This window comes from Saccoglossus kowalevskii, chromosome 12, assembly GCF_978046115.1.
Source record: "Saccoglossus kowalevskii chromosome 12, keSacKowa6.1, whole genome shotgun sequence".
Classification (NCBI taxonomy): domain Eukaryota; kingdom Metazoa; phylum Hemichordata; class Enteropneusta; family Harrimaniidae; genus Saccoglossus; species Saccoglossus kowalevskii.
The window spans coordinates 14,825,388-14,897,476 of NC_140652.1; the positions used below are offsets into that span (position 1 = coordinate 14,825,388).

At 34.7% G+C, this 72,089-nt stretch overlaps 2 protein-coding genes and 2 long non-coding RNA genes across 4 annotated transcripts; 2 read left to right on the forward strand and 2 right to left on the reverse strand.

Annotated features, from left to right (window-relative positions):
* Positions 1–9,277: 9,277 nt before the first annotated feature.
* LOC146735553 (uncharacterized) lies at positions 9,278–10,169 on the forward strand. The gene is made up of 3 exons (XR_014931110.1): positions 9,278–9,456; positions 9,732–9,790; positions 10,144–10,169. It is a non-coding gene; the product is annotated as an uncharacterized LOC146735553 (long non-coding RNA).
* A 3-nt stretch (positions 10,170–10,172) lies between these two features.
* LOC146735554 (uncharacterized) lies at positions 10,173–10,778 on the forward strand. The gene is made up of 2 exons (XR_014931111.1): positions 10,173–10,238; positions 10,700–10,778. It is a non-coding gene; the product is annotated as an uncharacterized LOC146735554 (long non-coding RNA).
* A 29,795-nt stretch (positions 10,779–40,573) lies between these two features.
* On the reverse strand, positions 40,574–41,902 carry LOC146735555 (uncharacterized protein F54H12.2-like). Its single transcript, XM_085505912.1, has one exon. It carries the CDS (start codon positions 41,900–41,902, stop codon positions 40,574–40,576), a length of 1,329 nt encoding a protein of 442 aa, XP_085362038.1.
* Positions 41,903–43,134: 1,232 nt separating this feature from the next.
* LOC146735556 (uncharacterized) lies at positions 43,135–51,446 on the reverse strand. Its single transcript, XM_085505913.1, has 7 exons — positions 51,388–51,446; positions 50,446–50,508; positions 50,301–50,345; positions 48,980–50,045; positions 47,239–48,879; positions 47,156–47,207; positions 43,135–43,496 (listed from the first exon to the last, which is right to left on the reverse strand). Exons 1-7 carry the CDS (start codon positions 51,444–51,446, stop codon positions 43,135–43,137), a joined length of 3,288 nt encoding a protein of 1,095 aa, XP_085362039.1.
* Positions 51,447–72,089: the final 20,643 nt, after the last annotated feature.

Below are 72,089 nucleotides of genomic sequence, written 5' to 3' on the forward strand. Positions count from 1 at the left end.
GGTTTAATGTTTTTTCATGGATAACAATTTTAATTTTAAGTTTCTATGCTCTGGTACCTAATCGTCGGAAACCATCATACTAAACAGGTGTCTATATTACTATCTGTTTAGTAATAAATGATAACATTTGATTTATTTCAGATACCGTAAAACGTGTTTTTGTCGATCTCTCATGAAATGTGTTGTTAACAATTTTCATATTTTCTGAGCTTTGGGAGAATTGCCTCACGTTTTAATAAATCAGATGTCATGTTTTCACTCAGTGGATATCTATGTATTATTGCCTCATCGATTTTAAACGCATTGTTGACAAAGAGACCGATATGTTATCACAGCGTAAAGAGCATTAAACAGCGCCACCACCAACACAGATTAATTGCGTTTTCTATTCATTATCGGGTGGGACAAACTACAGCTTCGAACCTGAGACTCGCAAGTATACCTCCAAATTGGACTATTTATGGATTTGACACACAACTGGCTTCATTCCACACCTGACTCAGTTCAAACACCTGTATATCAGAAACCACAATTAGTTCAGAGCTGTTTTTACAATATAACACATAGTGATGTAAATCATTACACATGCACAATTTCATCTAGATCAGACAACTGGAATTGGGTCGGGGGTATTACCTTTTGAACGTCCCTCGTATTTTACACTAAAATAATGATGATGTGCTTATTTGGTACTCGACCGTCAACTACAAACACCATAAATAATGTTCGTGAACGAGAGGTCTGGTACGCGATGTGTTCGAAATGGAATGCGCTGTGTCATACCCCGTCTTTTTCATAGTTTAGCGGAATTTCTCATTCATAGCGCAATATCAATGCACACGCAACTGTGAATTGGGAGGCGCGCACACTACGTGAAATAGCGAAAATATTGTTAAGTACAGACATTTATTAAAGCCGGTATTTTTGGTAAATACAAGTAGATACAGGGTGATACACATGAAAACAGGAAACGGAAAAACATGTCCTGTATTCATACCTTTATTCACCTGTAATTGCACTCTTGTAAATACATGGTGATTACATTGTGAATACAGGTAAATACTTACTATAAATACATTGTTTATTTCTGATGTATTTACCATTTATTTCTACGGTGTGTATTTACTTGTATTAGCCAAATACAAGTAAATACATATGCATCTAATTAAATATACTGAAACATACTGGCACATAATTCTACTGGTGAGGGGATTTGATTTGATTTGACGGACTGGTGGGTTTACACAGGGGGGTGCAGATACATAGTCGACATATGGAATTGATCTTAACGGGGCTATCTGTTACTGTACATGCTGAGAAATTTGAAGACATGTTTTGAACTATACTGAAAAACTATAAGTACACATCTCACCTCGGATATTTATATGTTGTTACCGGTATGACCCCTTGGGTATACCAAGAAATAACAATTTCCTCATTCAAAACGACACAACACCCCCAATTCAAACTCGCCCGTGCAATGCATTATTGCGTGATAACAAAGTACAAATTTGACAGATTGTTATTTACTCCTGGGCAATTAGTTTCGCTGTATATGTAGTACAAACCTTGTTTTGCTTTCCTGCAAGTTTTTCCATACTTGATTGGGAATTGGACATTAAATCATTTATGGTAACTATAATTGTGCAAGACTAGTATGTATACTGACAGCCATGTTTAGGGGATGTAACATTGCTTTGTTATTAGACTGGCACAGTCTGGGCGAATAATTTTTTTTTTAATTTAAAATTAAGAAAAAAAATAGCGAAATGGAGGTATTACCGCAAAATCCCCTTTAACCGCAAAATTTTGCAAAATTGTTTTTTCCATTTTTTTTTATTATCATTTAAATGAAAAAAAGTCATGACAGCTGGGCCAGTCTACTTTGTCGTGAATGCTTCTAACAAACATTGCATTGTAAGATACTTTCATGAATGGAGTGGGGGAGGGGCATTGTGCAGCAGAAAACATTTTAATTTCAAGTTAAAATGAACCAAATCAAGTTTTTTTGGCACAAACTCAATGGTTGGAAGAACCTTTTGTGTTGAAGTTCAAGATGCATATTGACCAGTGCTGTATACCTGTACAATGCAAACACTTAAAATCAACACAAATTCACAAAATTTTCATTTAAAAAAAAATATTTTGAAACACAGAATACTAAAAAGTTACATCTCTGGTAAAGGTGGACCTCAAACATTTCGCCAAATATTAATAAAAATACAGACTGGCAGATTTACCATAGCAATAAAGCACATGCAGTACCTTATTCAATCAAATGGGAAGTGCATATCAAAAAATAACACCTGAAACATGGTATTCTGTTTTGCAAAACAAAATGATTTATTTAGAACACATTTTAAAGCACATGAACAGAAAAATATTTGCATATTAGAAGCGTATTACCAATAGAAGCATATGTAAATAATTTCAGAGAGACTGCTGGCATGGGTGATTATAGTCCAAGGTAAACTTTTAAAAATCACATTCTGAGTAAACAAGTATGATTATGTAGAGCAGACCAGCATATAAAATAATAAAATAATAAACAATTATATACAAAATCTGAAAAATGTATTCGCTCTCTCACAGCTGTTATCAAAGAAAATCCAAGATACTGAAATAGTATGCCCTATAATGCATTTTATGACGCCACATACAGTATCTTTTCTTTTGTGACACAAAACATCTGCAATTTTTACACAATTTATTACTGAAATACAGGGGCTGATGGTACAGTAACCAGTCTACATTCAATGTAAGACACAAGTGAAATTTACTTTTAAAATATCCTTCATTGAAAAAGTCTTTCCACGCTTTCCGTCATAGATGTCATTCAAAATGTTTTTCCTGGTTGTCTTGCTCTCCACTTGTTGCATGCAGATGTAAATCCGGGTCTTATAACAAACATTTCTAGGGATGTAACTGGACTTCTATAACAATAAACTTTCTTGGGATACAAGTACTGTACTCTCGACCATTTTGTCCTTTTACCTTTTTGAGTAACACTTCACCACATTGCTTTTGACGTGACCGATGTTGATGTTGTGGAAAGGCAACATGCTGGCACTTTAATGAAACTTTCTTTCCATTAAACTTGGTTTTAAAACAATCCTCAAATAAATAAACACTATGGCATTTAGCACATACCACATATTGCTTGAATGCGTCTCTGTCAAGTCCCAAATTTTTACAAACTTTGTCAGCGCATCAATGTTAAAGATCGTAGCTATTGTCAGTAGCAGATGTTTGATGAATGCCACAAGGCACTGAATACCTCTATCAGAAACAACATAGGTTTTTTGCCATGAAAGAATAAACAATAATATTGCAGTCATCAAATGAGAATGATCCGTTTGCGTTGTATCAGCATGTTGAGTGTCAGGCACATCGTTGTTGAACTGCATGGCTTTCTTGATGTCAGCCTCATCTACCCAGACCTCTTGTACATTTTCTTTATTGATTGATGGCCCAATTCCAGATGACTGACATCTATCATAATTACTTGATCTCTATTTTTTATTGTGTACTTTTTCAACATTGGGTATAAAATGACACCTAACCAATGGAGGATTAGTAGTTGGCACACTTTCATTTTTCGAAAAAAAAAAACAAAAAAAAAACATAGCTTGGTATGATTGTCCATGTCATAGGAAAACTTGAGAAGAAAATAGAAAAGAAAGGAAAAAAAAAATTCAAAATGTGTCCCTTATCAATAAATTATATTGATCTAATAATGATCAAAATCTTTGATTTCATAAATAAAGTTTAACTGATTGAACTTGCGTTTTTAAAAGTATGACTGTGTGCCATTTATTTCACCCACTTAGGCAGTGTGCCATTTTATTTGCAGTTGTAAACAGCTCTCAGACTGGTAAAGTTCTGTCATTGTGTTTTGGGGAGCATTTGAGTTACTCAATCATGGAAAATGTTGACATGAATGGCTTTGAATATAAATACCATGATTAAACATGATAATTATGAATAGTAATTGCATACGTATATCACAATTTTGTTGTGAGAAAAACTGGTGTAACGGTTTGCAAATGTCACAGTAGAAAAGCTTACATGACTGAACAGTGACAATCACTTAAAGTGCCTGTGAAATGGCTGCTATTTTCACGCCCAAAATTATCAATTGATAAATAAATATTATTAATTTTTATGTTTCTAAACATGAATTATTTGTTTTAAGTGAAAAATTGTGTTTTAAACTCAGTCTACAGCAACTTTATTTTTGTGTATTTTAAAACGAGGCTCCTCACTAGCTTCTCATTTGCATACAGAAATTCCCCTTGTGACGTCAGAAGGGGAAGTCGCATGGCAGCTTGCATTGCCGATACGTGTAAATAAGGCAAATTTCTTGTGCAGTTTTCTCGTCTTTGACTATATTGTCACTTATGTACTTGTTTGTCGAGGAAGAAAGGACCATAATGAACACATAGTATCAATTTTTGTTGCATGGGGTTGAGTTAGATGTGAAATATGTTCGTTCTGGTGTAGCTGGTCACCGTGATCGTCACTGACACCGGCGCACGTTTGTACACTGTCGCTGGACAAAATATAAATTGACATCGGAATTATCTCGTTATTTAGCAGTTTACTAGGTACGTCACTACACTGTTTTATTTCATCGATCGTCTGAGTAAAACTTTCAAAATTAAAATAAAAGAGAACATATTTTGACATTATAAACATTAGACTATAGTGATCACTATAAAATAAATAAAAAAACGACAAATCACAGTTACTAAATAAATGACAGCCGCTCGGAAATAAATTGACATTTTGTTGAAATAGGTGAACGCGTCGGGTCACGGCGAGGGCAAGTGCGTTAAACGCGGCGTCTAATTGGATAACAAAAATAATCGAGATCGACACACATACGGATACATACAGAGTGGATTCGAGTTAGCGTGATCCATGGCGTGATTGTCATAATTATAACATCGTATTAAAACTTTATTTGGTGGAAACACATTGACCAAGCCCGCATTCTTATTTCATAAATTATCACGCAGATCAAGCTGCAAGCATGGAGGTAAAAAAGAACAGAGGTGTGAATTCGACATTCAACACCAATCACCAAACAATTCAGAAACTTTCAGCCTTCGAAAATGAAAACAGATAGCAGTGTGTAAGGGCTGTGTAATTTCCTGTTTGTCCGACGCTTCGTTTTCGTGTCACTGTCAAAATTATTGCTACCTTTTACTTAACAGGAACTAAATGGTCTCTATAAAACGATAATCAGGATCGCAAAAAAGTCAACTGATTTGAAACACTTGCCGGACGTCTCTTTCTCTTCTGAAATCCGCCTCGGTGATCATGGGCTGGTCCGTAATCTATTTCTTTCAAAAGTGTTGCGCCAGGTTTACATTGTCGGCGTTTCTCTTTAAACCTAGTCGTTTTTTTTCATGGACGAAGACAGTTTTTCCCCCAAAAAAGAATATAAGGTTAAGTGATTGTCGCACCTTCGGATCGATTAGAAACGTGTGAATACATACACTATGGCTATACGTTTCACTGCAACTGCCCACGACACAACATCTTAAAACTATCTCTCTCTCAAAAAAAAAAAAAAAAAAAAACGCCGACCGGAAAATGTATATCGTTTAAAAGTATACTGAACGACCAGTGTTACTACGGCTCAGGGGTATGACTTCCTCTCACATTTTGTCATTTGGTGGCTCACTTTCGGCGAGAGTCGTAAATCCGGAAACAGTCGACCGTTTCACGATAGGTGAGCGTGGCTACAACACGAGAAATATCCCAAATTTACTTGGATACGAGTAATCTTTTCAGCAAAAAAAATCAATAACTACCCTTTTCAGTGGGACACAGATCTAAAATGGGAAACGTGAGGGTGGGCATTGCACAGGCACTTTAAATACTAAACAAAGGCCAGGAAACCATCTACCATGTGCTGCAAGATGTAGCCACACCTCAATAATCATAGACTTACTTCATTGCTATCTTTCTTTTCTTCAGAGCTAGAATATACATCAAATTCACTGTGATCTTCCTCAACATCAGTGATTAAACTGGAAATGATGCCATAAAATACAAATGAGTACAATATCTAAAAGGATTATTTTATTTGATGAAACATTGATCAATACATGTCTTTCACTTTCCCCATTTCACATAAATTTTAGTATCATATGACATCCATATTGGAGGCCAGACTGAATTTCCTCCATACATTCAACATGTAACAACTTTTCAGACTGTAAAACAATTTTGCCATACGCCAAATACTTACAGCAGCAAACTGTCAAAGAGTGCAAAAATACAATGCCATAGACACAAAAGATAGTTTGAGTGCCTTTAGCATGGCAGACTTCCTGTTTAACCATACAGGCCTAATGACCTCCATACTGAAATTCTATACTGTAGAGCCTTTATTTGGGACTGAATTTTTATCAATAAGTTAAATCATCTCACCATTGTTCCTAACATTGTTCATCTGATTCCTGTAATGACTGGTTATGGGCATCTTTTGGTAAAATTTGGACAGCAACAGCACCACTGCCATCAGGCACATGAACTGGATATACTTCAACTTCATGTAAAGCTGCAACTAAATAAAATACTAAACTTATTGCAAAAAACTAAGAATTATAAGTTGAATAAAAGAAACATTCAAATAATTTATACTAAATTTTGTGATTTAACTTTGTCATGATAATCCTGTTTACATATCATTAAAATAAATTATTTTTATTTGTAATTCTGTTTTAATGTGTTCAATGGGACAACAGTGTATAGCATGTGATTACTTCAAAATAATATGGAATACAATGACTTCGAAAGTTTTTTTTTTTAATTTGAAAAAAAAGAAAAAAAAAAGAAGTATGCTTGTCGTTGATGGCACTGTATCTTGTTCACGCATGTGCAGATTGAATTTCTTTATTTCTCTCTATAGTGTCTGTATTAGCGTATGACAAGTCAGTTTCATCCAGTTTTGTTTCTAAAACTCAATTTAAAAAAAAGGGAAAAAAACGTATCACCGCATTGTTTTTTAAGAAACTTCGGACCAGAAACAGATCTATTTTTTTTTGGCCTAATAATTTTTACCACAAACAGATTTTATGTCTTTTTTTTACATTATAAGGTATGAAGACCCTTCATTTTGTTCTCATCAATATTTTAGCTGAAATTCTAATGTCAGTACACATCCAGCTTTAAAGTGGTATTCTACTCCTTATTTTTATCGATATCGCATTTACAGCCCAGAAATGTGTCCCATTTGTCAAAAAACACTGAATGTTAATGACAAAACTTTTGCCACCTTGCGACACTCAAAACATGCCCATAGAACATGTTTGATTTCATTTTAAATATATATGCACAATCTAGATTTTCAAAATAAATTCAGACAACAAAAAGTGCTCATGAGCCACAATATTATATTTTTATTACCCCTATGTCACCAGCAAATGTTTGTGATACAAAGACAAATCTTCGCTATAAGAACCATTGGTAAAAAGTTGTAAAACACTATCAGTACTATACCCTAGTTTTTCTTTTGAAACTGTATGGTTAACTCACGTTTTCTGCACAGAAATAAATATACACTGACTCAGTGAACAAAATACTGAGATTTGGACAAATTTTAGGTTGTATTAGTGTTGAGCAGCCTTTAAACTTAAAAACCAGCAAATTTATTAGCAATTTTTTTTTATTTGTAAGTGTTGTGTATCTTGAAGATGACAGTGCCATATGATCATATCCCACTTTGTGTTTTTCTATAAGACATTGTTATTATCAGCCACATAGACATTGTTGGTGTGGTATTGACCCCCCCCCCCCCTCCCACAAAGAAAAAAAAATATTGTAAAGCAATACAATGCCAATTGCCTACTAACACCGTCTGCTAAGAACTCTATAATTTCTGTCTGTGTAGACATTTAAATCTTACATATCATACTGGTGTTCCTGATGGAAAACATAACAGTGCAAAAGCATGCTTACCTGTTTCGACTTCAATCTTTTTTCCATCATCATCAGCCCAGTAACCGTAAGGTTCAAAATAAGTACGCTTGTGGTTGTAAAACGAGGACTTTCCCATCCATCTAAAACAGTGGCCGCATTCATATAAGCGTTGTTTTGACAGTGGTTCTGACATGCTAATTTCGAGGTGCTTCAGCAATACTAACTAAATTATAATAATGCTTGAAATTTTGCAGACAACGGAAAAATGATTCAAATACAGTATGGTGAAACAAGAATAACTTTTGTCATTGTCAAGTGTGACAAGACACACTGTTGACCTCACTGGCATAGAAAGGCCTTATAGACCGGCCTGTATTCTTACTTAAGTCGAGGTAAACTTGATGTCTTCAGCTGTTATTGAAACAAATGCACATCAAGGATTGAAAATTATTTTTTATATGCGATATTTGCATATTGTGGATTTACAAACACTTAAAAAAAAGAATTAGGCACACGTTTTAATGATACAGCTAGGTAGTCACAACAGCGCCACCATACGACAACCTTTCGTGTACACAAACTAGTGAAGGGTCAGTCTATGTTTGTCATTGCATCCGTGCAGTCTTCTTCAACTTTACACCCGAAGTTCAACATCCTAACATGAATTCAAGAAGACGTCTAAATGCTAATGAAGCATTCAACAACATTATGGAAGAAAACGCTTCATCAAGTTTTGCCGAATCTGATTTCAATAGTAGTACTCCGTTTTACCCGGCTAGTTGAGTTCAGCCATCATGGTTCAGCCTCAGGAGCCTCATGCTCAACATCCACTCTATACCTAGATGCACAGACAACCCAGCCACCAAGATGGTCAACACCAAGACAGCCACTTCAACAACAGAATTCAAATACTGTGGGGTATGCTCAAGATAGTCAGACTGCAGGTAATTGTTCAGTTTTATATGCGAGTTAATTTCGATCAATCGCATTTGCACCTTTCTAGTTATTTGTGGCGCCGATCCTGGATCTAAGATTAAATATATAACGTTTAATTTTTCCTACAGTGTTGGTGTATTTATCTGATATATTTGCTATGTTAGTAGCCTTTCCTATATTTCGTTTATGTATGGGCATAGACACTCAAAGCATTGTTTTGTCAGCATATCCTGTGTACCATATGTTGTGGATCCTGATTAAAAGTCAAGTACACAATAGTTTCAAACAATAGGCTTCTTCACAGGATATACTCTTTTGTTTAGAACTTTAACACACATTAACAAATTTGCATATATGCTTCTTTACAGACTTTCAAGTTATATATGAGAATTTTAATTAACTCCAGGAAACTTGCAGCAACATGTCATCACAGCAAGAAGATTTGAAAGACTGCATATTGTCTAGATTAAAAAATCTGGAAAAAAAGTTGAAGATTCTATACTACAACAACGGCAGCAACGGCAACAACAATGTCAGACACAGTCAACAAAAAAACAAAAAATTAGAACACCATCAGAGCTTTCGGTAAGTGTTGCTTAAACATTTACACATGCTACAAACCAATCCGATGCTGTATTGAATTATTTTGCAAATATGTGTAGTTTAATGTAAGACGTGGGGAGAATTGGGGTTTGTGAAACAAATTTAGAAATTAAAATAAATATTTATTTAAGCTCTGCATGACACTGATTTGTCAATTTCATTTACCTTTAAGATTTAGTATAACCATAGACCCTTTTGGAGGGTCTATGGTATAACCAACTGCTGTAATTGATCTTGTTTTCTATGTTTTTTTATAGATGAGAATCAAGCAATTATGTGCACATAATCAGAGTTTGGCATTTGATGCTATTGCTGGGTGAGTTCACAAACATAATATTTTAGTCTGTAACATGCCATACATATAAACACAAACTAAAAAGAAACAGTTGTGAACCACTGTGTGTGATTAAAACCCCAAAAGGGCAACCAAATTAAGAAATATTTTTTTTTTTATGTAAAACTTTGTAGAAATACTGTTTGATCGATAATTTTGCATACATGTGCAATTAAAGAAGTTGACAAGATGACTCAACAGGTTCATGTGTATCATATTATGTTCGTCCATGTACTTTATAATAGATTATTATAGGGTCCATGGTTTGTCATCGTTAGGTAATTTTATCTTTTTTATCAGCATTAGTTTATTCAGTTTTTGTTTTTTGTTAATAGTTGGAATGCTGAACACAACAGACAGATTAGAGAAAAGATTATGGACCAATTAAGATTAAAGTTTGACGACAAATATTCAGAAAATGAGTATCAATGTAAGTAAAAATTTAATTATCAGTTACTGCTTTGCTTATTGTTGACAATTATACCTGTAACTCAAGAAGTGAACCATGTGGTTATTGCTTTGTGGTTTTCATTGATGTTCCAATAGTTGATTCCTATCGGGAACACTTTATTCATATTAATTATTCGTTATTGATTCGTTTAATATTCACTTTGAGTCACAGTACTGTTGTATTTCTTTGAAATTACATGTATCCCTATGGCAAACTAACACAACCTTGACTGTTTCATGCAAATCCTGTCTTCTATTGTGATACCCAACCACAATTTCATGTGTTTCAATGTGCTATCAAAGAGACATGACTTGTTTAAATTTTTGATGAATTTTAATGAGTGATGAATTAACTTGAATATATTACTAATGAAGAATGCTATTAAACTCATTCTATATTAGTTGCATTGTAGTACTGTTGCTTTATCAATTTCTTTCTAGTCGCTATACGAAGAGCTTATGAAAATAAGAGGATACATGCTAGAGAAGGACAAAACCCAGCATTAAAAAACAAAAATAAGATGACGAAGCGTCTAAACACACTATGCTGGCAGGTATGTTGTAATAAATTATAAATATATTGTTAGAATATACAATAAATTTGTGTACTCCAACACTCAATAATTTATCAAATTAATTTATTGTGATTTAACTATTTCACCATAATCAGCAGTTATATATTTGTTTTCATGTAATAATAACATTTTGCTGATTATCGGTAATACAATTACAATTGTATTTTTGTTGACTACTTGACACTTTACTATAAGTTGTAATTGTTACATTAGTATTTATGTCATCGAATGTTTTCTTACAGACAATGCAGAGACGCATGAGTCTTAGAGAGTGAAGAGGAGAGAGCCATGTGGAAAGAAGTGGACCCTGAATTGATGTCCGGTGAAGAGGACCGGGAGGATGGCTCTCTCCTCAAATCACCAAGATGGAGAGCTGCTCCAAAAATGAGCTCATCTCTTCACTAGATCGTCGTCTTCATGACAAAGGCATAATGAAAAGATTGGTTAAAAAAAGCCTCCGCTCAACAGTGTTTACAGAAAGGCAAAAACCAGCAAAAAATATCCAACCAGCTGCGTGTGTTGATAATTTTTTTTTGAGGAATGGGGTTTCCTCATGTGTTTAATTTTGATAGTGTTGCTTTTTAACTATATGTGGGGGAGTGTTTTCATTTTTTTTTTTTACATTTGAGACACTGAAATGTTACCATTTACAAGTTTTAATGGATGTTTCACATTTATTTATTATTTCCATTGGGGGGCATTATTTTATAGTATTTACATTCGAGGGACGTGTTATGCTATCATTTACAAGTTTAACAGATTTTTCACATTTACGGGGGGGGTAATTTTTCAGATTTAATTTTTACATAGGGAAGGGGGTCGAGTTTTATTATTTCTTATTGTATTTACATGTGTGGGAGGATTGTATGTTATTATTTACAAGTTTTAAGAAATTCTTTCACATTTATTGTTATTTTTTGAGGGGGGATTCACACACATTCAATTTTGATAGAGGGGTGGGGTCTTATTTATTAACATTTATGGAGTATTTTTTGCAAAGGTTTCAAATATTTATGTGTTTACACGTTTTCATTGTTTTGTGATGAGTACTAATAAATCATAATGCATTTTCTATATTAAGGTATATATAGATTTGTGTGTGTGTGCTGAATGTATGCATCTATGTACAAGACTGCTGGCCACTGTTCCCATGAGTTACAAGGAATAACCCCACTATCATTGCTCCAGCTAATAATTTTAAATGACTGTATCTGGATTCTGTTTTCTTCATAAAGTTCTCTAAAGAAGATAACAATGTCCTCACCATTCTTACTTTAGAATGCATGCGCCAATCATGTGGGCATATGAATACCTTTCACAGAATTCTTTGTGTAAAAACTAAACTGAGGGTTCAGCACCTCTGTGGAATAAGCCCATGGTTCAAATATCTTTTCCCAGAAACCATGAATGAAGTAGCCCTCTATAAAAGTGATACAGCAGCTACCATTTCTACATCAACCAATATTTTATATAAATGCTTCCCTGTATTTTTGTAATTTCACGAAAATACAGATCATGAATTTGGTTGTATTTATACAAATCAATGTGAATGCATTCCATGTATTTGTGTGATTCCACGAAAATACAATGTTTGAATTAAGCTGGTTTTGTATAAATGCATGAAAATACAAATCTTGAATTTGGTTATATTTATGCGTATCAATGTGAATGCATTCCATGTATTTTTTTGATTCCACGAAAAGACAGCGTTTGAATTAAGCTGGTTTTGTATAAATGCATGAAAATACAGATCTCGAATTGGGTTGTATTTATACAAATCAATGTGAATGCATTCCATGTATTAAGCTGCTCAAGTATGAATCCAGGAAGATAAGTCCCTGTATTAATCTGTATCTATACACTAAATTAATACATGAATAATAGACTTCCTGTATCAACATTTATTCACAGAAAATACAACACTGATGCAGGTAAAGACAGGAATGCATTTACTGTGAATGCAGGTCAATAAAGGAAGTGTATTATCCCTGTATTAAATGAGTGCAAATACACGTGAAGACAGCCTGTATTCACACTGTATTTACATGAATAAAATGTTACATTTCCCTGTATTCTCATTGATTTTCTGATAATACAGGCTAATCTACTGATGAATACAATCTGTATTTTCGCAATTTCACGTAGTGGCAATTAATCGGTGGCGCCGCTGTTAAATGTTGTTTACATCTCTGCTGTACGCTTACGGCTTTCCCAATTTATACAGTACGTGTCAAATCGAATACATTAAATATAGATATAATGGCACAATACCTAGATATTTAATACGAATATTATTTCTTAAATCTTTCAAAGCAGAATGTATCACTGATCCAACACTTTTGCCTAACGCCCTTGCGTGAACTATTGCTTGACGAAGTGACATGGCACTGCGTACTACAGTCAATCAAATATTTATTCCACGCTCTATTTATATGGAATCTCTATTATTTTATGACAAAAGAAAATTCGATGTTTACTTGTGAAAGGCGACTCATCAGTTTATCATATTTACTAAATGCCTTTAAATCGAGAACACATGAAAAGTAGTAAATATTCAACTATGGCACGAGAAGAACAATCATAAGTTAGAGTCTTGTTACTGCTGTTTCGACTTCCCAGACTGGTATGACAATATTAAAATAATTTAGAAACACTATTCGACGATATGAATTATTTATACTGAGAATATGTCATAGTTGTTAATAAATTATTGATTTGATAACAAATACAAGCTTGACACAGAATACAAACAAAACATTGCATGGTAATCAGATAAGAAGGCACACTCTTTTAGTAACCTCCTTGATTTCAAGGTATTAAGCCTTATTGAATGTTTTACAGTCTTGGGCTGATTTACTTGAGTGTCTGGACGCATTGCCGATAAAACCACGAGTGATCCAGTTACAGGAAATAACGCGAATGGGCGGCAAAATACCAAAGTGACCCGACCTGTATCAACTTCATGATTAGAACACTCAATCGACGCACTGAACTGTATACTATGTCAGACACTTTCTGATTGCTACGCCACTTAAAACAAAATGACTAATAGTAACAGACCTTTGGTCAAACAATAGTATGTATAGCACTGAAACAAGTATAATGCAACCCTTTTTACGCAAACTTTAACTCATTTAGCCATAAAATGATTGATTGCCCAGGAGCGGCTGCAAGAAATTTTGCATGAAATCTAGGCCCTCTAAAAAGTTATTTCCTGCAATTGGGGGGATTTTACTTACACAAAGGGTTTCAGCTTGATTTTAGGGGGCGACGTCCATTCAGCATCGCCCCTCTGCCCTCCTTGTGCCGGTGCCACTGTTACCTCCACAAATTTATATACACGTGTCCTTGAATAGGGTCGCATCTGTGCGAACACGCTTGCAGATACTATCAAATCAGTGGCCTTCACCAATGTATATGAGCGTTTCCGTTAATCACGTCACGTGCCAGAGGAATGATTAACACACAGGCAATCATAGTCGCATATTCACAATGCGTATTCAGAAAGTTTATATGAGTGGAAGCGTTCGAAGGCCATCGGTATGTACATATGAATATAGGTTTAAAGGTCAACAGCTCCTGATGCATTTTGGGAGGGGTATTTCCCTTGTGACGTATCTTATATCAGAGTTGGCAGAATTGTATTTCAAATCTTCTCGGGACTCAATTAGATCGCCATTGAGGGCGCTTTGGCCAAAAATTTACGTTTTTTCCCCAAACAGTTACTTAAATGTTTTATTCCTAGCATAGGGAAACAAACATCGGCCTGATCGTGGAAATGGGGGTTAAAACATCGGTGAATACCAGTATACCCTAACAGTGATGTGCTATACTTTTTATTCATTATACATCAATGAGACCCCAGGAAGTCAAGAAGAGCTCTTCAGGGTTTATTTAAATCTCCACGGTCATCAATCTACCTGACTAATCGCCAAACAGTTTTCAAACATTAGTCTAATCAAATATTATTTTGGATATTAAACATAGCGCTAAAATTCACGTGATATGTTATACTTTTATTCGTAATATTCACAACTTCCGTGTTGGCTTAAAGCAATGTGACCGCCGATCTACGTGCCCAATCACGGTTTTGAAATTCAGGCCCACTAGCTCATATTATTCAGAATTATGATAACAAATCACAGCAATCTTATCAGCAGGTCTCTAAAGCAAAAGACGAAATGGGAAATAAGAAGATCAGAACGTGGAAAAATGGATCCTAGCTTTTTAAGCTTGGACAATACGTGGTTGCATCGTCCTGAGTCAATATTCTTTCAGTATAGTTTACGATGGTCTCGAAATACCTCCATATTATCTATTGAAAGTTTACTATGATGGTAACAAAAATGACAAAAATACTTCAAAAATGTTCACAACTAGCGACGTATAGTGATGAATTTGACCAGGGAAAACGTAGAAACGTAAAAGATGCAGAATATATGAGTATATATAAATATATTGTTTTATGCTTAACCTTGTACTGTAGTGATGACTTATAATGACTATTCTGATGACTATGACTATTCTTCATCAACTCTATATACAACCGTCAATTATTAATGAGCGGAACGGAAATGAGAGCGTGGAGAGTGTTAGGAGTGTGTGCATTACTATGGGTTCTGCAAGTTTTTTCCCTGAAACATCGGCATAGCCGCTGAAAACAGCTAAAATCGAGAGCGGTACAAGCTCAACTTTGAAGTAATCCTGAACGCATATTGTTATACTGTTCAGGAGTCCCAAATATCCCAAGGTACCGTTTTTTGAGTCTACGGCATTTGTTTTCACCGTTATTATTGCCAAGCGGTGAAAATGTCCGGTTTTCCGCCCTGGAATATATTAAATAAGTAGATTAACTGGGTTAATTCAGTCGCTTGGACCGTGTACTATTACTTCGAATCTAATATAATTCAGTTATAAATACACTATGGCGAGGCTTCAAAAAACTTGAAATGCGAACAGCACATACCCACATACTTTCACCATAAACAACAATATTGTGGCATCAGACGAAAAAAATATATCAATTATTACATTTGTAAATTAACTTGTTAAACGTGAGTACCAGTTAAAGAGTACAATTATACTCATTGTAGTCAGTCCAGTCCAGTGATCATTAATTATCAAACGCTGAATAAAATTGATCAGCAACTATAAAATAACGACACTTATATTTCAAGTATGCAGTATTTTATTTTATCAGTTATAACAAGTTCACATTACTCAATAACATACACACATTGTTTTCTAAAAACAAAAACTGCGGAATACACTCAGTAAATGTTATTTTCCGACACGGATACCCTTATTTTTGTAAAACAAAACCTGCGAAATACACTCAGTAAATGTTATTTTCAGACACGGATACTATTTTTTGTAACCGTGTTTCCTCTGTGTGAATCACTCGAGAACAACATTTTTAAAATGAATGGAGAAATTCTCAACCGCAAGTTATTTGATCACTCTCCAGATAAAAATATCAGAGTGCCGTGGAAGTGACTGAACTTACTTTCTCACTAAAGTACCACACCTTCTATTCACAAATCACACAGCTTCAGATCGTTTTCGGTTATAATATGGGCGTGGAACGCGTAGAAATGCTCACAGCGTAGAACGCGCCGCAGCGATCCCGGCTGCGACGTTTCAATGGCGGCTTTGCCGAAAATATTTGCTTGATATAAAAATATCCTGATCATAAAAACAGATTATCTTACTTATTATCCATTCTGGCACGTTTGCTGTCTATTTCAGATGGCTAAAGTTCCTTTAAAACCTTGAAACCAGTCAAAAAACAACAGCAGCCGGAGCAGCACCAGTGCAGCGAATGACAATTTGTTATGCGAAGTATCGTTGCGCAGTAGTTTCAGCGACGTCATCCATGTGATATTCCCATGCAATATACCATGTAATATCCATTTTTATTCAATATCATGTGACAGAGTCTCAACCAATTACATCATGCGTAATACCAGTGAGATGTGATTAATAATACTATTTTATTAACATGAAGCATCATTGTTTTAGATACATGTAACTTTTAGTCTTTCTTAATATGTATCCATTTATGACATGTGTACCAAATGTGAATCAAATGTATTACGAATTAATGTCCCGCGTTAACGTGCGTTATTAGTTCCGGTATGATATACATCCCGGTGTTCTTCTAAAACCAATGCTAGTCGAGCACACTTATACAAAGTGTAGATATTATTGCCTACATGTCATTGTAAAAGTCAGAATATTTGGGACTGCCCTGTTAACTTCGAATGTAAATGGCGCATTACTTTAGCAGATGTAGAATTAAGTTATTAAAATTAGTATTATAGTGACAAATACAAGTCTGATCCCAAAAACAATGTATTTAAAGATAAAACAACAGAAATATTCATGGTTTGCTGTAAGCCATTTTGATAAAATAATATTGAATGTACATACTCGGCCAACACCATTTACTTGTCATCGAAGGTGATTCAGCAATGAAGCTGGTCACATTATACTGATTAACTGTCGTTCAGCCTATCGTCAATCTTTGAATTGTCATCTTCTTCATGAAAACCAGTAGAATAAGGGTTTGATGATTTGTATACAAGTGCTTTTGGTGGATCTCGTTCACATTTTGTGTCAATATTGTAGTTTGGCCAACGCAGCTACTTCCGACGACGTCTTGAATACTTCACTTAAATTAAATACTTGGTATTTAGGTATCTTGGATTAATCTTATTGAGAGTGTTTTCATTTTGTGACGATATCAACTATTACCTACTTAAATAGAGAATATTTAGTCATGTTAGGTAAACCAAACGTGGTCATTCTTGAGGTGTTCATGGAACCACCGATAGAATGGAACTAGAAGAAAACAATGTTTCCATATTGTATTCTAGTAAAACAAGAGAATGATATCAATCCTTTAAAGAAAATGACACGTGCAGTGTTTGCAGGTTGAACTTTCACGTCTTGTAAACTCGTGCAAAACTCACTTCTAACATCAGATAATTTTAATTATCAGATATTTTTTGTAAGATAAGCACCAGTCTAGTTTTTTAATAAGTATCAAATATGTGTTGAGACATTTGTTTTCTCAATTTAACAACTTTTTGTGCATGCAGGTCAGGTACATCTACATACATTACTATGGGCATTCAATTCTGTAAAAGTAAATTATTGCAATTTTTTAGTCGGAGCGCCCTTTAGCATATGTGGGGAATCATTTTTATATTTTTCTGTCAAATGCATTTATTGTTCTAATGAAAAATAACTTATTGATCAAGGCATTTTGGTTGTTAACTCTGCTCAAGTATTGACTCGTGGTCCCCCATAAAATAATGGTTGCATCCAATATTAAAATAACGATAGCGGACTATAGCGTTGATTCATCCCGATTCATCTAAATCCTAGAAAGTTAGTATTTATATGCCTTTGTTTTTGCCACATGTCACAACACTCATTTCCTTGTGCCACCCCTTAGAACAAGTAGTCAAGTCTGATATTGGTTGGAGCTATTTTTATCTGGAAATGGTCATGGGGAATGACAAACTCGGTGGTCAAACAGTAATAAAAATGAGCACCGGCTTACTCTGTCAACCCTACTATCAATTAAATGTTTGTTTATAGGGGCACTTTTGATGGTTTCATGTTTGTTATGGATAACAATTTTAATTTTACATTTCTATGCTCTTGTACCCAATCATCGGAAACCATCATGCTTAACAGGTGTCTATATTACTATCTGTTTAGTAATAAATGGTAAAATTTGATTTATTTCAGATACCGTAAAAAGTGTTTTTGCCAATCTCTCATGAAATGTGTGGATAACAATTTTCATATTTTCTGAGCGTTGGGCGAATTGTCTCACGTGTTTAATAAATGAGATGTCAGGTTTTCACACACTAGATATCTATGTATTATTGCCTCATCGATTTTAAACGCATCGTTGACAAAGAGACCCACAGGTTATCACAGCGTTAGGAGCATTAAACAGCGCCACCACCAACACAGATTGATTGCGTTTTTTCTACATTATCGTGTGGGACAAACTACAGCTTCGAACCCGAGACTCGCAATTATACCAGAAAATTGGACTAATTATGGATTTTCCATTACCAATTACATTTATAGTTATTGCTGAAATTTGTTTATATACGTTTAAAATTTCAAATGGCGATTGCGAACAAACCAGTCACTAGCCTTAGCAGATGAATACTGACTGTACAGAAGTTCAATCATTTTCTTTGACATTGGCTCGCTTTCACTGTTCTTTGTGGCTTCTAAAGCGAATATTGCAGTTCCGTACCTAATTTTCCCGGTCCACCTTGCAGCAAATCGCCCATGTTTAAAATACAAATATTTGTATTCATATAATCTATACAGAGAATATAGGTCATAACTATCGCTGTAAAATTGGTAGGAACGGCTGGGCAATGTTATGAGCTATCGGAAGTGTGACTTGCATTAATTTCGAAGTTATGTAAACTATTCAAATGCAATTGTATCAATAATAAAGATTTTTAATTTTATACTAATATTATTGATTTTCCATTAAAAATAACGTCTTTAAACAAAATTGTATACTGACCTAAATTGACCATAAGAGTTGTCATGGAAACAGCTACACATTTGTTTTAAACAAACTTGTCTACTGACCTAAATTGACCATAAGGGTTGTCATGGAAACAGCTACACATTTGTATGTTTCAATATCCAGACATTTTGAATACTGTACTCTTTATACTTGTAATGTGCGTTTAGATTATAAAGATCCTAGATTGAGAGACAGGTATATAAGAGTGTAAATGTATGTGTATGTGCTTTCGTTGTTGTTGTTTCTACTTCCAAAATTAAACATTCTATTAATGAGGTTTTGAACTTGTCAATTTTTTTAATTGTGTTCTATATATGTATTTTCAAGACGCTGATAAAATGTTTCTTGTTGTTAAATTAACTAACTAATATCACCGCCATCAGCGAAAAGTACAGAGTAATTTCTTCGTACATGTTCCTATTATTTATTAAACGTATTGCTGCATTATCATTTGCGATTTGTATACAATTCATGGTATATTATTTAAGACCTTGATTTGAAACTGAACGTATAGTATTTCTGAGGAACATGAATGAGTATTAATTGTTTATTACTATGACGTGATAGTTCATCAGAGTTGTTCCCATCTTAACAAATATTTACTGCTGGCAATTCTGGTTAGATATATTATTGCGTTGGTGCATAACTTCAATTCAATTCCCATTTTTGACATGTGAAGAACAGGTAATACCAGGGGCCAGTATCCCTTTATTTGTATTCGTTGGGAGTTTTTATTCGCTACTTACTCTTGATTCTCAATCGGCAAGATTGTAATAGAATACGCTATATTTGTTTCATTTTAATGAATATTCACTGAAATATTCATTAAACTGTTATGATAAGCACGTGACAATCTGCCTTTATTAGACGTTCTTCAATGCCGAGTTATTTGTTAGTTATTGTAGACCCGAATAAAGTTACTTATTAATTAAATGGTGTACGTCAATATAAATAGATACAGTGTGTAAATATAAAAAGAAATCCAAATTAAAACACAAGAATTCAAAAGTATTTAACAATCACACTAAAACAATAAACTGTGTATAAACATGAACACGTATGCCTAATGAATATTACATAATTGGAATTATAAAATGCAATTTCATACTATTTTTTCAATAGTTACACAGAAATAGTGTACCGTAGGATACTGGTCTCCACGACGACCATAATCTGTAGTCAATGTATGTTGTGAACCTTGGTTTGTGCAAATACAAAATCCACGGTGTCTGTCCTTTTCATCAGATAGTTGCATGTTTCATACATCTAAACGAGTCCCGTAACAATTAGTCAACACAGATAAACACGCTGTAGATACGTATACATGCATCTGTATAACCTGGATGTCTTAGCAACATTAGCCACCGTTATGTGCTAAATAAACCTACCAAAATTGCTGCAGGTTTAGGCGTTACTAATTAGCTAAATCACAGACGTGATCAGCAACCTGTATAAAATAGCAAGTTTCCATATTAAGACTACCAATTGGGTAGTTTGCTGTTAAATGGAACGAGAACACGTCCAATTCGAAGCTGGCTAACGAGTCCCAATTTCGAGTCCCAAATATTCGCGAAGAGCATTTAGAAGGTTTTTAAACTTGCAAAATATATTCAATAAAGGTAATATTCCGATGCTTCATTATTTCCTGTTACATTTGTACTAATTATCCCAGTTGTACTATGTATCCCATTGGTTGGAAATTATGTGTACTAGTCCACAAAGATTTGTATAATAATCGAAAGCTTGCTGCAGTAGTGTCAATTATACACTTCTTAAGATATTATTTGTCTTTATAACAGCTAATCGATGCATGTATTGCTCCTTTAAATTATAATTAAGGGTGGTGGGTCGTGACTTTTAATCATATATTTGTAGTATGATGCAACCTAGATAGATCTGTAGATGCGCAGATGTCGTATAATTATGAATTTAAAACGGACCACAGCACAACATTTGTAAACCATAATGTTTTGAATAAACACCATTTTGTTTGTTATACTAAGGTAACAGTGTCTTACAACAACAGTGCAACGGGTATTGCCTAAAATCACAATTAAATTAATGTTTGACGTTTGTTCAGACTTTGCATTAAAGCGGGGGAGCCGTCACCTGCACACGAGTCAGATGGCCATAGCGTGTCACTGTTTACATACAAGCGTCTACCCGTTTTCAGCGTGTGTTGTTATCATCGCTTGGGACTCAATTCCCGTGCGTACGCAGGGCAAGACCCTCCCACTTTATGATGAGTGAAAAATGCTACATATTAAAAAAATAAGTATAATTGTTATAAAGTAATCCAGTCAAAAGTCTGATGTGCATGGCGATTCAGCCAAATCAAAACTAATCATAAAAGATTGTGTAACAATCGATAATGTCAATGATTTTTCGACAGTGGTAAAAAAATACCAAGTGCGTTTCAGTGATTTTATGACAATCTAAAATTCAAAAATAACAACTAGAGTTACGGAACATGCGCGGTGATGTTTGATAAGGCGAACACCTGCTGAATATATTACGGTGCACATATCTCTTAACATGGCTATGGCTTCAAACAAAACCTTGCCAGCAATACAACTTTAAGAGTTATCAATCTCTGGTTTCTCCTTGAGCAAATTCGAGTGAGTACAATGTGTCTAATTTTGAGTTTCCAATGAAGGAAGTATTTCGCAATGTTGGTGTGTTTATTTAGTACAAAATGGTTGCCAATGTTTCTATTGCATACAGGGTATACGGATGTCTGTACATGTATCGACAGCGTGTCTATCTGTATTGACTTACTGATTGATATGACAAGTCACGAGACTTGTTTCGATGTATTTGACATGCAACTATCTGCTGAAAAGGTCATAGACCGCGGATTTCGTATTTGCTCAAACCAAAGTCCATGACATATATTGGCTTCAGATTGTGGTCGTCGTGGAGGGCAGTGTCCTAAAGAACACTATTCCTCTGTAACTCTTCTGAATAAAAATATGAATCTGCATTTTATAATTCCAATTATGTAATATATATTGAAAATTTGCATACTTGTTCATGTTTATACACAGTTTATTATTATAGTGTGATTGTTAAATATTTTTGAATTCATGTGTTTTAATTGGGATTTCTTTTTTTTATTTTACTGTCTGAATCTATTTATATCGACGTACAACATTTAATTAAAAAGTAACTTTATTCGGGTATACAATAACTAACAAATAACTCGGCATTGAAGAACGTCTAATAAAGGCAGATTGTCACGTGCTTATCATAACAGTTTAATGAATATATCAGTGGATATTCATTAAAATGAAACAAACATAGCGTAAATATTACAACCTTGTCGATTGAAAATTTAGAATATGTAGCAAATAAGAATTCTCATCTAATACAAATAAAGCAATACTGACCCCCTGGTATGACCTTTGCATGTCAAAACTGGAAATTGAAGTCCTGAACCAGCGTATAATATTATATATCTAACCAGCAATGTGAGCTGTAAACAACAACTCTAATGCAAAATAAGCACGAACTATCACGTTATAGTAATAACAAATTATAATTATTTCATTTTTCTCAAAAAAAAATACACGTAAAGTATCAAATTAAGGAATTACATAAATAACTTGAATACATTATCATGCATACAGCAATACGTTTAAGCTATATTTGGCACAGAACGGGATATTACTCTATGCGCATCACTATTTTGATAATAGAAATTGTTTTCTTGCATATCACAGCAATATATAACAATATATAGGGTTACTGTCTGATTAACATATCTTAGAAAACATTTTCATTACCAACAAATGGGTCATTTTGGCATATTATAACCCATAGGCTGGTCACACACAAATTAAATTGGTTTGACCTTTTAATGTCAGTGCTGTTAGTTATTTTAACCACATAAAGAAGGCAATTTGAAGTAACACGTCACCAATATCTTGAAAAAGCGTACGTAGAACAAAATTCAAAATATTACAAACTTATTAATAGAATCAATTTTCGAAAGAGAAAACAACAACAAAACCACACTGTTATATACCTGTCTCTCAATCTTAAATCTCTATTATCTAAAGGCACATTACATGTATAAATAGTACAGTATTCAACGTGTCTGGTTATTAAGTACTGTGTACTTGTACTATTTCACAAGCTATTGAAACGTGTCATACCTGCTATAATGGTGTCAAGCATTAATGGAATCAAGATCAAATTCAGTATTACAGTAATTATCAAGACTTCATGATGGAATCATCCAGTGATTTCGAACGTGAATTATACTATAAATGTTTATTACGTATATCGAGGTGTCAGCTAGTACGGCTTCAATCGTTCAATACTGGTTTAAGGCTTATATATGAATACCTCTGTGGGAAGGTTAAAACTCCAGTATGTAATATTGTTTTCCAGAAACTAGAAATACTTTGATTTGGATCACGAATAAAAAAGTGTGTGTATATCCTTCTGGTATTTTGTTATATCTTCCTACCATGAAATCAGCGATATATTTGAAAACAATCAGAGTTATTCCTTCGTAGTCTGACTCTAACATCGTTTTTACTTTTTGGTAATGAGCTTTGACATACTTTGTGTTATCTTCTAAACATTGCTTCCATTCTTCTATGAATGGAACTGCATATGGTTACATTAACGTTTTCATATTTTCTAAGCCTGCAAAACATTGTAGAAGAGCTGTTGATGTAGTCTGTTGGTGTGTCCATATTGCAACACGACATGGGCGCTGTGACGTCATTTCAAACTGTTCAGGAAATTATGAAATAATATACCTTAAGGTTTTAACAACGTTATCACTCATTAGTGATTAAATTGCATCCAATGGCATTGAGCTCAATAATAGGCTTGTGATACATTTCAAAATTGTATAGTTGGATATATTCGTTTGCATTTATACTCGGTTATGAGTCGAACTTTGAACCTTAAGTTCATGTCATTAACTATGCTTCTTGCAAGCAAACGTTTTTGTGAAGTGAATCTTGAATTAGATCAATACGAAAGTATTTATATGGGTATATAACATTGATTATCTACCTGGTTAATTGTGATGTTTCGTCGCATACCTGTATGGGCTGAACTTCTCAGTGGAGCGATCTTTACTGTTCAGCTGTTCAAAGGTCAAACACAACTCTCTTGACGTTTCAGATTAGTCACTATGCGATATAGTGCTGTCACATGGCCTGGAGTTTGACCATTCCCTAGGTATCACAAAGCAAAATTATATTATGTTACAATCGTGCTAATATATAGTAAATAATATAACTCTAATATAACCCTTATAAACAATTTAGGGTCAGCAGGCAATTTGATTCAAAATATAAGAATATTGTCATTTGTCATAAAAATCATAATTTTAGTATAAAAGAAAACTTATCTGTAGTAATTATTGATACAATTGCATTTGGATAGTTTTGGTAACTTGCACATTTCTACCAATCTGACAACAGGATTTGTGACCTAATTTCTATGTATGAATTATATGAATACAACAATATTCATTTAGAACATGGGTGTTTTGTAAGGTAGACCGGGACAACACTTGGGAAGCCACTGAAATATTCTATTTAGAAGCTAAAGCGATCAGTATAGAGCGCCAGCGTGCAAAGTCCTTCATTCGGCCTGAGTTGAGACAAGGCACATCATGTACGTGTCACAAAAACGATGCAAGAATCCGATCTTGAAGTTACACTAACAAACTTAACTCAGAACAACAACAATACCATTTTAGCAAATTTGACTCAATACACGAGTTAACAAAATCCTAATTTAGCTAAAATGCCAATAATCTCATTGTGAGTATATACTTTATTCTGAATTAGCGAAATAAAATTAGCTAAAAATACGTGTTTTACAGTATGTCGTGAATTAGGCACATCTCGTGGTACTAACGCCTTCGGCGGGAGGGGGGGTATTGCTTAATTATACTATAATCATAATTACAATTGTCACTGGTAATAGGAAATATAGTAAGCACAATTTTCAATTTGAAAGCCATATGTGTGTCATTTGTGTCGCAATCTTTGTCAGTGGTGGGTGGCACTGCTTAATGATCCTGACACTGGTAATGATAATCTATGGATCTTGTTTGAATGTGGATGTCGATCTGTTTAATTCACTCAACCATATTCAGAACGTGTGGTTGGTCAAAGGTTTGATGAGTCACGTGCATATATTGGCTAAGCTTGTTGTACTATAGATGCAAATGAGTATAGGAACCATTAATGCTGTAGGGTGTATTGGGAGGGGAGAAGGATTGCATGCTATCTCGTTGTTTTTAGAATGCAGCCTGATATTTGTAGCTTTCTTGGTTATTCAATTATGGCTAAAATTGGTGTGGTGGGTGGAAAATGCGTTTATTGTTTGTTGAGTAATTGTTTAGACACCCAGCAGCTTGAAATGGTATGGTCCAAATCCAAATTCACATCAAAATGATTTCTGTTTATTTATTTACTGTTGTCGATCCTGAGAACTAGCCACTGAATATGATGTCGGGAATGAATGGTATTCTGAACAAGCTTTATTAATTATTGTTGGCAATATTCCAATATGAATTAGGAGCAAACTGTTACACCAAATCTAGTCGTTGTATTGTTATTCTTCTAAAATATTTTTTTTTTCAAATGTCTTGAACCAGATTCAAATATAAGGATATGAATTGTAAAATATTGAGATTATGTAGCGCTCAACACATTAATTTGCAAGTAGTAAATTTATTTTAAAGAATTCAGTGACAATATTATGAAATTAAATAAATTAAGCAGAAATAACATGTGCATTTTTGTATGTGGAAACTTGGCGGGCCCACTCAAAGAAGTGAGGTCTGCATTCTTTTATAATTTTGGTATTTGTTAAAAAAACTGGTATTTTACAGACTGCAAACAACAAAACACTCACAGTGCAAGGCTAGTTCAACAACATGGCTATTCTCTTGCTTGAGTGTGAAAATACATGGTTCAGTGACTACCTCTTATGTTTTTAAATTTTAGAATTTCTTTTATTTGGAAATGTTCTTCTATAAAAATAGGACAAATGTAATGAATTAATTTTAATATTTATTTTAATTTCATCACCAGATCTGAATCACTGCCTTAGAAATAATTTATCGCACAAGTTATAAGTCCTGTCGCAATATGTTTTCCGGTGAGCGAACTGTATACCTTCATTAATTAAAGCATCACTTGATATTCACTGCTTATATTATATTGTAATGAATTAATTTTGATATTTTATTTTCATTTTAGCACCAGATCTGAATCACTGCCTGAGAAATCATTTATCACACAGGTATTTCACTGCGCCTCGGCTACAAGAACTATGTGTACAAGTTATAAGTCATGTTCCAATATGTTTTCAGGTGAATGAACTGTATACCTTCATTAGTTTAAGCATCAATGAATCAATGAAGGTATACAGTTCACTCACCTGAAAACATACTATGGCATGACTTTTAACTTGTTCCTATATATCTTGTAGCCTAGGCGCAGTGAAATACTTGTGCGATATGTTATTTCTCAGGCAGTGATTGAGCTTTAGTTCTGAAATTAAAATGAAATTTTAAAATTAATTCATTACAATATATATCAAGCAGTGAATATCAAGTGATGGTTTAATTAATGAAGGTATACAGTTCACTCTCCTGTAATAATTTTTGAAAACCATCACATAAACATTACGTACTATTTTACATTAAAATAATGATGATGTGGTTATTTGGCACTCAACCGTCAAATATGAACACCATACATAATGTTTGCGGACATGAAGTCTCGTACGTGGTGTGTCCGGAAATGGAATGCGCTGTGTCATACCCCGTCTTTTTTATAGTTTAGGGGAATTTCTTAATTGTAGCGGAATATCGACGCGCACGCAATTGTGAAGTGGAAGCGCGCGCAATTCATCGGTGGCGGCGCTGTTAAATGTTTGTTTTGCATCTATCATGTACGCTTATGACTTTCTCAATTTATCCAGTACGTGTCAAATCGGTGAAGACATTAAATATATATATATAATGGCACAGTATATAGATATTTAATACGAATATTATTTCTTAAATATTTCAAAGCAGAATGTATCACTGATCCAACACTTTTGCCTAACGCCCTTGCGTGAACTATTGCTAAATGAAGTGACATGGTAATGCATACTATAGTCATAGTTGTTATTAACTTGTTGATTTGTTAACAAATACAAGCTAGACACAGAAGACAAACAAAACATTGCATGCCAGGGGCTGCAGAAAGTAGAGTTCAAGAAAAAAATAATAATCAGATGAGAAGTCGTGAATAAAAACGGCACAAGTTACACTAGTTTAACAACCTCCCTGATATCAAAGTACTAAGCCTTACTGAATGTACCATCGGGTACCATCAAATGATTGCCCAGAGGCGGTGGCACACAATTGTTCATGAAATCTAGACCCTCTGACACGTTATTTCCTGCATTTTGACGGTCAAGTTTTGCGGACAAAAAGGGTTTCATTTTGATTTTAGGGGGGCGACGCCCCTCTATCATTTTTATTCGAGGGGGCGATCACCCCTCTGCTCTCCTTGTGCCGCCGCCCCTAGAGGCAATGTGTATGAGCGTTTCTGTTTAATCACGTCACGTGCCAGAGGAATGATTAACACAGGCAATCTCAGGCACATATTTACAATGCTTATTCATAAACTTTATATGAGTGGAAGCGTTCGAAGGCCATCGGTATGTACATATGAATATAGGTTTAAAGGTCAACAGCTCCTGATGCATTTCGGGAAGGGTATTTCCCTTGTGACGTATCTTATGTCAGCGTTGGCAGAAGTGTATCTGGAATCTTCTCGGGACTCAATTAGATCGCCATTGAGGGCGCTTCGGCCAAAAATTCACGTTTTTTTCCCCAAAAAAGTAACTTAAATATTTCTATTCTTAACATAGGGCAACAAACATCGGTCTGACCGTTAAAATGGGGTTAAAACATCGGTGAATACCAGTATACCCTAACAGTGATGTGCTATACTTTTTATTCATTATACATCAATGAGACCCCAGGAAGTCAAGAAGAGCTCTTCAGGGTTTATTTAAATCCACCATGGTCATCAATCTACCTGACTAATCGCCAAACAGTTTTCAAACATTACTCTAATCAAATATTATTTTGGATATTAATCATAGTGCTAAAATTCACGTGATATGTTATACTATTATTGGTAATATTGGCAACTTCCGTGTTGGCTTAAAGCAATGTAACCGCTGATCTACGTGTCCAATCACGGTTTTGAAATTCAGCCCCACCAGCTCATATTATTAAGTATTATGATAACAAATCGCAGCATTCTTATCAACAGTTCTCTCATACAAGTTCTCTAAAGCAAATGACGGAATGAGAATTAATAAAATCAGAACAGGGAAAAATGAATCCGAACCTTTTGAGCTTGGACAATACGTGGTAAAAAATGATTGCATCGACCTTAGTCAATATTCTTTCAGTATAGTTTGCGATACCTTAATATTATCTATTGAGAGTTTCCTATTATGGAAACGAAAATGACAAAAATGGTTCAGACTGTGCCATTTGTCATATATTTGATAAAATATTCACAACTAGCGTATAGTGATGAATTTGATCGGGGGATGACTAAATTCAAATGCAAATTGTGGAAATAGAAAGGCACGTGGTGATTATACTGATAATGGAATCAGGATAACAAACACAATACTACTAAATAGTACTATTTTAATTAACATGAAACATCATTGTATTAGATACATGTAACTTTTAGCCTATATTAATTAAATTTGAGCAGCCAACAACTTCACGTACTCATGAGTACCTTTATGACATGTGTACTTAATGTGAATCAAATGTGACACGAATCAATCTGGGAATTCATGTCACGCGTTAACGTGGGATATTACTTTCGCTGTGATAAACTTCCCGGTATTCCTGTAAGAACAATGTCTGTAGGGTACACTTGTACAAAGTGTAGATAGTATTGCCTACATGTCACTGTAAAAGCCAGAATATTTGGGACTGTCCTGTTAACTTCAAACGTAAATGGCGCATTACTTAAGCAGATGTAGAATCAAGTTATTAAAATTAGTATTATAGTGACAACTACAAGTCTGATTCCAAAAGCAATGTAATTAAAGATAAAATAACAGAAATATTCACACAAAACAAGGATCATCATGGTTTATTGTAAGCTATTTTGATAAAATAATATTGAATGTACATACACAGCCAAACACCATTTACGTGTCATCGAAGGTGACACAGCAACGATGCTGGGCATATTATCTTACGTAAGCCTACCGTCAACCTTTGAATTTTCATCTTCTTCATGAAAACCAGTAGCGTGAGTTTTTGATGATTAGTATACAAGTACCTTTAGTTTTTGAATACTTCGATTGATTTAGTACTTGGTAGTTATGTGGGTATCTTGGATTAAACTTAGTAAGACTGTTTTCATTTTGTGACGATATTAGTTATTCTCTATTATCAGAAAATATTTCGTCAGGTTATGTAAAAAAACGTGGTCATTCATGAGGTGTTCGTGAGACCACTGATATATAGGAACTAGAAGAGTCAATGTTTCTATATTATATTCTAGTAAAACAAGAGAATAGTTGAATTACCAAGTATGATGTACAACATCAGGCAAACTGATGTCATTCTTTAAAAAAAATTACACTTACCGTGTTAGCATGGGGAACTTCCATGTCTTGTAAACTCGTGAAAACTCACTTCCAACATCAGATAATTTTAAATATCTTATAATTGTTCTAAAGAGATATACGGTTGGCAGGAGTCTGGCACCAATTGACACCCCGTAAATTGTTGAAGTGTCTGATTGGTTGAGCCTGGCATTTATTTACATATACATATCTTTAATTATTTATTTTACTTATATTTACTAATGACTTCAATTCATCCGCCAATGAATACTCCATGCTTGCAATGTATGAGATATCTGTAAATAATAAAAAAATGGTCGATAACAATTTAACGAGAGTTTTTTAAAACCGAAATGAGTATCAAATATGTGTTGAGACAATTGTTCTCTTATTTGTGCGTGCAGGTCAGGTACACCTACATACATTACTATGAGCATTTAGTTCTGTAAAAGTAAATTATTGCAAATTGGTGGTGGGAGCGCCCTCTAGCATATGTGGGGAATCATCTTTATATTTTCCTGTCAAATACATTTATTGTTCTAATGAAAAATAAACATATTGTTTTCCTTAAACTTAGACTCTTATTGATCAAGCCATTTTTAAAATCGTGGTTGTTAACTCTGCTCAAGTTTTGACCCGTGGTCCCCTATAAAATAATAGTTGCATCCAATAATAAAATAACGATAGCGGACTGTAACGTTGATTCATCTCGTTCTATATTATTCCGAGCAAATACAAATCCTAGAAAGTTAGTATTTATATGCCTGAGTTTTTGTCACATGTCACAACACTCATTTATATGTGCCACACCTTAGAACAAGTAGCCAAGTCTGATATTGGTTGGAGCTATTTTTTCTAGAAATGGTGATGGGGAATTGAAAACTCGGTAGATAAACAGTAAAAAAAATAAGCACCGACTTACTCTGTCTATCCCACTATGAATTAAATGGTTGTTTATAAAGCCACTTTTGATGGTTTCATGTTTTTTTATGGATAACAATTTTAATTTTATATTTCCATGCTCTTGTACCAGTCGTCAGAAACCATCATACTAAACAGGTGTCTATATTACTATCTGTTTAGTAATAAATGGTAAAATTTGATTTATTTCAGATACCGTAAAAAGTGTTTTTGGTAATCTCTCATGAAATGTGTTGATAATAATTTTCATATTTTTTGAGCTTTGGGAGAATTGTCTCACATGTTTTAAAAATCAGATGTCATGTTTTCACACACTAGATATCTATGTATTAATGCCTCGTCGATTTTAAACGCATTGTTGACTAAGAGACCGATAGGTTATCACAGCGTAAGGGGCTTTAAACAGCGCCACCACCAACACAGATTGATTGCGTTCTCTTGTCATTATAGTGTGGGACAAACGAGCCACAGAACTACACCTTCGAACCCGAGACTCGCAAGTATACCTGGAAATTGGACTAATTATGGATTTTCCATTACCAATTACATTTATAGTTATTGCTGAAAATTGTTTATATACGTTTAAAATTTCAAATGGCGGATGTGAAACACAGCAGTCACTAGCCTTAGCAGATGAATACTGACTGTACAGAAGTTCAATCCTTTTCTTTGACATTGGCTCGCTTTCACTCTTCTTTGTGGCTTCTATAGCGAATATTGCAGTTCGGTACCCAATTTTCCCGGTCCACCTTGCAGCAAATCGCCCATGTTTTAAGTACAAATATTTGTATTCAAATAATCTATACAGAGAATATAGATCATATCTATCGCTGTAAAATTGGTAGAAACGGCTGGGCAATGTTAGGAGCTATCGCAATTATTCAAATTATTCAAATGCTATTCTATCAATAATAAAGATTTTTACAACTGATAATTTTCATTTTATATTAATAATATGGATTTTCTATTACAAATAACGTTTTAATATTTTAAACAAAATTGGCTACTGACTTAAATCGACCATCGGGGTTGTCATGGAAACAGCTACACATTTGTATGTTACAATATCCAGACATTTTGAATACTGTACTAGTTATACTTGTAATGTGCGTTTAGATTATAAAGATCCCAGATTGAGAGACAGGTATATAAAAGTGTAAATGCATGTGTATGTGCTTTCGTTGTTGCTGTTTCTACTTCCAACATTAGACATTCTATTAATGAGGTTTTGAACTCGTCATTTTTTTAATTGTGTTCTATATACACATTTTCAAGACGCTGGTGACATTTTTGTTGCTAAAGTAACTAACTAATATAACTGCCATCAGCGAAAAGTACAGAGTAATTTCTTCGTACATGTTCCTAATATTGATTAAACATATTGCTGCATTATCATTTGCGATTTGTATACAATTCATGGTATATCATTTAAGACCTTGATTTGAAACTGAACGTATAGTATTTCTGAGGAACATGAATAAGTATTAATTGTTTATTACTATGACGTGATAGCTCATCAGATTTGTTCCCATCTTAACAAATATTTACTTCTGGCAATTCTGGTTAGATATATTATTGCGGAGGTGCATAACTTCAATTCCCATTTTTTACATTGCGAAGAACAGGTAATACCAGGGGTCAGTATCCCTTTATTTGTATTCGCTGGGAGTTTTTATTCGTTACTTACTCTAAATTCTCAATCGACAAGATTGTAATAGAATACGCTATGTTTGTTTCATTTTAATGAATATTCACTGAAATATTCATTAAATTATTATGATAAGCACGTGACAATCTGCCTTTATTAGACGTTCTTCAATGCCAAGTTATTTGTTAGTTATTGTATACCCGAATAAAGTTACTTATTATTTAAATGGAGTACTTCGATATTAATAGAGTTTACAGTGTGTAAATATAAAAAGAAATCCCAATTAAAACACAAGAATTCAAAAGTATTTAACAATCACACTAAAACAATAAACTGTGTATAAACTTGAACACGTATGCCTAATGAATATTACATAATTGGAATTATAAAATGCAATTTAATACTATTTTTTTAATAGTTACACAGAAATAGTGTACCGTAGGACACTGGTCTCCACGACGACCATAATCTGTAGTCAATGTATGTTGTGAACTTTGGTTTGTGCAAATACAAAACCCACGGTGTCTGTCGTTTTCATCAGATAGTTTCATATCTCATACAACTAAACGAGTCCCGTAACAATTAGTCAACACAGATAAACACGCTGTCGATACATATACATGCATCTGTATAACCTGGATGTATTAGCAACATTAGCCACCGTTTTGTGCTAAATAAACCTACCAAAATTGCTGCAGGTTTAGGCGTTACTAATTAGCCAAATCACAGACGTGATCACCAACCTGTATAAAATAGCAAGTTTCCATATTAAGACTACCAATTGGGTAGTTTGCTGTTAAATGGAGCGACAACACGTCCAATTCAAAGCTGGCTAACGAGTCCCAAGTTCGAGTCCCAGATATTCGCGAAGTGCATTTAGAGGGTTTTTAAAATTGCAAAAGATATTCAATAAAGTTAATATTCCAATGCTTCATTATTTCCTGTTACTTTTGTACTAACTATCCCAGTTGTACTAAGTATCCCATTGGTTGGAAATTATGTGTACTAGTCCACAAAGGTTTGTATAATAATCGAAAGCTTGCTGCAGTAGTGTCAATTATCCACTTCTTAAGATATTATTTGTCTGTATAACAGCTAATCGATACACGCATTGCTGCTTTAAATTATAATTAAGGGTGTTGGATCGTGACTTTTATTCATATATTTGTAGTATGATGCAACCTAGTTAGATCTGTAGATGCGCAGATGCCGTATAATTATGCATTTAAGACGGACAACAGCACAACATTTGTAAACCATAATGTTTTGAATAAACACCATTTTGTTTGTTATACTAAGGTAACCGTGTCTTACAACAACAGTGCAACGGGTATTGCCTAAAATCACAATTAAATTAATGTTTGACGTTTGTTCAGACTTTGCATTAAAGCGGGGGAGCCGTCACCTGCACATGCGTCAGATGGCCATAGCGTGTCACTGTTTACATACAAGCGTCTACCCGTGAGTCTTACGTTTTCAGCGTGTGTTGTTATCATCGCTTGGGACTCAATTCCCGTGCGTGTGCAGGGCAAGACCCTCCCGCTTTATGATGAGTGAAATATGCTACAACCTAATCAAAACTAATCGACAGTGGTAAAAAGAATACCAAGTGCGTTTCAGTGATTTTATGACAATCTAAAATTCAAAAATAACAACTAGAGTTACGGAACATGCGCGGTGATGTTTGGTAAGGCGAATACCTGCTGAATATATTACGGTGCACATATCTCTTAACATGGCGATGGCTTCAAACAAAACCTTGCCAGCAATACAACTTTAAGAGTTATCAATCTCTGGTTTCTCCTTGAGCAAATTCGAGTGAGTACAATGTGTCTAATATTGAGTTTTCAATGAAGGAAGTATTTCGCAATGTTGGTATGTTTATTTAGTACAAAATGGTTGCCAATGATTCTATTGAATACAGGGTATACGGATGTCTGTACATGTATCGACAGCGTGTTTATCTGTATTGACTTACTGATTGATATGACAAGTCACGAGACTTGTTTTGATGTATTTGACATGCAACCATCTGCTGAAAAGGTCATACACCGCGGATTTCGTATTTGCTCAAACCAAAGTCCATGACATACATTGGCTTATATTATGGTCGTCATGGAGGGCAGTGTTCTAATCTGCATTTTATAATTCCAATTATGTAATATCTATTGAAAATTTGCATACGTGTTCATGTTTATACACAGTTTATTGTTATAGTGTGATTGTTAAATACTTTTGAATTCATGTGTTTTAATTGGGGTTTCTTTTTATATTTAACTCTCTGAATCTATTTATATCGACGTACAACATTTAATTAATAAGTAACTTTATTCGGGTATACAATAACTAACAAATAACTCGGCATTGAAGAACGTCTAATAAAGGCAGATTGTCACGTGCTTATCATAACAGTTTAATGAATATTTCAGTGAATATTCATTAAAATGAAACAAACATATTGTAACTATTACGATCTGGCCGATTGAGAATCGAATAAATTTTCCTAAAAAATGCAAATAAAGGAATACTGCCCCCTGGTATGACCTGTTCTTTTCATGTCAAAAATGGAAATTGACGTCCTGAAGCAGCGCGGTAATATATCTAACCAGCAATGTGAGCAGTACACAACAACTCCGATGAAAATTAGCACGGACTATAACGTAATAGTATTAAACAATTATAATTATTCAATTTCCTCAAAAATACTACACGTTAAGTTTCAAATTAAGGAATTACATAAATAATATAACTTGAATTGTATACATATTAATGTATACAGAAATATGTTTAAACAAAATTGAGTACATGTACGAGGTAATTACTCTATGCTCATCACTATTTCGATATTTAAAATTGTTATACTGCATAATAGAGCAATTATTAAAAATATATATTTACTATCTAATTGAAATAGTTTAAAAGTATCAGTGCTTTACTCTGTCTACTTCTATGTCCAGCAAATTGATCATTTTTGGCATATTATAACCCATATGCTGGTCACACACAAATTAAATTGGCTTTGAACGTGCAATATACTATAAATTTTAATTACGTATATTTGGCAGGCGTGGTTTCAGCTAGTACGGCTTCAATCGTTGCTTGTACAATAAATCATAGATTGATTTATATTCTTCTAATTCAACCAGGTTGAATGACTGACAAATGTAATCCGTTATCCGGAATGACTGACAAATGTATCGGTGTGTCCTTCGTCGGTAGAGAGTGAAAAATGGTACATTAAGTGCATCACCGAACCAGTGTTCTCGATTTTTGTCATGTTTCATGAGATGGTGCCAATCATCCATGTTTTGGGATTCCCACTGAAGCATTTTCTCACTGAATGTCACACTAATCCGTTCGCAGAATTGTGTCAGGACTATTTCAGGAAACTGAGACAGATCGTGAGCGTCAATAATTATACATGCTTGGTTTTGTTCTGTGAAATAAAGTCAGCAATATCTTTGACTTTTTCCTTAGTAGTCTGGCTCTAACATAGTTTTTTACTTCTTGGTTACGGCCATTACCATATGTTGTATTGTCTTCTAAACATTGCTTCCATTCTTGTCTGAATGGAACTGAATATGGTTCCATAAACGTTTTAGTATTTTCTCTGCCTACAAAACATTGTAGAAAAGCCGTTGATGTAGTTTCTTGGTTTTTCCTTATTGCAAAACAACGTGGGCGATATGACGTCATTTCAACCTGTTCAATAAGAATATTAAATAATATACCTTCAGATTTAAACGAAATTATCATTCATTAATGATTGAATTGTACCCAATGACATTGAGCTCAAAAATAGGCCTGTGATACGTTTCAAAATTGTATAGGTGTATATATTTGATCGCGTTAATACTCGGGTATGAGTTGAACTTTGAACCATACGTTCATGTGATTGAACACAGCAATAACTATGATAATTGTGAGCAACTGTTTTTATGAAGTGAATCTGGTTTACTGTGGTGTATAGTGAACAGAAACCGTTACATACCTGTATTTAGCTATTTCTCTCAGTTGAGCATCCTTTGCAGGATTTACAGATTGGCCATTCCCTAGGTGTCACAAACAAAACATTATTATGTTACAATAATGTGCTAATATATAGTAAATAATACAAATATTTCGAGAGACATTCATAACCCTGTTTCCATGACAACCCTAATAAACAAATTAGGGTCAGCAGGCAATTTGATTCAAAGCATAAGAATATTTTCATTTGTCAGGAAAATCATAATGTATAAAAGAAGTATAATAAATAAGTATGGTATAAAAGAAAACTTTACATTTCTAAAGGTGTTTTCGATTTATATTAAAACATGATATCTTATTTAGATAAACACGTATGACGTCACTGTAATATTTTTATCTCTGTAATTGAATTTTTTGCTCTTTTTTCAGGTGTAATTGATGTCATCATTATGATTGTATTCAGTATGTTAATATGGTAGTCTACTGTATTGTGATTGTGATATATGTATATATGTTATTAATACTATTCTTTTGTACCACCGATTTGGACGTCGATTTACCTAAATCTGTTCACTTTAAGATGTGCCACACACAATACAAGTATGTATACAAACAATTTTAGGTGTGTTAGAATGTTCGATGAATATCACAGAAACACAATTCGCCGACGGTAACGACTGTGGCAACTACAGATACTGATTTTCTTCAAAACTACACGATATTCTATGGACTAAAACCCATCAGGGCGGGTCAAACATCCTTGTCTAATTTTTATCTCCATGACAACCCGCGGAACCATCATTGAAAGTACAAAGAGGCGACTTTAGCGTTTCTTCTTCTGTAAAAATGTGGGGGACATCAATTAACGATATTTTGTACAAGTTAGCTGGAGTTCAGTGCGAAGTTCGTAAAATAAAACACTGTGCAGGTTTTTAAAAATTGTACAATATTGGACTAGGAGTTTCGAGGTGGTTCCGGATAGTTAAACGAGTCTAAGGACTGTACCAATTTGCCAGTCCGATAGTCCTATATGTTTTTATTTCGTCTGGTTTCGTGATCATGTTGACAGATTTGTACCTCAGTACTACGTTTTTGCAGGGTTCCTTCACAGCACTGAATGGGAGCACAACCATGTGTTCGACAATTTGAACTGCAATGAACCAGTGAACAAGGAGGCACCACAAATTATAAATAGTTTGTAATTGTGTTATATTTACTTTATACCAAGGCGTGTTGCATTCTAATTTGATGTAAATTATGTAAAACTAAATTCATTTAAATTTGAAGTGTTTCAATTACTTTCCAGTTTAAAAACTGGTAAACAGAACACGAGATATCAGAATTAGAATAGTAAGTATGGTATATACAACATACATAAGCTGTCATATTCCTTTTATCACAGAAAAAAACTATATGATGAAGTCTAGCGATATTTTTGTAATCTCCCCTAGTAATATCATACATTTAATTCTTTTAACGATTCTATTCTTTAGTAAATAGCGCCCTCACTCAATAATAATTAGAATGAGTGGTTGGTCAAAAGTTCGATGAGTCAGATGCATCCATTGACAAAGCTTGTTGTACATAGATGCAATTGAGTAGAGAAACCATTAATGTTGTTGGGTGTATTGGGAGGGGTGGAGGATTTCATGTTTGTAATGACTGGTTGTAATGTTCTCGTTGTTTTCAGAATGCAGCCTGATATTTGTTGATTTCTTGGTTGTTCAATTATGGCTACAGTTTTTGAAGTGGGCGGAAGATATGTTTATTGGTTGTTGAGTCATTGTTTAGACACCCAGCAGCTTGAAATGGTATGGTCCAATTCAAAAAATTGTATTACTGTGACTTCTAAAAACATGAGATCACAATAATTTCTGTTTATTTATTATTGTTGTAGATCCTGGGAACTAGCCATTGAATATGATGTCGGGAATGAATGGTATTTTGAACAAGCTTTATTAATTATTGCTGGCAATATTACAATATGAATATCGAGAAAATCGTGACACCAAATCTAGCCATTGTATTGTTATGCTTCTTAAATATTTTTTTCAAATGTCTTGAAACAGATTCAAATATAAGGATTGTAAAATATTAAGATGGAATAGTGTCCAACAAATTAATTTGCATATGGTAAACTCATTTTTAAAAGAATTCAGTGAAAATATTATAAACTAAAATAACTTAAATAGAAATGTTATGTGTATTTTTGAATGTGGAGACTTGGCTGGCCCACTCAAAAATTAAAAGATGTGAGGTCTCCAGTTCTTTGTTATTTTTTTTTTATTTGTGAAAAAACTTGTGAAAAGACTGCAAACAATGAACACTCATAGTGCAGGGCTAGTTTTCAACATGTCTTTTGCGTGAGTGTGAAATTACATGGTTTAGTGACTAAATCTTATTTTTTAAATAATAGAATTTCTTTTATTTGGGAGAGTCCTTCTAAAAAATAGAACAGAAATATATTATATATATTTCTGTTCTATTTTTATAGAAGAACCTTCCCAAATACAAGTGGTTGTATTATTTGTGAATATTCATCAATTAAGATCAATTTAAAAAGGAAGTTGTGATTCTCTATGTCACACACGCACAAGGCTGATAAACCATAGTAGTTTAAGTCGTACTATAGGGACGACCATGAGGACGCTGTTCATATTGGGATGCGATGACGTCATACGGGGTGGGATGACGTCACAATGGGTGCCCGTGAATAGATGATCATAAATAATGACGTCACAATGAGAATTCGTACATAAATTAGCATAAATGAGCGTCCATGGCCGTAAAGGGATTCATTTGAATGAGGATGACGTCACAATGGGATATTGTGAATACATTTGCATACATAAAATAGATGTGAATACGAGGTCGTGTCGAGGTCATCGTGAATACATTTGCATAAATTACCATCATTTTTTTAATTATTTTTTTTTAATTATTTTTAATTATTTTTTTTTAATTGGACATGCGTGGACGAAAGATTATTCAGAATGTGTTGTAGAGGGCGCTCACACACACACACACACACACACACGTCATTTTGAAAACTAACGGAGTTTATTACACAAAGAAGGGGAAATCTACTAATGAGTAAATAATAAAAAAAATGGATTAAAAACTGAGTAATTGAATTGAGTATATAGAAAGTATACATTTTTGTTTTTGTTTTGTTTTTGCTTTTTTGTTTTTTGTTTGTTTGAGTAAATAATCAAAAAAGAATGGATTAAAAAACTGAGTAATATAAGAATAAAAAAATGACATTTTTGAGTATATATAGTACACATTTTCAAATGCGGATAAGTATTCGATTATAATAAAAACAAGAAAACACGAGTAACACCGAAAAGTCAATACACACTTTTTTTCTAATCAGAATCGCTCATCTGTGATAAAAAGAAAAAAGAGAAATAATATGAAATCGATATATATATATATATACATGTGAAATTTCAAAAGCATAAGTCATCTAGTAAAACTGCATGGGAAAAAATATTTGTCATAAATAGGGAGGTTGAGTCCGGTCACGTTTTCGATATATCTGTTCACATAAAGGTCATTCAAATGTCTATCACGCGTAAAAGAGTCGGCTACGTACTTCATAGGTTCCCCTCGACATCTGCGCAGCAAGTAATACAGGACGTATTGACCACAAACTGTAGAGAACGGAGCTTGTAGTATTTGATGATTGTAGACCCATGTACAAACGTTTTTATCGAGAAATCTCTTAAATTCCACGTAGTAGGGTTGACTACCATACGAGTCAAAATATTCTCCGCGGTAGGGATCCTTCAGATAAAAAGCCACCCAATGTGTCCCACCTCCGCTACTGTCATCGGTGTTTGATACGAACGCTGCGGGATACTCCAACACTTTAGCCTTAGGCAGTTGATCTCTAGCATAAACGCCGAAGAACACGTTTCTAGTGTACGGATTAGTCGACAGAATACAATTCAGTTGATTCGTGTCCATCGCAGCTAGAAATCAGTCAATACGTTTCTGTCTCTGTCAATATCGATAACGTTATCGTATTCAGCATAAATCAAAACGGACACAGTCTCAGTCAATGCTTGTCTGAACTGAATCTCAAGACCAATCTTCCCTTCTTGTATCAAATTGAGGTGATAATCGCTGGCCGATTCGTCGGGAGTGAGGTCAAATGCGAAGATTGTGTACCCTTCGGGATATTCGTCTCCAGTGATGCCGTTTTTTTGGTCTTGACCCATTTTATTTGTACCGGTAAATAGAGTGTAATAAGCCATGATGCAACTTCTGCCACCAGCTGCCGTGAAGTCTGTCTTCAATGGCTTTGCGGGAACTTGCTCGCCTCTAACGTTGAGAACGAGTGAAGTGATACCGTAATTCTGGAAGTTGAATGGATTGGTTTCGTAGGATCCATTGAAAGACTTATTAGAAACCAGACACAGGATGATTCTTTTGGGCAATTGACCAATGAATATCAAATCTTTGTTTAATGACATAGTACCAGTCGAGATGGAAGCGATTTTCATAACGCATCGATCGATGGTGTATTTTGCAGTACCTTGTTTCAACGCTTCGACGTGTCCCAGTTGTACGCTGGGGCTCAACTTGACTTTTCTCACTAGGAGAGTAGCGTCGGTGATGACTACTTTGAATGCTGGATTTTCGGTTGAACTGATCAAGCAGAACTGATTTTTACTTCGATGTAATTTCAGTCTCACTTCCACCCCATTGAGTAAATACTTTGGTTGAAAAAATATGTCCCTGTGTATTCGTCCGATCATGTCGACCGTCTTACTGAGTGATGTATATGCGTATCGACGTTTGAGTCCCATGTTAGCGTCATCATCATCAGCCCTTGGGTTTGCAACATTCATTTTTCCAGCGGTGTCCTTCTCAAATATCGCAGCACCAATCTGCGTTGATTGGGCGTCGCCTCCATAAATCAATAGCGTTTCGATCATGGCTCGGTAAGAATAGGTGGGATATGCATCCGAAATCTGCTTTCCATTTAGGTACACGTCGATTTGATTGAAGAGGGAATGCAACCACAAGTTTGCAAGCCCTACAGTGGTGTCCGCAGCCAAATTACTTCCGTTTGCATTCGTGATTTTAGCCTTGATGTGCAAAAGCGTAGAACCAATATCGATGTAGTCACTTCCGACCGAAGGTATTACAAATTCGATCGGACCATCGGCTATATTCGTGAGTGGGTTTACCTCTTCGTAACTTCCTTTTTCGATACTTGTCTGTGTCAGAGGAATAGTAAAGAGATCGAGTTCCGTTTTTGCGCATTCACATGAGTGTTCGTGTACAAAAGCCATGATGTTCAGTCGAATATATCCGGAGATCTTCTCCTCTTCTTAGCATTGGAAGAAATGACACATCTCGTTGTTGTCTTCTTTCTTTTGTTGGTGCGTCCTCGCCCCATTTGAGAGGGTCTTCCAAATAAATTGCTCAATACCGAAGAAGTAATTTGACGACCCGCAGTCTTTGTTCTACTCAAAGCCGCTTTTTTTAAAGTTTTTCCCTTGTACAGCATCACCTAGAATACCCAAACTGGCATCGAGCGCTGGTTTTGCCACTGCTTTCAGACCTTGTGTTAACAGAGGTGCGGCCGATCTCGCCAATCCAGAAAACATACTTCCGATTCCATATCCGCGTTGCAGTCTCGCGCCAGAAAATACAGATCCTCGTCCAATCTGATTCATGTAGTAATTTCTATAAACCCCCACGTGAGGAGTGTAAGGTCAATGTCTGTTCATTTTTTTTTCACACTAGCGAAGGACGAGCTTTGCGAAAACTCAGCGTCACGATCACTCGTCCGCGTTGAAATGCCACCTTCTCAGACCTTATATCAATCTCCACAGTCTCAAATGTTGACGTTCGAATCGGCAGGAAGTAAGGTTTGTTGTAAGTGTGATTGACGCTATCTCCGTGGGTTCCTTCAACATTGACTATTCTCAAGAGAGGTACGGAAACGTCACCGACCATTTGGTGTTCAACTATATTGCAATACACGTAGAGGGAATACAAACTTCTAATGTCGGCAAGGTAGGGACTAGTGCGTCTTTCGTTTGTAATTGTTGTATTTGAGGGAAATCCTAACAGTTCAGCCAATCCACCCATCAAGATTACACGAGCTCCTTCTTCATGCGCCACGGTCACTCCCCTTGACCTCGAATTATATGTCATCAGTATTTCATCTGGTAGACCTTTTTCTCGAATCGCATCTAAAATCATTTTGATCGAGTTGTAGTAGCCCGGATTCAATTTCAGTTCTCCGTGATCTCTCATATTGGGTGAGAAATCGTAAAAGATCCTATTTTCGTCATGTACGACGTTGTACCACGAATTTGGGTAGTGGATGTCGGCCAATGCTACTTCCCAATCGCCATCTAGCGAAAGCGTTCTCTGTAGTTTGACAGTGTATTTTGTCAACGTGTTATTCGGGAACACATCGAGCGAGGCATTATTAGGGAGCGTCAAAAAGTAATTCTGTCCCAACATGATGATCTTTTGAAATGAATCGGGTCATTTTGTGTGTGAACGGTATTTATAAACGTTGCAAGTCCCTGATCCAAGAATTAAACGAATCATCATACCCACGCCACTTAACGAAATATTCCACGTGGCCTTTACGTTTTCTCTTGCGCTGCACTTTCTCCACAATGTACAATGCATCGTCGTCTTTTACTATTTTCTGAAGTTCTTCTTCGTAGAAAGTACCTTCCAACATTTCGCCGTTGTAATCTGAAATTTTGTAAACAGGTGGTTGTGTGTTGAGACGTCCAACAATCGTGATTACCTCTTCGGTCCAATTGGGTAGGTAACCTTTCTTGAAAACGTGTTTGGTTTTACTGATTCTGACTCTGTCACCGAGTTTATAAATCTTCCTCTTCTTCAACCCCTTTTTCTCTGTGCTTAGATCACCGTACAATATGTCTCTGACCTTTTTCTGGTTCGCATAGGTAACGAGTGAGGGTTTGGTATTTATACTTCTGTGATGGGTATTGTTGTAAGAACGTACCATGTCGTCTAATACAGGTAGATAAGTCAACGTGTTGTTCTTCGTGAAATATCTGAACATTTTTTTCCTTGATGGTTCTGTTGTATCTCTCCACAATGCTGGCTTTAGTCTCATTGCCTGTAGTAAAGAACTTAACGTCTTCGCTCTTGAGGTAGTTCTGAAAAATTCTGTTGGTGAATTCAGTTCCTCTGTCTGTGTGCAAAACGTCAGGGCGACGCCCCTTCCCGAGTATTTTCCGAAATGCCTCGACCAAACTCGCCACTCTCTTGTCTTTCAGAGGTACAACGAAAGCATATTTTGAAAAAAACATCGATACACGTCAATAAGAACTTGTATCCACTGTTGTATCTGGATATCGAGGAGAGATTGCATAGATCAGCCTCCCACTGCTTGTCCACTTGGAAAACCACCACCCTCCTTCTTTTAAAGGACCGTCTAGAAGGTTTGTGCAGAGTATATGTATCCTGTTTACTCAACCACTTCTTCACGTCCGACTTGGTTATCTTTTTCCCTCTCTTTGTTTTTTTTACGGCAGCATAAAGGGAATTCAAACCCCTGTAACTTCCAGGACTTTGGACATCGTAAAACAGTTCGTCTAGAACGGTGTCCATCTTCTTCGTCATTGTTTACGGGTGTGGTGATTTCACACGCGCAGAGGCAGTGGATACGTTCGATAAACGAAAGCAAAGCAGGACAGCGTGAATCCATCACGACCGACTGGACCAAAGTGAGATCTAGCGGTTGCGACGAGGTTCTATTTAATACGTCACCCACATGTGTCGAGGATGAATGGGAGTGGAAACCACATGGGGTCCACGTCTCTTCGGAACTCTCCCCTTGAGTGTGTTGGTATGTATGTAAGACCACCGATCTGTATTGCCAACAAGGTCTTGAGGTACATTTGGCATTTTCATAACTTCGGCAAATTCTCTCCAACCTGTGGGGGTGAAATTCTTCCTTTTACGCAAGAAATCATTGACTAAATCGATGATGTGCGTGCCTGGCACGGATTGTCCATCAATGATTAATTCACCATTTTCACCCCAGTCGACCCATTGGTTCTGTTTAACTTTCTGTAGTAGAAGCTTCGCTTTTCTCTGCATGCTCTTGGGAACACTTTGTAAGACTTCGGATGTAATTTGATCTGGCACACCGTCTTTGTCAGGTTGAGATTCCCGATCGGCTACAGCAACAGTGCTTGGTAATTGTTGCGTAACGGAGATTGGAATCGGTTCGTTTTTCTTCTCCCGCAACAACAAGTACTTGCGTAGAACCTGTTGGTACAGTTTGACTTTTTCATCTTCAGGCAACTCTTCCATTTGCGTTATGTCGTTCATGTCTCTATCCTTCGTAGTCAATGATTTCACCACAGGTCTCGTCATTTGAGCATCCTAGCTTTGGATGGTAGTTAATAGCTCAGCAGGGACTAAAGCCATCTTCTTCACGGATTCCATCTATTTAAGACGTAGTAGGGGAGGGAGTATGCTCGAAATTAAGGGAGCAATCAAGGCGGTCAGGAAACCTCCTTTCTGAACCAGAATTTTTTTCTTTTCCTTGACTGGAGTTTTTCTTATTGGACAGTGCTCGGAGATGTTTCACGTACAACGCCAATTTTCTTTTCTGACTAGGTAATAGCTGGACGTTTCCTTTCAACACATTAATCGAGCATTCACACAGATACTGTATCAAGTCACTAGAGGCTCCATCGATTATCCCCTTTTGTAGTTTCGAGTTGGCCTTGTGCAATACAGAGAGAAAATCAGCGTTCTTTCGCATGCGGGATGACATGGTGAAATGACTGACGGTACACTATCGGTACTTGAGATGAAAGTATGTTCGTTCGAATGCGTATTTCCTCAGGGGTGTCTGGCATCAGATCCACAAGGAGGTAACCGTGAGGTTCTTGGGTGGCATCGGTGAATGCCTCCTGAAGAAACTTAATGTTTCCGGGGTACATTTGCTTTGCCAGAACGTGACTTGTGATGCGTCCCTCGGATTTTTAAACAGGAAAATGTAGTGCGTGTTGAGACTGATGGTTCTCGATTGTCTGCCCTGATGAAAAGATTTTGCAAAATCAGTATCACGGATAAATTTCGATGGTGAGATCCCTTCGTAAAGAACTGGGCGATTTGTTTATCGTTACCCGTTTCTGTCATCAGATCATCTATCACCAACAAGTTTCTTTTAGTCGGGTCGATTATTCTACCAATATCTGGAGGTATCCTTTCGATAAAGCGAATTTGAGGCACTGTCTTCATCATTTCCAAATAGGCTGGCTGAAACTCGCCGTAGCACCAATAGATAACGTCTGGTGGTAGAGATATGACGCTGTCACATTGTTCTAATATCTGTATGACTACAAATGTCTTGCCGGACTGTGTGGGACCGCACACGAGAGAGGTAAATGGGTGTTTCAATCTTGCATCCATGACGATATGATAGGACCTCGCTGGTTATCGCGTCTCCTTTTACGTTCTTCAATGTACTTTTTCATCATCCAGTTTAAAACAAAATAAGGCAGTGTACATAAACCAGAATAGACGAGTGATAGAACCAAGTCCGATTTGGTAGAGCCCATGCCAATGTGATTGTTCAAGGTTCAAATGGATGAATGATGGGTAACCGACGATCTAGCTTCTATTTATATATTTTTTTGTTTTTAGAAGCCGTATGGGAGGGTACAGTAATCATCTTGTATCACCCGTTTGTCATAGACTAAACTGTACGTTTTAACTTCTTCTTTATTGAATATTCTATCTCCCTTGCGCGTTATTTTTCGAGGGTCTTTGACGTATAGAGGACCGCTTGTTCTCCGAACGAGTCGATTCATGGAGTCAAAATTAATTTCCAGTTGATTTCTGTAATTGAGGGTGAACCCTCTCACTTTACACACCGTTTGGTTCCCACTTTTGTCCGGTTTGTGTAGTCGGTATGCGTAATTATTCGGTCCTCCCGATACGAAATGTGTGATGTAATTATCCGTCGGAGTTATTTCTCTCGTCAAATCTCCGAGATAATCACCCGTCGGTGAATCCCATTCTCCAGCTCGTTGGATGTAAATGATGGAATCTGTGTCAAAGTACAAGACTCTACTACCTAATTTCTCCAGAACACTGTAGAGTTTAATTCAGGCATAGCTTGTCGTCATGGCAGCCAGTACAACGTTCGTATTGGGTGCTTCGGTAATGTAGTCTTCTTTATCGCAGTGCTGGACAAGAACCATTTCGTCAGAGACAAAAGAAAGATCTGTGACGTCCTTTGTACTATCCATCAACATTCCAACAGTTTGGCGGGTGTTTCTACATACGTGCTCCGTCCAAAGTTTGATCTCTGTCCCAGCTTTCCCCAGAACGAGTTGAGATTTAGCTTGGCGAGAGCTCTGAGACCAGGATTGGTGGTTATCTTGCTTCTGTCCAAGACGATACCTTCTCTTTCACGGTACCTTTGGATGTACATGGTTCGGTCTTCCTCAGTGTGACTCCACTCTGGAAAACCGGAAGACTCTTGTTTAATTTTCAGAAACATGTTGATGTAATCGGTGAACAACCCTCCTTCTCCAGTTTCAGGGTTGTATGTTGCCGACTCATCGTAATGCCACACTTCGTATACCTTGGTGATGCGATACCCTACTTCTTCAGCCTTTTTCAATTCCGGAGTGCACCAAACACCCGTCAGCTGACGTTCATTGACACCATGGTGACATTTGTCTTGATTCATGGTTTCCGCGCATTTGGAACAGAGTGGGAACATCAGTTTGTTGGTCACCCTGAAATGTAGAACTTGTATATACAATCTCCTCAGAGGTAAAACGTCGCACTTGGTAATACCAAAATAGTCTGTGGGTTTGGCGATAAAGTCTTTAGTTACGACTGTTGGGTGGCCAACTGGATATCGCGAGGTCTTATTGATGTACGGGTAGAGGCTGCAAAAGTCAACATATTCTATCATTTCGCCTTCCTTGACCTCGTAATACAGACGCAGGGCATTGGTACGACCCCCACGAAAAGCCTCTCTACCTCTGATAGGATTTGAGATATCTAAGCATCCGACAAACCTCTCGACTTTGTGATTGTTCTTCATCAGGTTTTTGAAATCGCATTCCCACATGGTGACTAGCGAGTATCCTTTCGATTTCAACCACTCTTCCCTCGCCAGTAGTCTTTTGTAGAGGGATGTCATACTGAGTTCATTCTTGCGATTTGTCTCATTCCTTCTGGGAAAACACTTTGGACAACCATGGAAGTAACAATCGTAGTACTCATACAAGGTTTCGGTAGAAGCATCATATCCGTCTACGTAATAAGGTCCAATTTTCATCTCCATTCTGGAATTACGAACATGTTGAATATGCGTGTTATTGATGTGTGCCTCGTATTCCATCCATCTTATAGCATTTGTAGATTGATTCTGGGAGCTGAGGTACCCTTTCTCAGGCACAACCCCGATTGTGTCAGGAGTCAGGAAATGCTTTCGAAATATGACGTTGCACACGGAAGCGATCGTGATGCAACGGCTGAAGGGGTCAACTTTGGTGAGATCCATCATCATCGATCTAAATGGCAAACAACACTCCTTGAGTATGCGCACGTCGCTCCGACAGTACTTGAGTAGTTCTTTACGTAAATCATAAACAGAGTTATTTTCTACTTCTCCATTGTACCATGTGTAGAATATCTTTCTAGCCGCCTCCTTCATACCATCTGGGTCAAAATAACGAGCCCCGGGTATCGGTCCTCTGTAATTGTCTCCAGTGGTTCTCGGAAACAGGTGAGGAAAAAACCCCTTGTGTAACTCGTCTATGCCGAAGGTCTTAGGAAGTTTAGATAGAGCCATGGGCAGGAAATTCAAGCTATCAATGAATTTGATATCTGCACGACGAATGTATAGTTGCATGACTTTTGAACCATTCATGATGACTTCGGGTAGTATCTTGTGATCGTGACAGTATTTCAGAATCATAATTCCATCATACCCCTTCGAATTATGCGCGATGAAAATCATCCCATTATGCTCTTTTTCTAATGCCAACTCGCAGAAATCTTCCAAGGTACGTGAACCATTGAACACTTTCTCCGTACTCGGTGGAATTCGCGCTACGCACAAATCTGGAATATGAGTGCAATGTTCGTCGGTCGTGCATTCAAAATCGTAAAAGACGTAGTTACCATGGCTGTCAGAGTTATCCTCCTGAAATTCTTCCATCGAATCGTCAGATTCTTGGTTCTTTTTTCTATCGGTGAGTGGTTGAATGTAACACAGGTGGTCGTACGTCTGAAAAGACTTGCAGGTTTTGCAGTAAACTTCGTTACATTTGGGAGACTCATCACGATATTTGAGGAGTTTGTGACATTTTTCGCAACGTTGAACTGACTGGCAAAGAGTTTTTCCCATTAACTGACTTTTGATGCCTTTCGAAACATTCTTCGTTCTTGAAAAATATGTGACAATTTCCGCATTTTTGCCATCGTGTAACCACGCAGTCCAGTTGATTTCCACAACTCAAACATCCCGTCGGACACATGTGATCGTAACGGTTGGAATAAGACTTGTCACACCTAGTGCAATAGTAGTCCTTTCCCAGAAAACCAGTCATTTTCGTGATGACGTTGTAGTGTTTATCTTTCAGAAACAGATATATATCTTTGGAACCATCTGCGGCATCGCCCACAAAGATGATGGAGTCAAAATGATCGTGCGACAATACGTGTATTCTGAAATCGGGTAACACGCTCTGGAATTTGTTAATCTCTTCGATGCCACATGGTCCCTGTTCGACTCTGGCCTTCCGTAAAAGTTCTCTAGCTCGGACGGTTTGCATAGAGTAGTTCGCCGTTTTTTTCCGCTTTATAGAATCCCACACCGATGGTGGATTTTCGTCTTTTGTGGCATGTGCCATGGCGACCACGATCGCTCTTGCGCAACACATCTGGTCATCGGAAACGATTTCAATGACAGATTTGGAATTTCTCAACCTGTCTGCGATATTTGTATCAAACTGTCGCTTCCTCCCACGTGTTTTGCCGGCACCAAGAGGCATTTCAACAGATACTGTCCTGATGGTGATATTTTCCTCAAGGGATATATCTTGGTAAGACTGTAGAATCCTCTCCACTTTTGACATCACCTTGTCAACATTCATGTCCTCAACCGGTATAAATGGTAACCAAATTTCGTTGTTCAAGTTGGGTACGTTTATGGAAATGCGAATTTGGTCATGTTCGTAAAGGTCAGAGGTGACCAGCTCGAGCAGTTGATGAAAAGTAGCGTGCAATACGCTATGCACTTCATCGAACGTATTGGCATTTGGATGCGAAACTTTTACGACCCAGTCCGTTCCACTCACCTTAAACTTTTTGACAAAACGTTTTCTCTTACTGACAAGATTGAAATTAATCTTGTAGGTGATATTCTCGTCACTATCATCTGTGTCAGTATCACTGTAATAAAATTTCAAATTAAATAAATAAATAAATAAATAAATAAATAAATAAATAAATAAATAAATAAATACACAAATATATGGATAAATAATCATTAAACAAACAAACAAAACAAACAAATAAACAAACAAACAAATAAATAAATAAATAAATAAATAAATAAATAAATAAATAAATAAATAAATAAATAAATAAATAAATAAATAAATAAATAAATAAATAAATAAATAAATAAATAAATAAATAACTTACGAAACACTATCTTTCGTAGGTGATTTCTCAGATGTGTTGTCTTCACTGAAAAAATAAGAGTTATATTATTTTTATTATACATATTGTTTACTAAATCTTCACGCGCATATCGAACGAGTTATTTATATAGTATTCGAATACACACCTGCTAATAAAACCATATTCATGTTCTAGGTCTGACAAAGTTTTAAGCTGTGAATTGCTTTCCCTGTAAATTCAAAAAGTTAAAAAACATGTTTTATCCTGTTTTATTTTTCCTCAGGTAAAATTTGAAATAAAAAAATAAAATAAATAAATAAAATAAAATAAATAAATAAATAAATAAATAAATAAATAAATAAATAAATAAATAAATAAATAAATAAATAAATAAATAAATAAATAAATAAATAAATAAATAAATAAATAAATAAATAACCCTTCATCTGAATTGTCGCTTTCTTCTGTTTGTCTGAAAATGACAAGAGTTTTGAATCAGCTAGAACTTTATGGTCAGTTCAAAAAAAAAAACTTACTCAGATATAGAGGGCGTGCATTCATGCTCCGATTAAAAACAAAAGATTTTGAACGAGCTAAGGTTGGAAAATAACGTTGCTATGTTCAAACATGTTGGCGGGTAACGCTATACAATATGTTGACCTTCATGACAAAATAAAAGGTCAAGTCTAGTGAAAAGACACCCTAACTGATTTGGAATATACCGCACATAATCATTGTTTTAAAGCTGAGGGGTATGCTCGATGAATGAGTCCAAGCAAGTCTTGATTCGCTGTGTCAAGGCATTCTTTGCGAATGACCGTGGTATGACATCATTTGAAAATATTGTAGTTTTCGTTTTTAGTAAACAAGTCTTCATTAATTATACATTTTCTACCTACTCAGACTTTCTATTTTCTGTGCCAATTTATAACAATGTCTCTCATAGCATAACAAGATAAGTATTCTTTAAAGACGTAAAGACTCATGGGTAGAAACTTTCCCCTGGTTTCAACTGACAGTTTTTTCAAAAAAACAAAAACTCACATATCCCGAATTATTAGGTAGTGTTTACAACATGAAAACAAAAAGTAAAAAATGAATTCCCTACCTTATATTATCTGTGGACGCCATTTCATTCCGTGTAACGGGTGTGGCTCGTTTATTCATACTGACTCAGCTAAGAAGTCACTGTGATAAATACATTCTAACGATTTGTGTTTTGATAGCAGATCTGACACCCTGAAATGCCCTAGATAACAGACATTCATAAACCCCCACCCCCTGGATCCAGGAACAGATGTGAATTTGTTTATTTTACTATAAACATCTTTGTGTCTGTGTGGTCAGTTTGTGCACAGTTACAAACTAGTAACCGTGGTTTGTGTGATAAAAAATGGATCGTGTCTGACACCCATCGCTCAACACCTTAGCGAACTCAGCATTGATTTCCCCTGGATTCATGAACTGTTTTTGAACAGGACATGTGTTTGTCTATTTGTGTGATAACAATGGATTATGACGACATAGGTCTGACACTCATCGCTCAACACCATAGCGAACTCGACTTTGATTTTCCCCCTGGATTCATGAGCTGTTTTTGAACGGAAGAAACCTGTTTATTTTACCATAAACATGTGTGTGTGTGTGTGATGAATCTATAAATATATTTGACTTGGTTAGGAAAAATGCTGACATGATGTAAACATCCGGGGCAACAGAAAGAGGAATTTTTTAACACAAGACGAGGGTATTGCGAATCATTTTATCACTGACGAGCGTACTCGCAACATGGCTTCGAACCAGCTCAGCATTTACCTTAATGAATTCTCAGGCAGTTTCCTACAGGACGCGACTCCTGGAATGTCTACTCCAGCTACAGCACAGCCCGATGTTTCTGAAAATTCAACTCGCCGTATTAAACGACGCAAAGTCACGAATGCACTAGCTATAAGTGGCACAACGCGTCCGTCGCCAGCTCCACCGAGAGGTGAGGCCGACATTTTTACATATTTGCTTTGCCCTGTCAAGCAATTGTTTGTCACAGTGAATACTTTTCGTGGACAAACTTATGTTCACATTCACGAGCACTATAATGGTCACCCAACAAAACGTGGTGTATCCTTACGGATGAACCAGTTCAGAATATTGAATGATATTATGCCTCGAATCAACCGGGCTATCAGGTATGTTCGTTTTCATTTAAAAATCCAAATATTCGTTGCTCATTTCCCGACTTCTAATACATGGAACATTTTATGTATTAAAATGATAAAACCGTGAATTTAAAACCCACTGAATATGCCTGAAATGGTAAATCAGAGAAATAGTCATTTACAGTTTGTTTTTGTTGTATTTTTTCACAGGCAGCAGTCTGAGGAAACCACTGGATAAACTTGTCAATCATTCTCCGTAGTACAGTGAAAGACACTCGTGAAATGTGTTTAGATTCCTGTGAAATTACGCTATCAACTCGTGAAATGGATTCCCAATTCCTTGACATTATACAACAGCATATATAGAATAAGAATGTCAATCATTCTCCGTAGTACAGTGAAAGACACTCGTGAAATGTGTTTAGTTTCCTGTGAAATTACGCTATCAACTCGTGAAATGGATTCCAAACTCCTTGACATTATACAACAGCATATATAGAATAAGAATGTCAATCATTCTCCGTAGTACAGTGAAAGACACTCGGTGAGTTTTCTACTGATCCCTAACCCTATTTGTTGCGCAGATGACGATGGAAACCTGTGAACTCCGTAGCCGACTCTTTTACGTGTGATAGACATTTGAATGACCTTTATGTGAACAGATATATCGAAAACTATATATATATATATATATATATAATTATCGAATTCATATTATTTCTTTTTTCTTTTTATCACAGATGAGCGATTCTGATTAGAAAAAAAAGTGTGTATTGACTTTTCGATGTTTTTCGTTTTTCTCTTGTTTTTATTATAATCGAATATTTCTTATATTACTCAGTTTTTAATCCATTCTTTTTGATTATTTACTCAAACAAGAAATAAAACAAACAAAACAAAACAAAAACAAATTGTATACTTTCTATATACTCAAAATGTCATTTTTTATTCTTATATTACTCAATTTTTAAATCCACTCTTTTTTGATTATTTACTCAAACAAAAAAAACAAAAAAAACAAAAACTAAACAAAAACAAAAACAAAAATGTATACTTTCTATATACTCAATTCAATTACTCAGTTTTTAATCCATTTTTTGATTATTTACTCATTAGTAGATTTCCCCTTCTTTGTGTAATAAACTCCGTTAGTTTTCAAAATGACGTGTATTTATTAGCGTGTGTGTGTGAGCGCCCTCTACAACACATTCTGAAAAATCTTTCGTCCACGCCTGTCCAATTAAAAAAAAAATAATTAAAAATAATTAAAAAAAAATAATTAAAAAAATTGATGGTAATTTATGCAAATGTATTCACGATGACCTCGACACGACCTCGTATTCACATCAATTTTATGTATGCAAATGTATTCACAATATCCCATTGTGACGTCATCCTCATTCAAATGAACCCCTTTACAGCCATGGTCCCATTTATGCTAATGTATGCACGAATTCCCATTGTGACGTCATTATTTATGCTCATCCATCCCGTATGACGTCATCGCATCCCAATATGAACAGCGTCCTCATGGTCGTCCCTATAGTACGACTTAAAATACTAACCATAAATTTATACATCGATGTTGCAGATATTTAACTAATGTATTTATAAATTAAATATAATTATATTCACGAGTCATTTGAAATAGTGTTGTCTTGCACATTGTTTTTTTATGACTTGTAATGCTTCATTAATCTGGGGTATCACTTCAATGCTTGTAACATTACTGAATCAATTGTAATAATTTATGTTAATTTGAACACTAGATGTGATGTACTAGCGGGAAAATGGTACAACGCAGAAATGAAGATGCAGCTAGACTGTAAGCCTCATGGGTAAAAGTTATGGGTCATGTCCCATTCTGTTTTGAGGTGAGTAAATGTAATGCTTCATTAATCAAAGGCATCAAATGAAGTTCACTGATTGTAATATTAATAGGCAGCCAGCCACTATAGTGTATTATTTTGATAGATGGCATCTTCGTGTTACAAGTAAACAGACTAGCCAGTCCCACTCCACTCTAGGGTGAATGACGACAATTTTAATTTTGCCCTTAAATTGTATTATGACGTCATTAAAAAATGGCCGCCATAACGGTACAGACAAATTTCATGAGAATGGTCGTATATTTGAAAATATATGAGCGAAAGAGCTATAAATTGGCTTGAATGGTACTCAAACCACAGTTGCCAAACTGTGTAAACATTATCGCTAAAAGTTTACAATTTGTGGTTTTAAATAAACAGTTTTTCAACAACCTGCTGCTTGTCATTAACATACTATTTGGGTTTTATTGTCACAAGTTAAAAAAAATATCCTTCATAAGTTTCTTATAACAGTAAAATCATTGAAAAGAATTAGAAATAAATAAAATCGCATATACAAGTTTTATAGTTATACTCTAAACTCAATATAACATAATTAGCACTAATATTGAATCATACCACTTTGTGTACATTTGTAGATCTGCAATCAAAGTATTAATATAAACAGCTGTGCCTATTCAACTAAATATTTTTAGTAAAGGTGGTTCACAGCATTGTACTAATATGAAGTATGGTTACTCAAGCCCACAGTTTGCAGTCGGGTTGCAACATTTTTCAGCATTACAGGAACATGAAAGTGTGTAAATTTGCTTTGCTTTGCTGCATTTGCATGCAACATATTTGCATTTGGTTTGACAACCACATAGAATTAATTCCATACAGGATGAAGGCACTGCTGGTAGAGTCATCCACATTACTTCAAGCCCCTTTTCTCCCGATCTCCATACCCTTGACATTTTAGGTGATCCAGCTGTGATGATATTCTGTTGATTGTCTGCATTGAGCGAAACCTTAGCCTGAAAGTTTGCTCTTACATAATTTAGTTGCTGGACATCTTTTGTTTGTGGAAGTTTCTTCATTTCTTTTTTTTTTGGCTTGGCTGGCTGCCTGTTACGGGGAATATTTCGCAAAATCATAGGCAATCATAATTCGCTTTGATTTTTTTTGGGCGAGGATTACCAGATATTATCAGTTGATTTTCTACCCACAGTCGCGATGAACAGTTTATTTAGTTTTGGATGCAAACGCAGGTATTTTAGTGTCACATATACATCTCTGTTCCAACCAGTCAGAAAGCTAGATAAGATCAAGCATGCTATAATACGTGATACGTAATAAGTAATACGTAACGCATATTCAGGTTTTCAATGCATTATTATTCGACTCGAACAATGATTTATAACAAAAATAATGAATCCCTCATGATAGTGTCCTATATAATGAGAATAAGGATATATTGTAATATCATATCTGAGGCGAAGTCGAACCCAATATCGCGTCTAGGCTCTACAGCAAATCCATTCTAACGTTGTTGAGATTTATTATAGATGTTATAAATCATTTTCGGGATAATTAAACAAATTTGAAAAATGAATTTATTTGCGAATATTATTGTGGTAATAAAAAGCTACGGCACCATAAAAAACTTTATAATATTTAATAGTGCACAATATCCCAGTATGAAGCACATGTACGTCAGTGTGTGGTAACAATGCTATCCCAATTATGTCCCGTGGATTCGTTTTTTTATATTTCTCCGATAACCAAATCAGTGTAGTTATGTACGACATAGAGGGTAAAACACATAATTCCATACTTATAGCGTCAATTCGTAACCAGAGTATCACTCTATATAGAGACTTCCACGCACATGCATGACATGCGATCATATACTTTGACACTCAACATGATCCCGTCGGTCATTCATATCATGTGAATTGAATTATGACTATATTTCGACATTAACATACTAATTAAATTCATATAACGCGTTAATGTAGAAAACAATTGTACAACCGAGATATTTCTGGCTAAACTCCAATAAGTTAACAATTATATTTCACTTTTGAACGATACTAAAACATGTGTGCTAATTTGTAATCCACTTTAACGATACTAATATATCAATCTATTATATAGAAAAAAAATGAATGCACAAAACCGAAAATAGATGTTTTTGTGATATTGCTCGAAATGTTCATTTTGTTCGTTCATTTGTTTATGAACCACTGATCTAAAATAAAAAGTAAATAATAAATAAATGAATATTTTTTTAGAATTCTCATGAGAAGCCATTAAAGGGTAAGTCTGGTAATGACATGCAGCAGGTTGTTGAAAAACTGTTTCTTATCTAAAACTACAAATTTTAATCTTCGCCAATACTGCTTGGCAACTATGATTTGAGTATCATTCATGCGAATTTATAGCTCTTTTGCTCATATATTTTCAGAGATATGGCCATTTTCTTGAAATGGGTCCGTACTGTTATGGCGGTATTTTGAGTGACGCCATATTACCATTTTAGGGAAAACTAAAATTGTCATTCATCCTAGTGATATCAGGTGATATATGTAGAGTGAGACTGGCTAGTCTTTTTGCTTGTAACACGAAGATGCCATCTAACGTTTTTATCAGCATTATACACCAGCTTGGCTGGATGCCTATAATGAATTAATATTAATATTAAATATTTGATTTTAATTTCAACACTAGATGTGATTTACTGGTTGGAAATGGTATATCACAGAAATGACACTAAGCCTTATTGGTGAAAACAATATGGATTATAATACTTCATTAATCTTAGGGATCACTTGATGGTCACTGATGGATGAAGCTATTTAATCAGGAAAGTGCTGTTAAAATTCAGATGGCATTTGAAATCCTGGAATTTTGTAAAAGATCATTGTAGTATAGTGCGTAGTGTACACTAATTTTGGTTACACTCTTGTTTTGTCATATTTTCCAAAAGTATTTAATACATTTTATTAAAACTCACTAAAACTAAGGGTCGAGGGTCTTCCGTAGCAATGTGGCAACCCTGCACGACACTAATTAACCTCATTTGTAATTCTAAATTAAAATATTGTACTTCAGTATGAAATATTTTCTTATTATTCACATCATAGTATATTATTACTGTGCATGCCAATTAGTGTAAACAATTTATCACATGAAAAATATGAATGAACAGCGACTAATGTATCATAGTTTGTAAATTGGTGATTGCTGGTAATGCTCGTCAAGGGTCACTTAAATATTTAGGTTCCTCCTCTGGAGCCAGTAAATGCTTGGCATATTTATAACACACTAGATATGGGAGTATTATGGACTCCAAATATTAGTATTTTCAGGTAAAGTTTTTGATGGATGAAATAATTTTGGCTGTTTGTAATATAATATATTTTATCATGTACACTTTTTATAACGAATCAAACCACCGGACAACTATTGTAATCAATTAATGCCTAAAATGAAACAATGCCATTTACCAGAAGTCGCAATTTTTGTACAAATAACGCCCTCTGAAAATTAGTAAATTTAGCAGTACATAACCATAGTAGTAAGCTATCATGAAGTAAACAAACTTCAAGAATAAACGCAATGGTGTCAATAATAGCAAGACCAATATCACTGTTCTTAAAGCAGGTGGATCGTCACCTGCATACGTGCGGAAATTAAGTCTCAAGCAACGATAACAACATAGGCTAGAAACGCAAAGGCTCATGGCTAGACGCGTGTTTGTAAACAACGGCACGCTATGGCCGTCTGACGCATACGCAGTTCAGAATGCCATTTCGATAGCTTTACAGTTATTTCTGACGATCTCTGAAAAAATTTTCCAAAGTCATTGTGACGTGATTTCCATCACGTGCAGTCACGAGTCTTGACTGTACGTACTGTTAAAGATCTTTCTGAACTGAGCTTACCTTTCATGTGAGTACGTAAATAATAAAAATCTACCTATCTCAGCTGTCATATCCTACCTCGCTGGCATATAGTGGGTCTTATTCTTAACTGACCACAATGAATGTATTTTAACACAGATATTGTGACTCAGTGTATGATGGCAAATCGACATCTTCGTTCCTTTTTCTCTATATTTTGGCAAGATCATTTAAACATGGTGTTATGTACTTGTCTATTAACGGTTTTCTTTTGATCTTAATTATTAGTCCACGTAATAGTGTCAAGTCGTCTGCTCAAACATTTTATAACCTCTCAAAATCTCAACTGTTCCATTGAGTCCATTCTTTTCATGCGTGGGTAGTTCATTTGAAAATAACTGCCTAATTTTGTTTATATTCGTATTATTATGTGATGATTGTGTATGTTCATAGAGCTGTCAAAGGCTACTATTGCATGTAGTAAGGTTCATTGTTGATGTAGCCATATTGTATTCTCACGTCATAGTAGTCATTATAATTCGTCACTTCAGATACAAATCCATGCATAAAACAATATATTTGTCGCATAATCAGTACTTTTTACGTTTCTAAATCCCATCGCCCTGACAAAAATCATATCTATATGTAACTTGTTGTGAACATTTTTCAAAAAAAATCGAGAATTCTTGTTATCAGTTAATCACTATGCTCAAAACATTGTCTTGGAATGAGACTCATAATGTGTGCAAATATTGGGGAGGAAACCTCACCAACATAACATCGGAAAGGGAGTCTTGTTTTATTCACAGTTTTACGTTGGTCAAAAATTTGATTGGACTTACATTGTGAGTAGTAGTATAATATTTAGTAATTTGCATATGACGTACATGAAATTAAACTAAATATAATATAATATGTAATATAATTAGAACAAATATAAGAAAGCGGCATATATGTAGTTTATTTATATTGGTATCTAGATTCAAATGGTTTGTCAACTGGCAGACAGCTGTACTGGAGTGACGGACAAGCATTGATATACAGTGATTGGAATAAAGACGGGTAAATACAATTTACATTTTGTTGTCAGCCAAGATTTCTTCACGGCCTATACTCGCCCGTATGATTAGTTTCTATTATGCATTCATTTATGAAAGTTAAAACAAATAATAACTGTGACTGCTGCTATGTTTCTCATTTTGTTACTGATTATTCGCTGCAATTGTGTAACAAGCCAAGTTAAACACTGGCTTACAGACGAACACTAGCTGGTGTACATATACATGAAATGCTCTGCTCATTATAATTCCCCGGCGGTTTCAAAATGAAAATAATCCACTTACTTTTCGTCTCAAGGTAATTACCGCACGGGTTTGTGTACCCTCCATCTTATCACCATTAACCTCTTCACGGTGAACCATATGCTGTAAGTTGATTGCCATATGTGTTCGTTGTCTATTGATTGGATAAACAATTATATGGGTGGCAGACGCATTGTTCATGCTAAATAGAGTATTGAACTGATCATATTATATTTATACAACAGTAACACATACACTAGTGCGAATTTCTAACATTTGTTAAATTAAAAATAGTTATCATTTATTATGCTGTTTAACAACAGCGTTCGTACTTTTCTATAATTCCACATATAACATCTCGATTTGTATTTGAATTACTTTTATTCTAGATTCCAACCTGATTCCAAGCTTGTATACCTCTCAACACTGGCATAATATATCTTCTACAAGGAAATGACTAATATATTTATATAAGAATGTAAAACACGACATTTTACAAACGTTATACTGAACATAAAAAAGCCCACTGAAAGCTATCTAGAGATATAATGGCTTAAATATTTCCATCCAATGTATACTGTATTAAATTGCATACAGGAAATGTGGATCGGGTTGATTTAAATTCGATTGGTACATAAAAGTTTGTTTTTCTAAAAGAATTGCAAAATCTGTATTTCTCTCTTTTATTTAAATCACACGACAGTGTCTGTCGTTTTTTTTATGAAAAACAATTGTAATTAATATACCTTATGTGAGTGTGTTTTACGCGTTCTAATTTGAAAAGTCGTGACATCGCTTCACAAAAAAGTCAATAGTACAAGTGGTGTACTTGAGATGATAATGTCGGATGTCGGATACTACTATGTTTTGGTGATCTGGTGTCTGAACAACAACATTGCAAATGAGGTTTAGATTGTTGAAATACAGCTTTGACTTTGGTTATTATGAAATATGGTTTCTTAAATACCGTACGTAGTACACAGGACATGCTATTGTCAATATTATTTGTGAAACAATTTGACCTTTATGGTTTTGTGCTAAATATTATGACTTGAGACATGCTTTCCTGTTGATGGCACAACTGACCCTGTCTAAATAGTATTGTATGTCATGTGTCCATGAGCAGTTTAAGGTATAGATGCAGACAGATTCGTAGTCATTTATATAATTATTGTTTTTGCTTTGCATGACCTCATCACATTCTTGGCTATAGATTGTTAAAATACGTACTCAAAACGATTTTAACATATTTTGAACGCTTAGCAACATTTATAAGGTGTACATCTATAGTGGAAAAGAAACAAAAGCGATGACATAATATGCATGATATACACTGTATATAACTTTTTACAAAACGATAAGACGTTTAAATTTGAGAATATCAGGTAAATTCATTCTGAATGATTTGTTATGCAAATTAGCCATTATCTCCACTGTTTAAAGTTAAATAGCTCTCACAAGTGTTTTTTTTTGCTTCTTTCACTTTCACGTTCGTCAGTTATTTATTAATAAATGGACGTTCAAGCATTTGATGTATATTAAATCCTGGTCAGTATTTCATACTTCGGATGGCATTGTCCGAGAATGCAAAGCCCTGATTTTTTTTGTCGAAAAAGCTAATTACGTTTCAATCTTTCCGACCAAACAGAAAACAGAAAAAAATACCACACCCTGATAATGGATGATGTTCAACCGTAACCTAAACGAAAGAAAACTCGTCCGTGAAGTCTCCTTGCGTGAGAACTGTTATGGCATGGTGTTATCAATGCCACGGGAGGAGCATAATGGATTACGTAAAGACAATGAGATGTATACATACATGATACATCTGAGGTTTGAGTTGAAGTTTACTTTTAACACTAACAAAATCCATTAAATGATAAACTATTTTTCGCGATTCTCAGTGAAACTAACTGCGGCAATTGTGGCAAACTAATGCTGTATTGTGCGGACGTGGTGACAGTGCAACGTTCAACACTATACAAGTTTCAGTCAGACGACCGGGTTGAAATGGGCAGGAGCCATACCCTCAAGCAATACAGTTAGTTTTAGGAATATTTTGCTACACAACGTCAATTCGCACTACTGTTTATTCATTCCTTCATTCTTTCGTTCAACTGCAGACGAAATGGCCAAAAAAATGCAACCAACATTGTCCTCTTGAAATACCTCATTCTATAGTGCCTTAGTACTAGAGGGTATACAACGTCCCACGGCTATACAATGCACTTTGTGACATCGCGACGAATGCATGCAGTTGGATATTTTTTTTCAGTTTAAATTAACCAAGGATTACACGTTTGTATATATTGAAACTGAAAATTCAGATAAATATTTCACTGGAAGCTGTGAGGCTGAAAGTTGTCAAAATGTTTATGAGATAAAAGTGAAAAAGTTTAATTATTATTTGCAAATGTATGTTTTTTCTTGCTGTTTGCTTTTATCTTTCTTTTATTCTGTTTGGCATGCTAGGAGTGTATACGTCTGGTAGTTGTTGTAGCTTGCGAGGTTAGTTGATCGCGCTTGAGGTAAACGGAACTGGAAGTCACGCATCAGTGTCAGTTCAACAACTCATTTGCATATATCATCAACAGTGACAAGTCAAAGACCAACGCAAACACACTTTCGGGACTTTTAATCACACACGAGAGCAAGGGTTTCCTATATTTTAAAATCGTGGTTTGAGTACTTTCCACTATTTACAGAGCTCCGAAATGTTATCACTATCTTATTACAAATGGAACAGAAACTGATATATGTTTTCCAATAACATACCTTGGTACCTGCCCAGGTCATCTATATCAGTGTGGAAGTGAGGAATGCATTTATTACCGCGATGTTTGTGACCAGAACCCCGACTGCTATGACAAAGCAGACTATTATGTGGTATGAGTTATGTATTATATATTGTTTGGAGTTTATATATTGTTTTCTATTATATTTTATGCTAATATATGTTCTAAATGATATATTTTTCTTCATAGACAACAGTAAATGTGAAGGATACGAATGTGCAGACAAAACATGGACACCTTTCTCCAAATATTGTGATTTTCTACAAGATTGCGATGACTCGTCCGATGAAACTGATTGTGGTAATCATAAATAAAAGTAATTTAATACGTGGTTTACTTGGAAAACCTTGTACTAAATTTCTTTCTGAGTGAAAGCTTATAATACTTGGTATTGATTCGAAGCATTATGCGTTAATTATTTATCAGGGTAATGATTACACTAGGCACCTCAAATAAATGTAACAAATTTTGTTTAGATTGCCATGAATTTGTTTATTAATACATTCATGAAGCAGTTTTCTGTAATGTATTTGCATGGTTTTGTGATAAACTGGAACTTGAAAAAAACGCAGCTTTTAAACATCACACTAAACGTCTCCATATATACACGAACGCATTCAGAAATTCAGATCATTGTTCTCTCGTTTTATCTTCAATCTCAAAATACGTAACAATTTTACAGATTTTTCAGTTTGTGAAAATGGAAAGAATTTGTTTACAAGTGAAAATGGTCAGTGTATTGAAATGAACAAGCATTGTGACATGACAGTTGATTGTTATGATGAAAGTGAAATGGGTTGTATACTGACTGGTGAAAACTACATAGCTTGCAATGGTGTCGAATGTTTTGAAGGCATTTGCTTACCCTCAACATTGCTATGTGATGGTGCAACTGACTGCGTTTATTGTGAGAAAGAGACATCTTCAGATGAAGCACATTGTGGTAAGTTCATAGTCAGTCATATCTAACAATTAATGTTATTGTTTCCATATTCCATAGTGTAAAACATAAGCAAAGGTAACTCAGCAGGAAATTTTGTTGTGTAATTCAATAATTGTTGCAACAAATGGCAATTTCGAATAGTTTACTTAAAAAAATATCTATATATGTAGATTATACTATTGCACCACAAACAAAATAACATTGACAAATTTGCACAAGCAATCATTTTTAAAACAAATTGCCATAAACATGCCTGATATTGTAAACGATTTCCACATCGTCTTTTCAAATCAAATTATTTTGTTTCATTATTTATCAGCAGCCTTGGATATTAAAAACATTTGGGTGTGATAGAATCCAAGACCATTGAAATATAAACAATTGTTTTAGGACATCCAAGTACAAACGAGCATGCCTGTGTCGATATTTTTACTTGAAATAATTATCACCGAAGTACGGTGGAAGGACTGGGTGCCTTACATGCAATGCGGTAACGTATTATTCTGCTTCCTAGTCCCCCACAATTATTAGTTCAATAATGGGTACCATTTCAAATTAAAGATATATACATGTATTGTCATTAAACTAACTGCACAAGAATGCTGGCATGTTGTAGTTAAATATTATTTCAAAAAAGGCTATATAGATTGTATTTATCTTAGGTCTCAATGGAACACAACTAATTTAATATATGTAATCAAACATAGATTGTCTATACACAATGTACTTTAAATTGTAATTATTGTACCATGGTATACAATATGCATGCTTTGTTACAGATTATCATTCCGACGAACATTGTGCAGCCGATCATTAGCCATGTAAGAATGGCGCGTGTTTTGATTCAAGTCAAAGATGCCTCTATGATTTAAATTCCAGTAATTATATAGTTGGTTGCAGTAAGTAGTTCTGGTTAAACGTCATTATGTTATGTTAGCTACAACTTACAATGTCAACAAATTTAATATCATTGTTATAACCTCCAAGTGTAGGAAGTACGTTTTATAATGTTAAGAACAACATCTTCGATATGATGTCTTTCTCTTCTGATGGTATTATTAGATAATAATAAATTGTAGAATAAACTTATGTAACAAAGTGTGTACATAACAATTCATATAAGTGATCCCATTCCACTACACCTGTTCTACAACCAAGAGGCTTATGTTTAAGTCATTGGGTTGAAAGCATTTAATATCTAGACAAAATATCGTTTGTGTGTTAAAACCTAAAATGGTTCTCCGGAAAAAAACTAAAACAATTTCTTTTAGATACCCATTGGTAGAATGAGATATTGATGAACAATATTAAATTATATAATTTTTTTTTTAATAATTCTTTTACAATCATTCAGCAAAGGAGCAACATTCATTTTTTTTGGAATTGCGAAGATTTGTTGAATTTGGAACATATTTGGATAATATGTTGTCAATCAGAAATGTCTGCGCATATAAAATTGTAGTATACCATTGCATTAGTCTTGTTCTTGACAATTAGTTAAAATCGCAATAAATAACTGTTTATTTATAAACAATTAAAACCATGTATGCAAAAATCATATTGAGCTCAATCGCAGACAATCAATTCTGTAACCATTACCATTAAAGATACGTACATTAATTATTTCTTGTTCAGACATTGTGGAAATTGAATTATCTGCAATTTCGGTAATTTCTGAGGTAATTCACTTTGCCCAAGGGGTACGTACAAGGGTCAGAATAGTTGGAATATGCAATGATGTAGTCGACTGCCCTAGCTAGCAAAGAAGATGAACAGAATTGTGTTAATGATGAAACGATTTTCAATTTGCTATAAGTTCGCTATTTTTACCTGCCCAAATACAACAGTGTTTTTTTCACAACTGTAACTGCTTACACTTGTAAATGTATGTTCAGATCATGTGTATTTATGTGAAATAATTTGCGATAAAGTTAAACTGTTAAAATTAAATATAGTATTTGTAACATATCCTATAAATCTGTTGTGTTGAGAATTACAGTTGTCATCGCCGTTGGATAGATTTTAGTGAACATTCCTTGTTACAGCAATTGTGAATGCACAGTAATGCCATCTTTTACAGAAACATACAGGTGTATCAATGGAACTTTTAAATGTAAAAATGAAAATATCTGTTTTTCAAAAGAGTACACATGTGATGAAATTGCACACTGTAAAGATGGTGCGATGAACAATACTGTGGTAAGATTCATTTGTTTAATAATAAAGTACAATAACAACAACAGACAATACAATAAGTATGTTGACTTTCAGTTTTATTACTGATAGTAAAATATCTTCAAGAGCTCTATATATTCACAAAAGCATGTGTTCGAAATGTTCTTGTAAACAAATATTTGAATGTTTATTGTTATTGATCTCTTGTTTCAGATTTTAATTGTCCAGGGGAGTGCGAGTGTAAAAGTTATGACGTAAACTGGTCAAGCGATCGGAAACAATTTTTTCTATTTACACAATTACATGAGAATAGTCTAAGTGTTTAAATTGTCATTTAAACGTAAATTATAATTGTGCACCGATATTCAATCATTGAACTTGAAAAGTAATATATAATCATGAATTATGAAATGTTTTGTTAATGCGCTCTTCCACCTGTTATGACACATCACTGAAGAAGCCAACTCATAAATTATGTTGACACTATTATAACACATCTACCACAGCTTCCTATGACAGAGATATTATGCAATATCTAAAAATCTAGCCTGGTGACATAGACTGAAATAAAATCACATATTGTTAATGATGGAGTACTTTTCTGGATTATTTAGAAAATCTTGGTTTTTAAAAGTGTCAAATAATGCAATTTTTCTATAACATTGTGTTCTATGAACTTGTTCTAAAATAACAATTTTAAAGAAATATTAGGACACGTTTCTCAAAAAGCATGACTGTAACATACAAAATAATGGTATTTCATTGTACCATGATACATTAGCTTCATGATTATACATAATAAACTAATAAACATTGTCATGCGATTTATAACCAATTTTGTCAAAAATTATCATTAGGCTTCTACCTTATGTTCTTTTCCGATATCGTGGCACATTAGCATTGAATACCCATGACAAACTAGTATATCAATCTAAAACACCATAATATGACTATAATATTACATGAGTAGAACCAATATTAGTTTTCAGCTACTTCTTGATTATTTTTTATTAATTCGAAACATGATAATGAATCCCAGTAATTCTTAGATCTACGTTTAATGATAAACTTATGTGACCAAATTGATACCCATTATTTATATACACAATTTAGCAAAAATGCGGAATATAACAAGCAGTAAACATTTTTGCTATTAAACAACCAGGACAATCTTTCACTGCATTTCGAGATTTCATTGAATTGACTGCTAGATACAGAACTACACTATTACGAGTAAGTATTTGGAGTGTTTTCCTAAAATCGCAAATGAGTTATTTTACATCACTAATGTTTTAAAATAAAACATTTTTACTGTTTTGTTATAATCTTGTCCCCACTTTAAAAACACTTAAAGTGTTTATTATCTGCATAATTGCGAGAAGTGTATATTATGAACACACTTTTAGTGGAACATTTCAGTGATGTTTTTGTCCATAACACATTAGAAACACATTTTTAAAAGTGTTTCCACCAGAAACATGTATATTAGGTGCTTATTATCACAACACTTTTAAAAGTGTTTTTACTGGTCACACATTTCTAAAGTGTTTCCACCAGGAACATGTATAAAACGTGCTTATTATCACAACACTTTTAAAAGTGATTTTACTACACACACATTTTGTAAAGTGTTTATAATCACGACACGTAGAAACATTTCTCAACCGAAGACATGTTTTAATGAAGTGACTTTACTGGCCACACATGAAAAAAGGTTCCACCAGAAATATGTATTCAAAAAGTGTTTATCATCGCAACACTTTGAACAGTAAAACACAATATTGACAAGTGCTCGTAACAGAAACACATTTTAAAATGTATTTACACTGATAACATGATGACAAAATCATTTACATTATCATTTTTGAAAAAAAATATATCAAATGATTCGTTTCATGATGAGGCACTTTACTATTGTACAGTAATCATAACACACGATAAACAAACCACATAATCAAGTAAGAATGTATTCATAAATATAAACATTAATAAAGTTCGAGTGTATAGTTGTTGTAAAAGATATTATCAATCGCGTGAGTAAGTGTTTTGACTAGTAGTGAAATTCAAACTGTTCGTGAAACTGCAGATATAATACCCAATATTTGCAAAAATTGACACTTCAAGACAGATGAGTAATTAACTGAAACGAACAATAACATCGTTTCATTCTTTCATAACCCATATTAACAGGACAAAATTTATTCCCAACATTAGCATGTGTGTGTGTGTGTTTCATCTTGTTCGTTCCGATCGCTTCTCTAAAAATCTGAAAGTACGCTATTATCAAAATACAGTGGGTAATGTTCAAATAATTATCATTATCAAAAAATTCGATATAAGATGAAAATATTATTGTTGTTATTAACTAACTAATGTAATATGAAGACGAAAATTTGACCACAAACAAACTGAACTGCAATTTCCTGTTAAATTCTGCAACATTTCTATGATTTTATTTGGTAACTCAGATCTTGATCTGGAGGTGTTGGCATGGACGTAATGTGGTATGAAGTCCTCTGGTATTGTAAATTCATGAACTTCAGTTATCCCGCAAATAAAGAAATGAATGGAGGTTGCTGCAAATATCAAAGTAGTACACAACTACCGACGCTGGCTTTATCAATTACACTTTCCACACGCTTCGTATCAGAGTAACAATATCATCATACCTCCAGGTTCGTTTAGAATACATTCCGGTTCCCTTCTTTCCTCAGAAAATCAAAAAAGACTGCATTCGGTTCAAGTTGTTATTGCTTCTTCAACGAATATGCCACTGTCTACGCACTCCCGATAGTATAATTCAATCATGAATGAGCGTGCGCACGACACAAGTTACCAGTTACGTGAACATGCAACATACATTAATGTCAGCCGTCGTTTACGAAAGGTATCTCAAAATATTTGCAAAGAAGAAGCAAACTTATTTATTGTTCAATATTTGTTTTCATGTTGCATTTATTGTATTGTTCAAATTTCTGAATAACAATTCAATGGTTATGTATTATTACAGGCTTAAAAGAGCTCGTTTAAAATAGGCGACAATTTGCACAGGTGCGTGGTAATCACCATATTGGAATTCAACACCGAGGCTCCGCCAGTAGAATAAGAGCTGTTAAGAAATTGAATCTAATGATTAGATCACAGTGAATAATTGCCTGTCTAGCGCACCGTCGTTCAGCTTACTAACTCGAACATTGATAACAATATTAAACTTGTGGCAGGTACATAGTATGCACACTCGCAAAATACTAAAATGGGTAAATTTATCGCTACATGCACAGACTTGCTGCCAAATTTGACGTGTGTGAACATTTTTTCCCAATAAATATGCTGCATACAGTCGATAATAAGTAGTGTGTGTGTTATAGATGCATACCATAGACGGCATACAAAAGTGTTCTATATATAATCGGGTGTTTTAGGTTGAACATTGCTTGTTTGTTTGTTTGTTTTCTGAAGTGCCTCAAAATAAAACAGTTTTAAAGAAAAGTGCTTTAGTTACTCTTATGACATTGTGTACATGTCATATATATGTAAACACTTATGAAACATGCATTTTCGAGTGTTTTACCTTTAAACATTGCATGTGTGCATAGTCGAGTATTTTACCTTGAAACATTACCAGTGTGTTTGTTTTAAAAAAGTGCTTCAAGACAAAACAAGTTGTAAGAAAACTGTTTTAGTTACACTGATGAAATTGAGTACATGTAGTTTACATAAACACTTATAAAACATGCATAGTCGAGTGTTTTACCTTGAAACATTACATGTGTGTTTGTTTTAAAAAGTGATCCATGGTAAAACTATTTAACAATTTGGAAGAAGATTGTTTTAGTTTTTTACTCTCATGAACACAAATGTGTATTATACATTAACACTTTGAAAACATTTATAGTTTGGTGTTTTGGGTTGAAACATCGTTGGTGATTTTGATTTTTGAAGTGGCTCAGATGTGATTAGAACTACAACTACTGTTCACCAAATACGGATTATTAAAATCCGATAGGCCACAACGTACTTAATTCACTACGTGTCTCGATTTCTAGTTGTACTTAGGTTAATAAGACCATATAGGTTGGTGCGTGACATAAAATTATTTTATGGAGGTAATGTCAAGACCCATCGCATCATTACGTCACTTTCGGTGATTGTCTAGTTAGCATATTTATCATAATGTTTACTCGCGAGTCCCCAGACTTTTCACTCAATCTTGCATGAAGGAGGATGCATTAGTCCTTAAATGTTCTATAAATAAACACTTTAATTACACATTTATATCACCGTAAAACACCATGTATTTTATTTCGGAAAAGTGTATTTTTGTGTGTTTACAATGTGCTTAATTTTCATCAAAAAGTGCTTTAATAACTCCCTAAAATACTTTTCTAAAAATACTAAAACACTACTGTTTCGATAGAAAAAACAAGTGTTTTATTATAAAATACACATGTTTTTAATTACAACAGTGTGTTTTCAATTAAAACGGTGTGTTTTAATGTAAAACATGAAAATGCTTCCGAGAATTACAGTGTACATGTATAAATATATAACTATATGGAGGAGAAATACTATAGCTATCAGTAGAGGATTTATTATTGGTGTATTTAATTTTTTGACATGACTATATCATTGGTAATAACTAGGCATACATGTTTACTGTGTGACATGCTGATATAATTCATTTGTCTTGCTTTTCAAAGAGGCATCTATACAAGTTATCGTGTAATACGTTTTTAATGATCTATTCTGCCACCCATCTGGATTTGAGTGACGATGATTGTGAAACATATGTTTCTTCAACTTTCGATGGTTATATTTCATTACATGACAGAACCACATATGTACGCGTATATATGCTTCATTAAATAAGTTTGTCGCCATCTATGCTATATATGACATATAACACTACTTGAAATACTTTACAGTTTCTTTTTTTTATGACTGAAAATGCAGTATTTTTAATAAAATAAAATAATATGCATTATAGTTACTGTTAACACAAGAGTTACTGCACACATTACATATTTTGTTATTCAGCTACGTTGAGTCATAACTCAAGGCAAAAGAAATGCACAAATATAGGAAATTTAGCATAATTCTGAATTAAATTTCTCTTGTAATCGGTTATTATGGTGATTATCTTGGTGTGCGAAATAAATATATTTCGTGATGAATTATTATGAATATTTCTGAACTCTCTTTTCAATTATTAATTTTTCAAAATATATCATAGCATTACTACACGTTAATCTAATGTAACAATTGTGACATTATATGCACTTTTAATTGTGCACTTCAACAAACTATCATACTTTGTGATTGATTACTCGTTCTTAGACAGATTATATCAGGGAGTGTATTGATATTTTAAATATTGTTTAGTTTAGTGAAGAATACATTAAATCTTTATCACATGTTACTGATATTTTGTTGTCAATGTTTTACTATGTGATTACTTATTACTTGGGCAAGCGGCAGAGTCTATGATCACGCCAAAAACTGATAGCACGTTTTGGTCACCGATGTCCATATATAACTCTTTTGTACATTAATTGTTGTGCATGCTCGGTTACTGATTATACCATCTCGTATAGCACATTAATTTCTGTACTACTGTGCTCAATGTACTATGTATGTATGTTTTCCCATGTATCACTGCCGCCGTGCGTGGCAAAAAACGGTTGCTAGGACTCACGATGATGAGTGCAGACGCTGGTAGTGCTACGCACAACAAGGCACGACGGTATGATGTAAAACGTGATACCTTTGTCGTTTCCACAAATCCCACTCTCTAATTTGTGCACTCTAAGCACGCAACAAAATGTGTACACAACCTCGGTTAGATGCTAGCGTTTGAGTCACATTTAGTAAACATATAACCAATAAGGTAGAGATGCATGTTTGTGGGCACTTGGAAGTGATTTTTTTTTGCTTTTTATTATCCAAACAGTCTTGGCTATAGTTTGTTTCTACAGTTTGTAGAATTGTGAATAGTGGAACATACTCCAAAAACGATTTTAAAATATAGATAACAGGTGCAAACCTTCTCCTATTTGAATGCTTAGCATGATTTAGCAAGGCTGTACATAAATAATAAAAAAGGAACATGGTGAAAAAAAGAAATGACGGGATCTCCATATTATGCACTATATTTAACTTTTAACAAAACGATAATACATTTAAATTTGGAACTGTTATAGCCATTTTAATTATGAGCATTAGTAAACTTTTACTGAGTGAATTGTTATGCAAATTAGCAATTATCTCAGCTTCTTTTTAGTCCACATCCCAGAACTTTAAAAAAAATAGCTCCGAGACGCTTTGACCTTTTGTTTTGAAATTTTCACACAAGATTGACAATGTGTTTATCTTCAAAACGCCGTCGGGGCATTGGTTTTGGTTGAACAGTGTTACAAAAATCGTATATACAACTAGCCTGGGTGTTAATTTATGCATAAACTTGAAGTATTGAAATTTGGGCTGCTGCCCTGCAAAATTGGCAACTGGTAGACAGTTTTCAAGACGGCGATTTCTTCATAGTAAACAGATGTACCCATACACCAATTTTGACAGCAAACAGAAGCATGGTTAAGGAGCTAATTTTTTTAAATCATTATTGACCAAAAAAGCACATTTTTGTGCATATTTCAAACTACAGTGTCCATAAAAACAAAATACTGAAAAGTTTTTTAAAATTCATACAATAAGCTTTCAGAAAATGTATAGT

Coding starts and splice junctions, on each gene's coding strand:
- LOC146735555 (XM_085505912.1), bottom strand. CDS start 41,902: ATGGCTTTTGTACACGAACACTCATGTGAATGCGCAAAAACGGAACTC.
- LOC146735556 (XM_085505913.1), bottom strand. CDS start 51,446: ATGAATAAACGAGCCACACCCGTTACACGGAATGAAATGGCGTCCACA. Junction 48,880..48,979: donor ATGGGAAAAACTCTTTGCCA/GTCAGTTCAACG, acceptor AAGTCTTTTCAG/ACGTACGACCACCTGTGTTA. Junction 47,208..47,238: donor AATTGAAAAAGGCTGAAGAA/GTAGGGTATCGC, acceptor AGGTATACGAAG/TGTGGCATTACGATGAGTCG.